Source organism: Rhea pennata, chromosome 8 (genome assembly GCF_028389875.1).
Source record: "Rhea pennata isolate bPtePen1 chromosome 8, bPtePen1.pri, whole genome shotgun sequence".
NCBI classification, from domain to species: Eukaryota; Metazoa; Chordata; class Aves; order Rheiformes; family Rheidae; genus Rhea; species Rhea pennata.
The window spans coordinates 36582035-36652194 of NC_084670.1; the positions used below are offsets into that span (position 1 = coordinate 36582035).

General features: G+C 49.3%; 2 protein-coding genes across 2 annotated transcripts; one reads left to right on the plus strand and one right to left on the minus strand.

The window, feature by feature from the left end:
* The first annotated feature begins 11700 nt into the window (after positions 1-11700).
* Positions 11701-22386, plus strand: LOC134143734 (ATPase family AAA domain-containing protein 2-like). Its single transcript, XM_062582026.1, has 16 exons — positions 11701-11735; positions 11963-12074; positions 12302-12417; positions 13111-13285; positions 13974-14062; positions 14435-14594; positions 15398-15488; positions 15932-16246; positions 16967-17093; positions 17459-17642; positions 18422-18607; positions 19291-19426; positions 19586-19729; positions 20710-20819; positions 21418-21546; positions 22345-22386. The coding sequence occupies exons 1-16, from the start codon at positions 11701-11703 to the stop codon at positions 22384-22386; spliced, it is 2151 nt and encodes a 716-aa protein (XP_062438010.1).
* Positions 22387-34431: 12045 nt separating this feature from the next.
* LOC134143735 (ATPase family AAA domain-containing protein 2-like) lies at positions 34432-48055 on the minus strand. Its single transcript, XM_062582027.1, has 18 exons — positions 47981-48055; positions 47754-47864; positions 47528-47638; positions 44746-44844; positions 44403-44518; positions 43535-43709; positions 42768-42856; positions 42236-42395; positions 41342-41432; positions 40584-40898; positions 39737-39863; positions 39188-39371; positions 38223-38408; positions 37404-37539; positions 37101-37244; positions 36009-36118; positions 35171-35410; positions 34432-34473 (listed from the first exon to the last, which is right to left on the minus strand). Exons 1-18 carry the CDS (start codon positions 48053-48055, stop codon positions 34432-34434), a joined length of 2511 nt encoding a protein of 836 aa, XP_062438011.1.
* Between the last annotated feature and the right edge of the window lie 22105 nt (positions 48056-70160).

The window sequence follows — 70160 nt, forward strand, 5'->3', positions numbered from 1 at the left end:
CCTCTAGGCTGAAGTGACATTCCCTTTTTCAATGCCCAGCCTCTCCACAACAGTTACATCTCTTCTCCCAGTCTCCCCTTGGTCTTCGCGCTGCTTCCTCGACTCTGTAATTGAATCCTCCCCGGCCTCTGCCTCATCCTCTTCAAGGAGGAAGCCTTCTTCCAGTCCCTTTTCCTTATAATCATTGCAATGACAACAACGCTGCTGCCAGCAGAGTAGTCTCTTGCTGCTTCTCTTGCCTCCTTTCTTTTGCTAGTTCTGTGGTTTGTCGCTCTTCTCTTCCATCGTATGTATGAACAGCTACACTCAAAACTTTCTGTGGAGTTTCCCCTTGCCATCCGGGCATACATTCCGTAAAGTACTCCCTTATATCAGAAGCCACCTGGTCTACAGATACGCTAACTCATGACTGAAGTTCTGTTGTGTCATTCCCCCGTATTTTAACAGGGCTTGTTGCAGTCTTCCCCAGTAATCACTGGGCTGTTCCTTTGGCCTCTGCCTGCGTTGCTGTGCCGTAGACCAATTCACTCCTCCTCCTCCTCCTCTGTAAGCTCTATTACCTTCCACCAAATTTCTAATTGTTCTTTGGCAGGCAGCCCTCTCCCCTGCCTTCTTGTAGTCCCAGGTGGGGTCGCTGGCCGGCCGCGTGGCCCTCTTTCCTCCCGTTTGCCTTGGCAGTTCTGTGTCTTTTTCCAGTATTTTTTCTTTCTCATCTGATCAAAACAACTCTTTTAACAAAATTTGAACATCTCCCCATGATGAGTTATACCCAGTGCATATATTGGGAAACCCCCGAGCACATTTTTGTGCATCCTCCCTTAACCATTGGCATTTTACTGTGCCATCTAGCCAAGTCTCTGGGATTCCAGGGTTGTTATCCCAGGGTTGTTTTGTATAGCTGTGCAGTACTGGGGGAGGTGCATCAGCCTCCTCCTGCTCCCTCACCTCCCCCCCGCCATCTGCTCCTGGTTGCATTGCAGCTGGATTAGGAACAACATTAGGAACCATTGGATCGCTGCCAGTGGGAGCAACAGGAGCTAATATGGGAGGGGTTATGGGAGAGGCAGAGGAAGGAGGTGCATAGGGTGGAATGGATTCCACAGGCAAACTAGTTGAATTGGTTGGATGATTTAAAATTGATGCTGAAGTCGCAACCTGAGACTTAGGCAAATTTTTTCAACTGTTTTCCTTATGCTAATCATACGCCCAATTATCCCATGCATACCAATAATCCATTTGTTGAGGCTTTTTGTCCTCCAGGATACTTTTGTAGTAGTGCCAATTTCTTTTGATTAAAAGCCCCTTCACTGGGCAAGCCCTCCTAGACAGATCAGTGCTGGCCAATCTTCCTGACATAACGTTACTGCTCGTTTCCTTGACAAGCCTACAACCCCAGTTATCTTCTTCCAGTTTTCCAATACCTTGGCTAAGAGCATCGCCTTTTTCACACCAGGTCTAGTTCCCATTTCCTGACCAGAATTTACAGCAGAGGTTTTAAGAGTCTCCAGGCGGCACCTCCCGTTGCCAAAGTTCCCAGGCTCCTGAACCACATTGGTACGACATCTTGAAAGGCTGGCCACTAGAAGCCACCAATGTGCTGCAACTAGTGATGCATCCTGTGTTCCTACTGTTCAGAGTCACTGTCTTGTTACTTGTTGGGAGCTCGATATTGACCTGTTACCTTAAAAACTCAAGTTTAATCACCTACCAACCTCTTGTCAACTACAGGTTTCACAGCTCTCCCTGCCACAGTGTGTGCAGGCAAGAGGGCTGGTCCTTCTCAGGAGGAATGGCTTAAGCTCAGTGCACCACCCCAGGAATCCGTCAATGTGGGTCTGAGCCAAGGGGTGGGGTGTGACTGACCCATAAAGCAGGAGCGAAGGGCAGCCTTTGGTTTGGAGAAAGAGGTCTGGCAGAGGGAGGGTCATCAGACTCTCCCTTGGCTGAGTGGATCAGCTGTGGTAAATGCTTCTCCCTGAGGTCATCTGAGGAGGGTGGCTGACCCCCACCTTAGTCAACCCCCCCCCCCCCCCCCCCGCCTTCCCTCCCAGTGCCTGGGGAAGCCCAGCGTTGTGATGGTGATCATGTGCTAGAGACCGGTAACAGGGATCACAGAGGGATGGGGGCTGAACTGTATATTGCACTTGCTCTATTTTGCTAAGGGTAACTTACACTTGTAGTGTGGTTAGCGCAGGTTGCTGTATCGCTCTGCTGCATCAAGAACCTGTGTAACATCAAACCTCTTCCGAGAAGTAAGTGTTGCTGTTACACATTTTGCTTGGAAGCATCACGGCCTGCATGTGTGGACTGTCAAAAGAAGCTGGTCGGAGGGTATTGGTCTCTGACCTGGGGGAGCAGGGTCCTGAACTCTTGGGTCCCTGGGAGGGAGGAGTACGGCCCAAACGCCTGTGTCCCCGGGGAGAGGGCATGCTGAACAAGGAGCAGAAGAAAGTGGAGCTTTCCCAGCTTGTAAGTGCTAGGCGTACCCCAACCTGTGACTGGCGCAGACGGGTTGCAGGCATAGCTGAGCGTCCCTACCAAGGGGAAGTGCTTGCAAGGAAGCCATCAGTTGCAGCTGTAGGTGGTAATGGTGCATTTAGCACTTACCCAGTTGTAGGGGCTAAATTAATATTGTCTGGTGGCTGTACCACAGGACCGTGGTTGTTACTGGGCAAAATGAATCTTCTGGGAATGGGGTTCCTGAAAAAAAAAAATTGGATAGAGAGCTAGGGAAGTAGGAAACTAGGAGTCCTCCAACTGCAGGAAAAAATCATCTCCGCACGATTAAGCTGAGGAATCTCCTACAGCTAGCCCCGCTCCTGCCTAACAGCAAAGCAGTTAAGGTTCCTCAGTGTAAGCTCCCTGCTCCTGCCATGAAACCTGTGGCACATTAGTCAAACAATTAGAGCAATGGGGTATTACAGAAAAAAAAAAAAAAAAAACAAAAACAAAAACACTCACCATCTAACAGCCCAGTATGGCCTGTTTAAGGAAAGGATGAATAGACAGATAGATAAATAGACAGATGGGATGTGCCATGTGACTCTTGACTATAGGACCTTAATTAAAGCAAGTGGCCCTTTAAGAGCCACCATTCCTTAATGTAGTAGAGCTAGCTAGTACCATAAATGAACGTGTTTTTCCGTGGATGGGCGTGTTAGATGGAAAAGCTATGCTCTTTCCAATCGCAATACAAGAGCAGGACAACCACAATTTTGCTTCGACTTGGGGTAGAATCCAATACACTTTTAATGGCCCACCCCAAGGTTTTAGACCTAGTGCCACTGTTGCCTGTGTGATTTTTGCCAAAGAGGTCCTTTATTTTTAGGTAGCCGATGGCTAGGAGGATGGGAGTCTGCGCCAGAATCTGTATTAACAGAGCTACAAAATAAGCCGGCACCTTCTGATAACCCGGAATTGCGAGCTGTTGGAGGACGGTGGGGGTTTTGGAGCGCACGCGTTCCTGGAGCCAGGGTCCTAGCAAGACCTCTGTAGGATCGGCTGAAGAAAAAAGCAGTACGGAGCTGGGAACGGAAGTATTGGGCAGCATTAACTGTTTGAAAAGAGGAGATTGTGACTTCCCAGCCTGTGGGTCCCAGCCACCCTATGCACTCATTTACACCGCACATAGCCCCAGGTTTTGTAGTGTGGTCTCCGTATATTGCTGCCTCGCTTTGCTGAATCAAGAACCCCATGTAACATCAGACCTCTTCAGAGAAGTAAATGTTGCGATTGCACATTTTGCTATTAAGCGTTGCACTCTCCGTGTGTGGACTATCTAAACAAACCTGGTGAGAGGGTACTGGCCTCTGACGCGGGGTCCCCAGACACCTGGTTCCCTGGGGGCAGCGGATGCCTGGATCCGTGGGGGGAGTGTGGTCTGGGTGCCTGGGTGCCTGCAGTTAAGGGGCCCCGGAGGCCGGGGTCCCTGGGCGAGTGCAGCTAAGAGAGGCAGCGCTGTGTGCAGCGCTTTGCACAGGAGGGAGCAAGGAAGGGGCCCATGTTTCCAGGCGGGGGAGCGTACGCTTCCTCAGGTATGGGGCCTGGGAGTCACTCCAGCAGAAAGAGCTGTGGGAACCTGCCCCAGGCTGCTACAGCGGGATCCTGCCCTGGGATGTGCCCTGGGAACTGCAGCGGGATCGTGCCCTGGGATGTGCTCTGGGACATGCAGCAGGATGCTGCCCTGGGCCTCTGCCCCAGGACCCTGCCCTGGGATGTGCTCTGGGAACTGCAGTGGGATGATGCCTGGGCTACTGCATCAGGATGTGCTGCAGGATCCTGCCCTGGCCCTTGCCGCAGAATCTGCCTTGGGATCCTGCCGTGGGATCTGCCCTGCCCCGCGCCGCAGCATCGGCCCTGCCGTCTGCCTTGGCCTGCAGCCCCGGGAGTGGCAGCGGCAGCTGCTTGGCAGCGTGTGTCGAGATGTGCCCTGTGCTCTGCCCGCGCTGCCCAGGAGGGGGCCGAGGCCAGGCCTCCGAGGGGCCCAGGTGTCCCGGCAACGGCGGCCTCGCAGAACGCGGATGTCATGGCAACGGCGGCCTCGCAGAACGCGGATGTCATGGCAACGGCGGTTTCGAGCAGGCAGCTGTGTCCGTAACGGTGTTTTCAGAGCACGCAGCTGTGTCTGTAACGGCAGCGTTGTCCGAGGCAGCTGTGTCCCTACCGGCGTCGTCCGAGGGAGCCGGCGAGCGAGGAGGAGGCCTGTCGTCGGGGGACGCAGGTGGCGAGAGCGGCAGGCGACGGACACGGAGCCGTCGGAGGGCCCAGAGGCAGCGCGGCTTGGGAGGAGCGGAGGTGTCCGGGCGGCGCCTGCCACGGGCAGGGGCTGCTCGCGGCTGCTCGCGGGGCTCGGGCCGGGGCCAGCAGCGGGGTCCCGGGTCGGTAGCGGGAGGGTGCTGGCGGCAGCGGCTGGGGCCGGGGTGGGGCCGGGGATGTGGCATGGGCCATCGGCAGCGGCTGGGGCTGGGGCTGGGGTGAGTCGGGGCCGGGGCTGGGGCCGGGGTGGCGCTTGGGATGGGGCCGTGGCCGGGCCGGGGCTGGGGTCGGGTCCTGGTCGGAGATTGGAGTGCAGACGAGATTTCAGTTGGGGTCCAGGTGGGGATACAGGACTGTGACCAGGTCGGGGATGGGGCTGTGATCGGGGTCTGGATCAAGGGCCAGGTTGGGGGCCGAGTGAGGGTACGGAACCGGGTCTGGATCGGGCACCAGGCAGGGGACCTGGTCCAGGTCGTGGAACGGTCCAAGGTAAGGGTCCAGGCTGGGGACTGGTGTAGAGTCTGGGTCCAGGTTGGGAGCTGAGTAAGGGACTGGTCTGGAAACCAGGTCTGGGTCGGGGACCGGTCTGGGGTCCTGGTCTGGGTTGGGGGCCAGGTCGAGGACTGGTCCAGAGTCCAAATCCAGGTCAGAGATTGGGAGTATATCCAGATTCGGGCCCAGATTACGGACCGGGTCGGGGACTGGGCAGGGGTCGGGGGCCGGGACAAGGTCTGTGTCTGGGTGGGGGTCCAGACAGTAGGGCAAGGCCCCACAGGGTTGCAGTCCTGGGGAATGGGGAAAGGGTGTGGGGACACCCCAAAATCCCCCGTCAGCTCTGGGCAGCTGGACTTCTCCCAGGGACCCAGGCGTCCAGGAGGGGCAGCTGCCCAGTGAGCAGCCCTAGTTTGCTGGGGGCAAGGGAGGAGAAGGGGGGAAAGAGGGGTCACAGAGGAAGAGTTAAGACAGAAGGGACACGGGAGGATGGAGTGTACTGAAGATAGACAAGAGATGGAGTGACAGCAGGGACATGGGAGGATGTAGGGGACAGGAGATACAAAGGATACGGTGGGAGAGAAGGCGCATGGAAGGATAGAGGGGATGGGAGAGAAGGGGTATATGTAGGGACAGAAAGGACACAGGAGAACCAGTAGAGAGGAGATACCAAGGCTATGGAGGGACTGAAGGGACCTGCACGGAGATAGGGTACAGGACACTGGCACAGGTACAACTCCCCTCTCTGCAGGCACCTCTGGCCTCTCCCCAGATTTCCCAGCGAGCCTGAGTTGAGCCCAGGTCTTGGGGGCTGCTCTTGCCACCGCTCTGCTCTGGAGGGGCTGCTGTGCCCTGAGCAGGAGAAGGCGAGGGGAGGTCGTGAGACAGAGCAAGAGGTGGTTTGGTGACGTTCCGAGGCTAAGTGTCCATTTGACTCCATCATTTTGTACTAGAATGTCATGCTGATTATATGTATTGTTTCAAACACTTTCTCTTGCCTGCTTCCCTTTGCTGTTCTGTGTGCATGGAGAAGATGATGGACTCGACATGCTTCCAGGCTTCTCCCATTGCAGAAGGAGTACAGCTGCACTTATCTTACCCTTTCTGTGTAAGTAACGTATTTCACTCAGCAAAATGATGCCATGGCAGTTTTAACTTAGCTGAAATAACTTCTTCCAAAGCCTACTGCTGTCTAAAAGCACTTGCATTATTGCTCTCTAATGATAACTTTCCTGTTGGCTACTTCAGGTGTGTCTGTTCCTGGGCCAGCATTGCCCGTGAGCTTAGCCCGTGGTCCTCTGCCACTACAGTAACTTCTGTTAGGATTAGAGCCAGCAACCGTGTTTCCTCTCCCTCAGCTTTGATTTGCTAAACGGAATTCTTCTGGTCTCCCGTTGCCCGCTAGGCATTTCATTTTTTGAGAAACAAAAACATTTGAGAAACATCTCAACATTTCCTGGGCCATGAATAATACTGAACACGGAGAGGCAAGGGAGCCCCGAACTAAATACACATTTACAGTTCTTCTGTTGAAAGACTTTCCGTTTCTCATCCCACTTTCTGGTATGTTTTTGCCTGCAAAAGGGCAAGCTGACACAGTCCGCACCTCCTGTGAAACTAAGGAACACTCGGTGGTTGTACTCCACGGATCCTTCCTTGCTATTTGTGAAGTAGAAGAACTGTATCTGACTCTACTCTTTTGTGTATATGCCTCATTTGGATGAAGTTACTAGGTAGGCACCAAGCTGCAGCATAATTGGGACTGATTGTTCTTGTTCCTTTTGATCAGGAAAATCTGGATACGTACTGCCAAGGAAAGCAACAGGAAGAAACTCAAGAACCCGAGGCAGAAATTGTCGGTTAGTTCTGGCTTTCCGTTTTCTTCCCCGTGTTGCAGCCCAGAGCCTCATCTAAAAGGGAAACGAGCTGAACTACTGCCTCTTGTTCTGCTCTTCATAATTCCCTATTGCCGCAGAGCTTGCAAGCCGTAGGCATGGCCTCCACATGGGCCTCCCTGCCCTTGTGAACTCTGTGCAGATGGTCAGCAAAGAGAACGGGTCCTTTCCCCAAATGCTTACGAGCTAAGGCAGGGCAGAAGTCAGCAGCTGGCTCTAGACAGGTGGGGAACGCAAAGAAAGGGAGAGTCTGACTCCGAGTGGTAAGCAGGGATGATGTCAGCACTAGCCTGTTCATCAGGGTTCATGGCTTTTGAGCAGCATCACAGGAATTTTCAGGAAGCAAGGTAGACCACTGGATGTGTAGGAAAAGCTCCTGCCGAGTACAGAGATCGGCCGAATGTAGCGCTTCTGCGTTTGTGTGTTGCGCAGGTAGCTGATGGAAGCTGTTGTGAGGGCCCGTTTGGAATCGGGGGCTGTCGTATGCAGTGGGAAATGGGATGAGGAACGAGGATAAGTCATGAAGGGCCTTAGTAACTTTGCATTGGATGAGCCAGAGGACACTTGAAGGTTTTCAGGAGAAGGCAGTTGCTTGTAGAAAGCTGCTGAAAAGCGTGCCTTGACTGGGAGGTGAGAGTATGAGGCAATTCTTTCATGGGCAAAGTGAAAACTCTGGGATTCTAAAGGCAAGACATTCCTCCATCTCTGATGAAAGAGGAGAGTGCTAGAGGGTGAGGGAGGGGGGCTGGTAGAAACCCCAGACTCCTTTCCCTGTTTTCCTTGTGCTCTGCCTGTGTGCCCCATGCAATTTTTATCTCTGTCATTCAGAAAGCAGAACTACTGTTTTGGTTCAGACAAGGAAAAGGCAATGCTAGCCAAGGAATAGAATGAAATTACTCGGAGTGGGTAAGCTGGCCATTGAAGAGGCCACGTCCATTCCTTACCTGGCATCCAGCTATTAATGTGAGAGGGTATTAGTAAGAGCTTGCTAGGTAGGGATGCTCCATGTTTGGCATTCCGACCATCTTTCACAGAAGAATTTCCAGTTCCTAAACAGAAGCTCCTGGCATAAACTTTCTCTGTAGGCATCAGACTCCTTTTTTCTCGTTGGGGAACTTCCCTGTTATTGCCCGTGGCAGAGCTATGGCAGAGGCAAGATCTGAAACCACAGAAGCAGATGAAGTCTTGCTGCTGTCAGGACATTCCAAAAATGTCCCGGAAGCACTACCTCGCAATACTGAGAGGGAACTTTCTGAAATAGCTCTTCTCATGGTAGCTGCCTCGTTGCTCAGCAGAATGTGGCCCCTTGTTACGCTCATGGAGGCTGGTGGCAAGTCACCCAGCAATTCCACCAAGGCCAGACCTTTGCCCATGACCTATACGCACGCTCCTCTCTGCTGATTCCGAGTTTCTGGAATGTGTCATGCACAAATGGCTCTGGAGCTTTGGCAGCGTTTCACATCTTGCGTGTCATACCCATGCTGGTAACAATAAAACCCATCGCTATCTGTGTGGTACCTTTTGGGAGTAATACAACTTGCAGCAGTGTTTGAAGAGTTCAGTGTTGGCGACGTTGTAAAGGTTCTGCTCTAACCAGCTCATCAGAAGAAGGTGAAGAGCAAGAAGATGAAGAAGGCAAAGATACGTGCAGGGGCTATAGGCTGAGAGAAAGGAAGGATCTTGTATGCTCTCAGTAGGTTATATGTGCAGTTTCTCTGCAGGGTTGATTTCTTGTGTATAGGGGGGACAGAAGTTCTTGAAGGAAACTGTATAGGCACCAGGAATGATATCTTAGATATTGTAATTACAGGGTCACCAGAAGAAGATGAAAACCGAAAGGTGGCAGATGGCAAAGACCCTCCAAAGCAGTATAGCCTTCGACCAAGGCAATCTGCCATATGCTATCGAGAGCCACTGGAATGTAGGTTATGGGCACAGTTTCTCTGCAGGGCTGATTTCTTGTGTGTAGGGGGACAGAAGTTCTTGAAGGAAACTGTATAGGCACCAGGAATGATATCTTAGATACTGTAATTACAGGGTCATCAGAAGAAGACGAAAATCAAGAAGAGGCAGATGGCAAAGACCCTCCGAAGCAGCGTAGCCTTCGACCAAGGCAAACTGGCATATGCTGTCGAGAGCCACTGGAATGTAGGTTATGGGCACAGTTTCTCTGCAGGGCTGATTTCTTGTGCATAGAGGGGAGAGACGTTCTTGAACGATACCATATAGGCACCAGGAATGATATCTTAGGTACTGTAATTACAGGGTCAACAGAAGAAGATGAAAACCAAAAGGAGGCAGTTAGACAAGACCCTCCGAAGCAGCGTAGCCTTCGACCAAGGCAAACCGTCATATGCTCTCGAGAACGATTGGAATGTAGGTTATAGGCACAGTGTCTCTGCAGGGCTGATTTTCTGCATTTAAGGGGGATATCAGTTCTTGAATGACAGTGTAGATGTGTGCACACAAATAAGAAATGTTATGTAGGTTCTGGAAGTACAGGGTTGTCCAAAGGGGGTGAACACCCAGAAGGCGAAAGTGGCGAGGATACTCGGAAGCAGCATAACCTTCACCCAAGCAAAACCGTGGTGCAGGATCAAGCTGCACTGCAAAGTGCGATATTCACAGAGCCTCTCTGAAGGGCCAGTTTCTTGTGTATAGGTGGGGCATAATTTTGTGAACAAAAATCTATACACCTGCGCACCACGGTTATTTCAATTCCTTGCCTTCATTCTGCAAGTAAAAACCCCCACGGTTTTTCGTAGATGCCTGGTTAGAACTCAGTTTCTTCCTCTACTTGTTGTTTACAGCTTGCAGTACCTTCTTGGGGTTTCACTGCTCTGCTCTTATCAAGGTTTCACAGAATAAGCTTTGCTCTTTCTGTAGCTGAACTTCCCAAGTTTAAAAGAAAGATGTCCACGCAGAAGTAAAACTAATGACCTGTGTGTCCTCAAAAGCATAGTAGCAGAGCCTGCTTGCTTTTTGTGCTCTGTTCTGACTTTCAGTTCTCCTTCAGAAGCAGGTGTGCATTTAGTTCACTTGCCCTGTGCCTTGGTAAAAAACACTGAGAACTTTCCTCTGGTCTGGAGTTCAAGATGGTGAATCCCATCCCACTTCCTGCCTTGTTGACGAACCAGCTGTACCTGAAAAGCATGTGATGTGCAATATTCTTGTAAATGTTTTGCTTTCAGCGGAGTTGGGAGAAGCTAAGACATTTTGTTCAGGGCCGTCTTCTTCTCCCACACAAGGAGCTACGTCTACATGTGCTCGGTCACAAAGCCCTGTCGGCAAAAGACCAAACAGGTTGGTGGGCGTACAGCTAGTGACAGCTCTTGTTTATCGGCAGTGGTGTCACTCCCAGCACCGAGTAATGGAACAACCGTAACCCTTGTAACCGTGCCAGTCCGACCTCAGTGTAGAGGCGGCAAGATTCTTTTCTTTGGGAGAGGTGATCCTCAGCCTTAGAGAGACTTCCACTAGCCAGCAGTTTTCAGGAAGGCATGCTTTGGGGGCCAGTGATGAGACGATTCTGGAGGGAGTGGCTGAGATTCTGCAGCTGAAATCATAGAATCACAGAATCAGTAATGTTGGAAGGGCCCTCCAGAGATCATCTAGTCCAACCTCCCTGCTCAGCAGGTCACCTAGAGCATGTAACCCTTGTGTTCTGCACTTGAAGCCAGAATCCCCTTCCAGAAACCGTCACTAGACGATTTCATTGTGAAGTACAGAAATGATTTTCTTGATGCATGTAGGCAACTTACTTAGAGGGAGAGTCTGTGGATAAATGTTCATGTATTTTTAGTTGCTTCTGGCACACGATTCAAAGTAGCTTCATTTCATTCAACGTACAAGTGGAGGTGAGTTCTTGTTCCTATGGGAAATTCCACACAGTTGTGTTCTGCTTAGTGTAAATGAAGATGTTGGGAGCAATTGTGATTGTAAAGACAGCGCAGGCTATGACGCTCCGTATTCCCATGGTCCGTAGGGCATTAAATCGTCTGTATTTGTATCCAGTTTTGAATGCTGCCCGTTGTGTAGTCTGCACTGATTTTAAAGAAGACTGAGAACTTATGTCTAGATAGTCTTTTCCGTCGGCAGGCTGCTTGACGCAGGCGGTCCAGCCTGCTGAAAGCTCTGCATTTGCTTTCCAAGCTCTGCGTGACGCTGCGTGGTCTGCCTATGGCAGGGGGCAGAAGTCTACGGGAAGCAAAGGCAGGTGTGCTGGCCAGTCATGCTGGCCATTCCTTGTGCGGCTGCTTTGGGCAGCAGCTTTGAACATTAAGTGCAGAGGAAAGCAGGGGGCATAAGGGGGGCACTCCTAGACTATGGTGACTTTGCACTGCTCTGGCAAGCCATATGAAAATAAATCAGACTTGTCAGAAGCACTGTGGTGGGGGTTTTTCAGTCACTCAACTCCTGACACGTCTTTCCTCTTGGAACTGAGATCACTAGTTCTGCCTGGAAGCGTTCCGAAACAAGGAAGCTTCCCAACCAAGTGTTCATGGCCCTATTGCTGACAAAGGCTCCTTGGATTCTGTGAGCAGCTAGAGCACGGAGAATGACGGCTATTGCTGGGTCTGAGCACTTAGGGATGTAAAAATGATCACTCAGCTAGTCTAATGCCACACAGGCCCACCCGTCTTTCTTTACTCTTGGTTATTGAAGACAAATCAATTCCCATGACTATTTTACTTTCTGGGAAGTTTATGCAAGTTTGTAAGTGCTCCTGCCCTCCCTTGCCAACATGAAAGAAACCGGAATCCCTCCAGCTGCATGTTCATTCAGAAGGCGCCTTTCCCTTTCTCCTTCATTCACACCAGGTGTCTTCCCCAGAACTCTGGGGGAAAGGGATTTGAGAGAAATGGCAAGAATCCAAAGAAAACTGGAACAGATGTGGCTGATCCAGTCGATCCAGTGCAAATAGATGGCTCAGTAAGTATTTGTCACTTATGGCTTTGGTGGGGACTTTTCCAGGGCTGATGAAATCTTTGCGTGCTGGGCTGTCTATGGCTGCCTCGGGTCACAGTTTTCTCTGAAGGAACTTCAAAGCTGTCCTCAGCATCTCCTTTCTGCTGGCAGATGACAATTTCTGATGAAGCCTTTCCTCAGGGGCAGCTTTCTCTAACCTACGAACTGTGTTCTGTTGAATTTCTCTTCAGGTGCGGTTTGATGGCGTGGGGGGTCTCTCTGACCACATTTCAGCTTTGAAAGAGATGGTCATTTTCCCGTTACTTTATCCGGAGTTCTTTGAGAGATTCAAACTGCGACCCCCAAGGTAACGGAAGGCGCATTAGAAGTGCACAAGCTAACACCGCCGTGCTCAGGAGAATAGGAACCTGAGGTGTTCGTACAGCTGGGTGCTTCAAAAGTTGTGGTCACCCCTGCTGAGATTTTGCAGGGGTGTTAAGAAGTGATGTCTTCAAAATGGAACAAATCCGGACTGTATTAGGCAGACTCCTATGCCTTGCCATAGTTAAAGGCTTGGTGGCTGCTCTCTTACAATGAGAATCAGTCCTGTAAGCCTTAGGACTTCCAACTGAAACGTTGCTGCGCCTGTGATGCTTAGACTAAAATAAAAATAGTCTGCTTCTTACATAGTTATATTGGTTCTGTGCTGTGAGATGCAATCACTCACAGAGAGCTTACTGTTGGGGTGCATTCTTTTTAACATGAATGTGTTCTTCTCTTTGGGAGGAGGGGTAGTGTTCATTGATTTAATGGCTAAGAGAAGGCTGTTAGTGTCAAGTCTTGCCTCTTGTGAGAGCTTGCACCTGTTTTGACTTTTCTGCCACTTGAGCTCTGCCTGCTGCTACTCCTGGAAGTACTGGAAGTGTTTTAGTTAGGAGGAAAGGCTTGTTTGCTTTAGGGGTGGGGCTTGTAGTAGGCACTTTTTGGTGTTTTGGTCAGAGCCATGCAACTCTCTCCTTTTTCATTATTTATTTATTTATATTTTCATTTTTCGTTACAGAGGCTGTCTATTCTATGGCCCACCAGGGACTGGAAAGACCCTGGTAGCTCGGGCACTTGCTAACGAATGCAGCCAAGGCGACAGGAGAATTTCCTTCTTCATGAGGAAAGGTGCTGACTGCCTGAGTGAATGGGTGGGAGAATCTGAGTGCCAGCTCCGTTTATTATTTGAGCAGGTAAGGTGGAAATGTGCACTCTGTTGTGTCAGAGCGGTGCTGGAGTAGTTCTGTGCTGGATGTCTTCCCGGAGAACTCGGTCTTCTGCGTATTTGGTTGGTTTCTCCCACTGAAGTGGGAATGTTAGTGTTTCCTTTCTCAGTGTCATCCTGCTTTGGATCAGCGGCTTGGAATCTTGCAGGTGTGCTGGCAAAGACGTATCAATAAGCAGGAGAATTCACTAGATCAAAGATTCCCTCCTCCTCCTGCTCCCCTGCCATACTACACAGACACACACACAAAACAAAAAAAAAACACCCTCACCCCACCCCCCAAAAAACAAAAACAAACAAACAAACAAAAAAAAAACCCCAGCACATGGTCATTGAATCATTGCACTGGCAGCTTGCCTCCAGAGCCTGTAACTGAGTTACTGAAGGCCTGACTCTGCTCTCTGGTTGCCCAGCAGCTGTGCAAATTCCTGGAGCCATCTGTTCCCAGGAGCAGTCACAGCTGCTTGGCGCAGGCTGCTGGCTTCTGTTACTTGTGCCACTTACCCCTTTGTCTCAGAGAGCAGAGGTCCCTGATGGTGCTCTGAAAGTCCAGGGCTGGTGACTTTGCAGCCACAGTGTTTTTTCATGCCTGTCCCCTTTGAGTAGTGCTGTGTTCTACCTAGGCCACAGTTGCAGTGTCTGCACTTTCCTTCCAGGCCTACAAGATGCGGCCTTCAATTATTTTCTTTGATGAGATAGATGGTCTTGCCCCTGTGCGGTCCAGTCGCCAGGATCAAATTCATAGGTATGGCACTTTTCTTTCTTCTTTTCTCTTTCTTTTCTTCTGCATTTACACACAATCTGTTTGATTTCTGCAAAAAGAAGACCAGCCTGGTGCCTTTACATGACACACTAATTCATGCTGAAATCTTAGAGCACCATGATGCTCAGCCTCAGGTGATTTTACACACCGGAGCTGAAAAGCACGTGCTAAGCTGGGTGTCAGCACAAGGTCTCTGGTTACCCTGTGTGCTGTTTGTTTGTCTTGACGTGAGTCCTTCCACTAACCAACATCTCATCCAGAAGAGCTTATCCTTTGGAGTGGCCACTGGAGAAAGTCATGCCGAATGGAGCAGCACTTCCCAAACCAGTGAATCAACCCTTCTTCTTTTGTTAGTTCTCTTGTCACAACGCTTCTGGCGCTTATGGATGGCTTAGAGAGCAGAGGAGAGATTGTGGTCATTGGAGCCACCAACAGACTCGACTCCCTAGACCCTGCTTTGCGGAGGCCGGGTCGTTTTGACAGAGAGTTCCTTTTCGCCTTGCCCAATAAAGAGGTAAGACCCCTTTTAGTCACCCTCCTGCTAATGTGGCCAAGTCTTTCTTTGCAAGACAACCGTGCACCCACGCAGTACCACAGAGCAGGGAAGAAGGGAAGAAATGGTGCCCACGTGTTTGTCTGCTCTCATGAGCAGCAGAGAGGGTAGCATGAAACAGAGTTATCGTATGATTCGCTCCTGTAGAAGTCATCTCAAAATCCCTCCTGTGATTAGTCCTTGTAGCAGGGAACACTTGAGTGCATCTCTGGCAAAGATCGGAGGTGAAACACAGGCAAAGCCTGACATTTTCTGGGCTAGCGCTTTGAGCCACAGTTTTCGTTCCTCTTGGTAGGACTTGTAGCAACTTGAAAGAGAGCACTGGCACTACTTTGCAGAACAACCTGTGAGAACGGCAGACTTGATTAACTGATGAGTCCGTCACCATGAAGTTTTGCTGAATTGGAGAGGGTCTTCTCTGAGGATTTGAGAATCTTCTCTGAGGAATCTCTTTCCACCTAAGCTTTAGACTACCTTTTTTTCCCCCAAGAGCATTCAGTCTCATACCTGTGGAGACTCGCCTCTTTATAGATGCCGGAAATGCCTTTCGTTTGCTTCCTGCTCCTCACAAAGAGCTGAACGTGGCAAACTGAGAATCACTGAACTTGGGAGAGCAGGCAGTGCGTTAAGAGAACTCTAAAGTTCCTGCCTTTCTAGCAGTGTAAAACTGGCAGTTATATGAACGGGAGAGTGTTTGTGGGGTTGTTTGTTTGTTTTTCCCTGAGAGACGAACGTAAAGCAAAACGCTATCGTTTTGTATGTAGGCTCGAAAAGAGATTCTCAAGATTCACACGAGAGCCTGGAGCCCTAAGCCGCTGGATGCATTTCTTGAGGAGCTGGCTGAAAAATGTGTTGGTAAGATCAAAAATGCATTGAGCACCTGCACGTGACTGCATGCTGAAAGAGTCCAAGCTTGTACCAGGCAGTAAGCAAGCCCCTGTGCCTTGCCACAGAATTTGCCCCTGAGCCGGCTGGCAGGACTTGGTTGCTACCACGGTGGCAGGTTCCTGTCCACTTGCCTTGTTTTGTCTCTCAGAACACCAAAGGGTTTGGGGGGCATCTTCCTCAGCAGCAAAAAGTTTGCTCTCACAGGGGCTTCCTAAGCACAGGATATCCAGCTGCAAACCCCATAAAGGAACTGCTCTGCAGAGCGGTAACTCTTTTCAAATCACCCGCTGAACAGTTCCTGTTTGGGCCGCAGACAGAGACTTGACAAGCTGCCCTTTGGCAGCCATGTCCCTGACTTCTTTGTGCTGCCTGAGACTGACATGACACTGCATTCTTGTCTTGCTCATTAGGATACTGTGGAGCCGACATTCAGTCTCTCTGTGCTGAAGCTGCCCTCTGTGCTTTGCGCCGACACTACCCACGGATATACACGAGTCGACAGAAGCTGCAGATAGACATCGCTGCCATTGAAGTAGCAGCAAGAGATTTTGCGGAGGCTCTGCGGAAGATTGCACCAGCTTCGCAGAGGGCTGTGGCTTCGCCCGCGCAACCGCTGTCAGCCGTTTGTAAGCCACTGCTTCAGAGGACTCTGGAGAGACTCCTAAAAGCGTTACAGAGAGTGTTTCCCCAGGCAGCGCTTGCACTAAAGAAGGACCAGCAGCCAGGTAGAACAGTAACATCACTGCCTTCAAATTCTGCCACAGCAAACACTTCCAGCTGGTGCAGGCAGCAGAAACCAATCTTTCAGTCATGGTGGGATTGGTCTCAAACGGTAGAAACTTCTCGTTTGCCTATGCATGCCTTTACCTCAGGAATATCTGGAACAGAGTGCTGCCTAGCTTGTACTGCGGCTTCTGAAGCGCTCCATGCTTTGATCAATGGAGGTCGCTGACTGGTTCTATGCTGATTGCTTGAGGCTGTCCTACCGCTACTATGAACTAGTGGAACTAAGGAGAGCTGCTAGATTCTTTCCTCTGGGTAAAAGAGAGGCAGAAAAGCACTGAGGAAAGGCAGGTGGAGAGGCGAGGGGGTTGGCAGAAACATGCCGCCTGAGTTGTCCACCTTCCGCTACCTCCTCCTCGAGTGACCTTTGAGAGGCTGCATTTAGAAGACACCCTGGTCTCTATATGCCAGCTCTGCAGTCCTCGGACAAATGGGCGTTTGCTGCCGCCCCGTTCCCTTAGTTGCCACTCGCTTACTGTGGGCTCCGGCTCCAGAAAGAAGTGACCTTGTTGGGTGCTTTAGGTGTCTAGCGTTCAGTGTGTGCCTGCCCAATGAAGGAAGACAAGACCCTGGCTTTCAGCACTCATTTCAAAGCTGTAGGAGTGCAAGGGAGGCAGGTGTGGGCTCTTCTGGACAGTTAACAAACCTCTCTTGTCTTTCAGACGGTGCAAATCCTATCTTAGGAAACGGCTGCATGTATAGTCATGAGGTGTCACCTTCAGGTTTTGCAGAGGAGCTGTTTCATCAAACGGCCAGTCCTCAGAAGGAAACGTTCCTTCACTTGAACAGGTAAATGTCTGTGTGCTTTGGATTGCAGTTCTTTGGCTTGCTGCGTCCTTGCCGGCGGTCTCGGCTGTGGAACTGGGAGGGGGGTAGACCCAAATGCTTCTGACAGGCGTGTTTCGTAAGAATAAAGCAAGAATCACTAACAGCCCATGGGGGAAGGGGTGCCTCAATGAGAATAACTGAATTAAAAAAATGTCTTGCAGTTCCATGTCCTTCCTGATCACAGAGCAGTTTCTCACCTCCTGTAGTGTGGAGAGTATTTGAGGAGGAAAAAGCAAAAAGCAAGGAAAAAGGAGAAGGGACTGAACAGCTGTGTCTTTACTGATTACTTTGTTTTCAGAGTGCCTGCTTTCTTCTTGTTGTTCTAGAGATGCTTACTGCCAGCCCACGTGTTACAGGCCAAGGTTCTTAATAGCTGGAGAGCCCGGATGCGGGCAAAGTTCTCACCTGGCTCCTGCAGTAATACACGCGCTGGAGGAGTTTGCAGCTTACACGCTGGACCTGCCGGCTCTCTTTGTTAGTAGCACGTCGCCTGAAGAAAGATGTGCACAGGTATCTCTTCTCTCTTGCATTAACAGGAGTACTCTTCTAGCTGGGTACAGTTACAAAATGCAGCTAATACTGAGCCGGTAGCACTGCAGTCTATGTCGTAAAGGCAAGGACTCCCAGAACGCTTTATACTTGTGCACCTGTGTCTTTTGTTTACCTGGAGAAACTGAGCTAGAGTTAGTTGTGTTTAGCTCAAGGTGAGAGTAGAATGCAACATACAGGCTGAGTGCCGTTCTATTCCTTTTGCCTCTTGGGCAGGGAGCCGACTCTGTTGTTTGGCATCGCTGTATTTTCACAGGTTAACCCTTAGTAGAAGCACTTGAGAGCCGTGCAAGGGAGAATAGACGTGTTCCGTGGCTGGGGGCTCATCAGTCACAGAAAGGCAACATCTCCTTCTGGGTTATGTGACACTGGCATCCGTGGCCACCGAGCCGCAGTGCCTAACTAGTGCCCGGATATACTGCTGGTGCGTTCCATCCTGGAACAGCAACTGCCTGAGTGCTGGTCACCTGATCAGGTGCCCAAAGGTATTCAAGCCCAGAAAGGATGCTTGCCGCTCTGTTCATGGGGTAGATGCACTGCCACGTGGACTGGGCTGTAAGGAGTCACCTTACGTCTAAGCAGCTTGGAAATCAGGTCTCTTTCTAGTCTTGTGGCTTTCTTCCGACCTTTTCCCATCAGGCACTGGTATTTTGTAGCATGTGTTGACTGATAACGGTGTTGCTTCTTAGCAGCTTATTCTGTGTGGTTCAGAATTCTTATGCAAACTCCCATTTTACTAGTTGATCCGAGAAGCCCAGAGGACAGCGCCAAGCATCCTTTATGTGCCTCGTATCCACGTATGGTGGGAGGCTGCTGGCGTCACACTGAGAGCTACGTTTACAACGTTATTGGAGAACATTCCAGCATATGCTCCAGTTTTGTTGCTTGCAACGTCAGATGTATGTCACGCAGAGCTCGCCCAAGAGGTATTTCGATTGCTGCTTTTCCTGCTTTTTTCTGTCTCGGTGGAACTTGCCTCTCCAGTAAGCGCCTGGCTACTGCGCTGCCCAGAGCAGAGGGATCCTGATGTTACCAGGGCAGCCTGCCTGAATCTTTGGAAATTTGCTTAGGCAGTAATCACGACTGAACATGTTTGTCTACCAGACTTTTGAAGTCAAGAGCTTCCCTTTGACCCAGCCTTCTCCACCCCTATGGCCTTCTCAGACAGATGCCTGAATTCCCTCCTGGACAATAATCCCCGTGACTTCCACACAGTTATTGACCTGCTTAGTCAAGCGTACGCAGTGCTTGCATTGTAAAGGGTAAAAAACATGCTTTCTAAAATGATTTCTTGCGACAGCCTGCCGTTTCCAAAGGCGGCTGTTACACTGTTAACAGCGGCAATTAATTTAGACTTTTCATGCCTCAACAGAAATGATCATTCTTATTTCATGCAGGCCAAAGAGTCCTTCAAAGATGATGTTTTAGGATGCCACGGAAGCCTATTAAAAATCTAGGCCTACTTGAAGGCCAAGTAGCTGACTTGCTGTAGCTTCTCTTGTACTCAAATCATTAGCCAGCCTATTCCGAAAAGGCACTCATGTTCTTGGAGGTGAACCTGAATTTCTGTAGCCTTATATCTGCAATGTCTTTCCTCCTCCCGCCTAAGGTCCGAGATTTATTTTCTGAGGCTTATGGAGAAGTTTTCCATGTCCAGTTGCCGGACGAGGAAGAAGGCAGAAAGTTCTTTGAGGACTTGCTTTTAAATCAAGCTGCTCAACCTGCTGCCTCCAAAAGGAAAGCAGGTGAGGAGCGTTTACAAGGAGGGCTTTGCTTACTGTTATGGGAGCAGCCATTTGGCATTTGTCTGGGCAACAGATTGTCGAGCAATAACCTTTAGAAGGCTTGCATGCTTTAGTGTGCTTTGAGTACTGCTGTCTAAAACACCTTCTGGCTGACTGCAGCTTGTCAGGAACACGGCGTACAGCCTGCAGCATCTCCACCGGAGCCTCGACTGCCAGCAGAGGAGCAAATGAAACAGTTTGAGGAGCAAGCAGAGGAGACATTGCCAGCAGGGCCTCTACCTTCCCATACACCCTTCCCAAGTGGCAAGTGGCATTTTTTTTTTTTGCCTTTCCTGCATAAGCTGCTAATGCCATTGCTACCCTCCCTGTTCTCACTGCAAACTCCCTCTTTCCCATGATGCTTTTGCTTCCTTTTCCTCTTCCTTTCCTTCCGACCTGCCTCCCCTGCGCCCAGACAGAGAGCAGTGTCTCGCCCTGTGATTTCCAGTTCAAAGGATTAGACCTGCCAACTCAAGTGGCAAAAAGAGGGGAGCAAGAGTAACAGCTATCTGAAGACAAGACCATTGTTTCTTCCCTGCCCTCTGCTTTTCCCATGAGAAGGACAGCAGGGAACAAGGGGCTGGGCTTTCTCCCCGCTAAGGCCCAGGGTATGACATTGTGTGACAGCTCCTTATCCTGCTGGCAGGACTGGGAATTCCGTCACTGGTTTCATCCATGAGTTTTGGGCAATGTTCAGTGAATGCCAACATTGGTGTCTTATCCTGGAAGGCATAAGCACAAGGTTGGTTGTAAAGCAAGTGAACTGAATCTGCAAGCATACGAGCAGTAAGTGCTTAAGGAGCATTTCCCCTTCTCCAGCAAGTATTCCCTTAAGACTGCCTCTTTAACTCTTCCCACCGTTGAAGAAGAGCTTGCGTGCAGTGGCTCTTCAGCTTCTCCTCTACATTAGTTCCTGCAGTAAGACAGTAAGCAACCTGTCCTGCTGAGATAAGCTTCCTTTGTGGTAAAGCGTTCTGCCTGAAGTCTGAGCTGTGCATAAAATCCTGCAGCTGACTATTCTGTGAATGACATTCTGTAATCCGTTCCTCTTCTTTTAAAATCAAAAGGCCAAATGACCCCCTTCCCTTGCTCCCCCTTCTTTCTCAAGGTGCCTATGTAGTGGGACAGCACAGGGCTACTTCAGTGCCCTTGGTCCCTCTCCTGGTACTCCACGTCAGGTGACGATGCTAGAATTGACTGCATCGGTAATGTTTTGGTTTGCGCTTTCTGATGTCCCTGTGCAGCTGTATCAAGCAGAAAACGCAGAAGCAACGCATCACCGTCAGTCAGCGTAGCAGAGAAGAGGAGGAGATTCCCATCCAGCGAGGAGAATGAGACTCACGTCTGTTTAAGGGTAGGTTGGAGCTGACCGCCCTGCCTTTGCTTCCTGATCTGCTTCAGACACTTGAGCTGTTCTGCCAGCACGGCTGTACACATGTAGGCAGCTCCTGGGTCAAGAGAAGGAGCTGGGGAGGCTCCTGTTTGCAGCTGTCCGCAGCATTTCCAGGAGACCTGTGGCCTCTCTCCCAAACAGTGCCTCGTACTGCAGCAGTACGATCTAATCAAATGCAGTCGTGACTTTGCTGCGGCAGCCTCTACCCCTTACTGTGCACTGGGCCACAGCAGTTGCTGCTGTTCTGGAAGAAGTTGCTTTGCCGTTAGGATCGTTCATGGGATAGACTGGGAAGTAACACAATGCTAGGCTTGTAACACAGCCTAAGGCTTGCTTTTTCCCTCGGAGGTAGGACCAATTCACCCATTTCTTTCCCCCCAAAATCCAGTGCAATCTGTAGTTTTGTTCTTGAAGTTTCACTCGTATTGTATTTTGCAGAAAAAGAAAGCAGGATGCGAGTTGTGTTAGACTGTCCTGGTTTAGTTACTGACGACACCCAGAGCCTGTTTGAAAGAGCTCATGCGCTCTTGCACTTGTCTTGTCTCCCTTCCTCCTTCAGCAACTGCTGAGTGCTGCTGCTGGGATAATAAAGAAGTTCAGCATCTTTCACCGGGAAAAACTACATGTTATGCTCAGCCAGTGTATTTACCGGCATCGACAAGACGATGACAAGACTCAGTTAATAGAGGTAGTATTTCTCACGGCACTTCCGATCGCTGTTACACCGCTCCTGCACGGGTACAGTGTGGGTATCGTGTCTTCATCTCAATCTTTGTCTCTTTACCGCATAGTAGTCCGTGTAATATCGGAGTGGTTCATCTCTGCCTGGGAGAACTCGGTGCATGCTGCAAAGCCATTGTTGCGTTTGGCATGGCTGTTGGCAGTTTCAGCAGGGCTAAGACCGAGCCGGAAGACAAGGGATTGCACGCACACAGCCCTTTCAAAGCAGTTCACCCTGGAAGTTGTGAACAGCTTTTCTGTCGGGCCTCTCCTTGGGGAGGGGGCTGTGAAAGAAGGGCCCTGGTCTCCGTTTGTCACTACCCCTTCCTCCCCTTGCAGGCAGGCAAGCATGGTAAGGAGCTGGGAAGAGATTTTTCTTTAGTGCCGCCACCATAACTCTTCTAGACTAGCACGTGCGAGCGTCTTGAATTGCGCACAAAGGGAGATTTCTGCCTCGGCTGGTGCTAGATAGGCCAGAAATTCCGGCTTCACATTCAAGAGCCAGGAGGCAAAATTGGTTGTGCCTCTGCAGTTTGCCTTGAGAAGAGGAGGTCCCTTCTCCTAAGCCCTGCTCGTCTCCATCCCGTCTCGCACACCTGACAAAGAGGATGTCTCTCCTCAGCACACTTTTTGCAAGCACTGCTGATCCAGGCTCCCTCTCTTCCTCTGCTTGGGACACGTGGGGGTGCCTCTAAAGCCAGAGGGGCTAAAAAGACATTGTGATGGTTTCAGCACACCTAGTTGCCCTGTATTCTTTCCTTTTTAGGAAATGAAGAAGGAAATTGGAACGTTCCTTGGTGCCAACTAGTGTGAGCTTCTGAAGACTGACTCCAGCTCCGTGATGTTTTGTTTTAGTTGTATGCTGCCTGCTTCTCTGGGCCTGATTCAGTCACGAGAGCTTTGGCTCCATCTGAACATAAGGAAAGACTTGTTTATTGTGAGGGCATCAGCACACTGGAGCAGATTGCCCAGAGACGTTGCGTAGTCTCTACCCTTGAAGCTGTCTGGATGGGGTGCAGGGCAACGTGCCTGGTGTGACCCTGCTTGAGCAGGGGGGTTGGACTAGCTGATCTCCAGAGGTCCCTTCCAACCGCAACCATTCTGTGCTGCCGCGATTCTGTTTATATATATAACATGTATATATGTATGTGTGTGTGTGTATGTCCAACTTTCACCAGTGTATCTCCTATTACTTACAAAGTCTAATTTATTAAAAGGGGTTGGTAACATTTATATTCGTAAAGGTGTGTCCTACCTTCAAAGTGATAAATGGGAACTCTAGAACATCACTGTGTATACGCAATACATTGTACAGTCAAAATAGTCCTCTTTTGACGGAAATGTAGACAAATAACTTGTTGCTGGGAGACTAGCTCTGTGTGAATACTGAGTAATGTAAAATCAGCTAGTCTAAGGAAAATAAAAATAATCTGGAACAAGCCCAATACGTGAAATGTGTGATCCTAGAAGGTATTCTAAAGGACTGTACCTATTCTCAGACAAACTTCATTGCTTTAAAACTGGAATTTTATGTGCTAGAATAAAAGAGCAGAAGAACCTCTGGAGAGCAGTAGTGGATTATGGTGGGGACTATGAGCCCCTGTTGTACCGGTGGAAAAGCAAGCACGTGCATTAGCACAGGACCTTAGCAATGTTTTGCCTGAAATGCACTGTGCAATACTAATCATCTAGACTCCGGTTTGCAAAACTCCAGCACATGTGCTGAGAGTGACTCCTAGCATAGTCTTGCTTTCACCAATCTATGATGCAGACAAACTTTGTCCTTTTAGTTTAGAAAGACAAGAGTTAAGATGGGATATGCCTGTTATCAATCAATATATCAGCGGCCGAAGAGAAGAGCTGAAATTTAAAATACGCAAAAGATCAGCAGATGCTTCAGTTTAAAATGTAACCTGCAGATGTAGTGATTGAAGTAGTGGGAAATAAGACTCAACACAGTTGCGGTTCTTACAAACATACACTGATTTTTCTAATGGTGTTGAGACACTGAAGTTCAGCTTCCACTGAAATGTTTTTGAAATTTATATTAATAATTTAAAATAGAGAGAACTCTAAATACGGAACCATAAAACACAGATAAATAGAAGACCATTACACTAGCCATATTTGGAAGGTTATGTAGAGAGCACAAAACTCTAATCACAACAAAATCTAACTGTTTCAATGCTGTTTTGAAGCATATATTTCATATAACCTCAATGCTATCAAAAAGGCTGCTGCAAGACGGCACCACAGTATTTTGGGTGATGACATTACCGTGTCATAATAATGATTTTTTTTCTTCGTGTAAGTATAAAATAAAATAGCTGTGGATATAAGAAATGACCTTATTTGAAGACAATGTGTACAAGAAAGAATCTTTAATGCATTTTACTTATGGATTTTCTGCATTTCTATACAATTAAATACTTCATTCTGGACGAAGCTCTAGCCTGGGATGTGTTTCGTTCTGTCGTTTCTCTTTCTGTGGTGTGGACTACTTACAAAGGATTGTTTTCTTGGATACGTTCATCAGAATAATTTTGATTTATATTTAAATCAAATAAGGTTGACTCCAAGTACCAATACATGAGGAACAAGAATTGTGTTTCAGTGAGGACAGTAAAATATGAGTTTGTTCCAATTTCAATCTATTTTAATAGGGGAGGAACCCAACTTTTGTTAAGAAACTAAACTTTTTATTTTAATCGTTACTGAATTGAGTTCGGCCAGGAACCCCAAAGCACCCTTACTTAGCCAGGCATCCCAGCCAGAGCTCCTGGGGTTTCAGTCAGCGCGCAACTGACGGATGAGACAGTAATCTGAAATTGAGACTTGTCAGTGGCTTTCCAGGGCTGCCAAGAAACTAGGTGGGCAAGCCAGCATGAAACGGGCAAACGTCCAGGGAAAACCTGCCTGACAAGTCAGGCTCTTGCATAGCCTGCCTGGGCTCTCCAGAATTTTTTTAACATCTGCCTCTGCAGTATTTTTCAGTTTTACAGGTCTACATTCTCCGAAGAAAAACTGTGAAGTCAGGGAGTCTTTGGAGCGTGCTTCATCCCTAGGAATATTAAATAATAGCAAATAACAAATAAACTCTCTGCGACATGGCTTCCTTGCTATTTAGAACAGCTTTGAGTCTAGGTCTGTAAGACACAAGATCTAGAAATAAGTTATAAAGCTCTTGTACTGTAAAAGGAATGATAAAGAGTACATAATGTTTACAAGCTTATTTTCCTTTTTAGCTGGTATTGGTTTTTTGTGATGGGGTAATTTCACGTTTATTTCCAAATACTGTAAGAAGTCTGTTGCTGAAAATGGGTTGTGCCACGGACCAGGCGTATATTTCACTGGGAATGGGAAAATCACACTCCGCAAGATCAATGTTTTAGATAATTCCATCAGATTATAAATGGCCAACTCAAGAAACACACTGGGTATAGAAATATATATACATTTATATACATGTATACATCTAAACTGATTCTGTAGGATTAGTAATAAGACCAAGAACATAATTTAAGAATCTCGCCTCACTTGAGTCTAATAACAATTCTAAATTATATGCATCATAGGGTTCAGATGGGTGGTTTGGCTATGGATTCTCTCTGTTTTTTTTCTCACAGGAATGGCTATTCAGCGCCTCCTGCTGTGGACTAAACTCTCCAGTAAATTAGGTGCTTTATGTCTGTGGAATTTCTTATGCAGTATGAAGGAACCATTATGTGAAAATAAGCATTTTACTTCTACGGTGGACTACAGCATAGGCTGAAAAATAGGCTTTTCTTCCCCTGCCCACTGAAATTAACCTGACCTGGTATTTAAATTGTTCCATTTCCATAAGCTTATTGGTAACAGAAGAGGGTTTTTTTTTTTTTTTTGCCTTCCTTTTCTTATATTTTGTTTAATAAAAAGTGTGGTTTGTTGAAGGCAAAATCGTTAAGAGAACTGGCGTGGAGAGATGAACACTTTGAATCTTTGGCTAACCGCAGCCAGCACGCAGCCCCATGAACGCTGAGGGGTTCGCAATGTCCGATAGGTGCTGGCTGACCGGTGTTCATACAGTTTTCATCCTAATGAGAAGATATCTCTATCATTAAGAAAAAATTGCTCCTTTCTCCTCCAATTCTGTTCTAGTATTTCTTTTTTACAATACATTCATGGCATAGTCCCTCTTTCACCAAGCACAGTAGGGAAGCTCTGCATAGGATCTGCAAAGCAGAATTAGGTTGATGGCTTTGGGGTTGTCTACAAGGAGGCACCTGTGCACAGGCTCAGCTAAAAAGGCACTTTATAGCTCCAAAGAGCGTTCGTTAGCATCAGGATTTGCTGTAGGAGTTTGGGGCCTTCTTATGGTCATTGCTGTAAGTGGGAAAAAGCTTCCTTCTCTCCTTGCACAAGGGAAGACTTCTTACCACTAACACAGCCTAAACTAATGTCCATCATTGTCTCATTATCCCCACTGTCGCCTAGTTATGTTCCTGGGACATTTCATTTATTTTCTAAATTTGCACTGCACCTCCATTCCCTCTGCAGAGCCAGGAGGTGAGGCCCAGGTAAAGTTGGAGCTTTCAAGCCTCTCTGATGGACATCAGGTCAGAGAGGAGAGCATTTCTGAAGAGCTTCCTTCTCCTGGGCTGTAAACCTGGAGATGTTTCTCCATCTGTGGTCATTCAAAGCCATGCCTTGCAGGTTCTGCTCCAAAATCCCAGGACACAGTTCCAGAGGCCTCAGGGTCCACCCAGCTGAGGGGAATGAAAGCAAAGACTCTCTCTCACTGCCACCAGGCACCTGAAAAACCTATCAGAAGTCCTGCCTTGGATTCACTGAGAGTTTATCAAACTGGAAATACGGAGTGAAATGTTTATGACCCAGCAAACTGGAATTTTCCCAATTAAATTTTTGCTTGGAAATTTTCTAGTTGCTTCTAGGCAAGATTCACTTTAGCATTAGACAATATGGACAGTATGGGGGAGGATAATTAGACAAAAGTTAGGGATCATCAAATAGCCTGCTATTTCAAATAGTGAAATAAAGAATTGCACGAGGAAAGGGTGAAAATAAATAACAAAAACGAGCAATTTTTAAAAACATATAACAAATTAAAAATAAAAAGTAGTAACATATACAAATACCAAACATTATAGAAGTCTGAGGTCCTAGACTCTCCACAAAGATACGATCAGCTGGGAAATGAAAAGTATTAACTGGAGAGAGAGAAAAACTCCTACCTGCATCCAACATCATGCCCCTCAGAAATCCACTTATACCAGGTAGAATTGCAAAATGTCACGATTTAAGTAGGATCACAACACCTAGCAATGCCATGATACTATTTGGGGATCCACACTGTGAAAGAGTTACAGGATTATCCGCAATATTTTTACTGTGTACAGAGCCCAATTCAAATATGGATCAATACATCTGCAGAAAGTAAGACAAAACACTTTCCATACACAATAGGAGACAGGTTCTTGCAGGATGTATTAAAAAAAAATTACCAAAAAAACACTGTTACTATGAAGAAGGGTGCATAAAATCCCACTTCCATGAGCTAGGAAGCCTGATGTTTCATTCCTTTTTGATTCAGATCATCTATTCCAGTAAGTCAAAATTCCATCAGAATTCCAGGAAGTTTTTCTGCATCAGATACACCTTCCAAACATCCGGTTTCACATCCAAAATGCAGATTTGCCTACCTGACTGAACGAATATGGGCTTCTGGGTCAATCTTTCAATGGAATGAATAACTGTGGCTCCATTTAAAACAACAGAATTCTACTACTACGTGACAAAGAAAATCTTCTTTGAAGCACTTCAGAAGTTCAAGTCTCCTCCAAGAAGGTATGAGAAATGGAGGAAACAGTCCCTTTTCCTTCCCTCTTCTGCCCCCCCCCCCATCCCACAGCACTTCAGTCAGCATAATTCACCTAGAAAGGAAAAACAGAACTAAAAGAAAGAAACAAACCAACCAACCCTCTGTAAAACTTCCTGACTTTTTAAGGCATTTACTGATTTCCCAGCCTAAAAAAACAAACAAAAAAATCCACCCTAACACACCTTCCTCTTCATTGTACTGCCTTCCTGACGGCTGCGTGCCATGCACTTGAGCTTCCAGTAGCTAAGGGATGGACACACAACCGAGAGCACCGCTGAGACCAAGTTTGACCCTCCGGCGGTCCCGTCCCGTCCCGACCCCCAACACCGTCCGGGCCCCTGCCGCCACCGGCTCCGGCTCAGTTCCGACACCCGCCCCCTCCCCGTGGTCCTGCCTCGGGCTTCCCCTGGGATCCCTGCTCCCCCTCCCAGACACCGCCCCCCTCTGGCCCGGGGCGCCCCCCTCCTCCCCCCGCAGCCCCCTTTCCCGCCGCCCTCCGCGACCCGGCGCACCGCCAGCCCCGGCCCCAGCGCGCCCCGCTGGCGCCGCCTTGCCCAGGACGTTGCCATGGGCGCGGGCGGGCGCGGGACGCGCAGCGCGCACCCCCCGGCCCCGCTCACCTCCTCCGCGCTGCAGCCGCCCTGCCGCTGCCCGCGGGCGGCGCTCGGCCGCAGCTCCCTCGGCCCGGACCGGCCCCGGCGCCACCTCGCCCCGAAGGCTCCGCTCCTGGCCTCTGCCCACGCCGCCCCCGCCCCCGCCGTCACGGCCCGGGCCAGCAGCCGCCGCCCGTCGGCAAGCGGGCAGGAGTGGCGGCCCTCAGCGCCCGCGGGGCCAGCGGCGGCTGCCGGGGCCCCAGAGGCTGCCGCGCTCCTGAGAGCAGCGTCCTGAAGGCTCAAGGGAGAGCCCTGGAGCGCACCGGGGGCAAAGGGAGCGTTCAGGGGGCAACGGAACAAACGGAGAGCGGCGGGTGCGACAAGCAAACCAAACAAACAAGAAAAAGCAATGGCAGAGCAAACAGAACGATTCTGGGAGCCCCAAAAGGCAAAAGGAGGCCCTGGGGCACACCCAGAAAGCTCTGCGGCAGATGAGAAAGCTGAACAGAGAACTTTGTCGCATGCTGCAGAGCAAACACAAGGCCCTGAAGCACACAGCGGCCGTGGGGGCAACCCAAAATGTGACCTGAAGGCTCCTGAGGGCATCTGAGGGCAAACGCAGGGCTGTGGGGCAAACGAAAGCACAAACGAAGGGCCTCGGGGCACACCAAAGGGGCCATAAGGCACATCACAGCGCTCAGCGCGGCTGACTTAGCCTGGAGAAGGGACTCAGCCCGGAGAAGACTGAGGGGGATCTTATCAATGTCTATCAGTAGCTGAAGGGAGGGTGTCCAGGGGATGGGGCCAAACTCTTTTCAGTTGTCCCATGCGAAAGGACAAGAGGCGATGGGCACAAACTGAACCACAGGAAGTTCCTCTTGAATACGAGGAGGAATTTCTTTCCCGGGAGAGTGATGGAGCACTGGACCAGGTTGCCCAGAGAGGTTGTGGAGTCTTCCTCTCTGGAGATAATCGAAGCCTGCCTGGATGCAACCCTGTTTAACGTGCTGTAGGTGACCCAGCTTGAGCAGAGGGGTTGGGCTAGATGATCTCCAGAGGTCCCTTCCAACCTTACCTATTCTGTGATCGTAAGAAAAAATAACTAGCTTTTCTGATTTCTCACCTCTAGGTGTCACTCCAAGTTGCAGTAATATTGCAACTCTCTTAAAAGCTCTGTGTGAAATGCTTAGCAGTTTCCTTAATGCCTTCCAATTCTCTGTTTAAAAATTCATTAGTAGCTTAGGAAGCTTATGGTCTTTTCAAAATAGGCTTATAATGAAAAATGTTAAACTTAACAATGTTTTCCCTTCTGGCCTGGCTCTTCACTAAGCTCTCAGGCATCCAGTGCCCATAAGAAGGCAGAAGGTCACTGTAGCCTTTAGTCTCTGATTATTTCCATGCCGATCATTTCTGTATTCTACCCTTACTGTAGGAAATATAAAGAGAAAAAGTACAAATAAACATGCGTATTTTTAAGGCATCGGGCACTTCCAGATGAGCTCTAAGTGGTTAAAAAAATACATGTAACATTTTAAGGGAATTATGTCCGTTGTCTCAGAAAGAAACAAAGGTATGGGGAGGCTATGTGTTTATTAAATGCTTACTACACCTGTATACAGACCTTTTCTCTACGCTTACCTCCAAATGTGAAGCTAAACTGAAATTTAAACTTACCTTTTTTTTTTTTTTTTTTTTTTTTTTTTTTCCTAAAAAGCATCCAGGAACCAGGAAATAGTAGTACATGCAGAGAAATGATATTTAGCATATAGTATGCATATGTCGATAATGCTATAATAAATAATGCTGTAATCTAAAAAAGGTCATCAGCTTTTTGTACATAGCTGTAGTTTGAGAGATCATCTGCTTACTTCAATTACAGACAAATATATTAAACCAGTAACAGATGTTATCTCCACAGTAATGAGCTCAGGAGCAACCGAATGTGGCACTAGCTACACTCTTGTGGAGGACCTCTTAGGAGTAAATTTTTCACTCTGAGTATGAGTGACTATTAGGTAGGCATGTTTAAAAGCAATTTCAGACTGGCATTTTTTGCACATAGATAGGGTTAATGAATGCTATTTCTGTCTGTGTCTTCCTCTCATATTTTCAGACATCAGCCTTTGCTCTTCCTTCAGACTGCATAGGTTGTTACCAGCTTAAGAGCAAACCAAAGCAAGCAGGCTATTTGATGATCCCTAACTTTTGTCTAATTATCCTCCCCCATACTGTCCATATTGTCTAATGCTAAAGTGAATCTTGCCTAGAAGCAACTAGAAAATTTCCAAGCAAAAATTTAATTGGGAAAATTCCAGTTTGCTGGGTCATAAACATTTCACTCTGTATTTCCAGTTTGATAAACTCTCAGTGAATCCAAGGCAGGACTTCTGATAGGTTTTTCAGGTGCCTGGTGGCAGTGAGAGAGAGTCTTTGCTTTCATTCCCCTCAGCTGGGTGGACCCTGAGGCCTCTGGAACTGTGTCCTGGGATTTTGGAGCAGAACCTGCAAGGCATGGCTTTGAATGACCACAGATGGAGAAACATCTCCAGGTTTACAGCCCAGGAGAAGGAAGCTCTTCAGAAATGCTCTCCTCTCTGACCTGATGTCCATCAGAGAGGCTTGAAAGCTCCAACTTTACCTGGGCCTCACCTCCTGGCTCTGCAGAGGGAATGGAGGTGCAGTGCAAATTTAGAAAATAAATGAAATGTCCCAGGAACATAACTAGGCGACAGTGGGGATAATGAGACAATGATGGACATTAGTTTAGGCTGTGTTAGTGGTAAGAAGTCTTCCCTTGTGCAAGGAGAGAAGGAAGCTTTTTCCCACTTACAGCAATGACCATAAGAAGGCCCCAAACTCCTACAGCAAATCCTGATGCTAACGAACGCTCTTTGGAGCTATAAAGTGCCTTTTTAGCTGAGCCTGTGCACAGGTGCCTCCTTGTAGACAACCCCAAAGCCATCAACCTAATTCTGCTTTGCAGATCCTATGCAGAGCTTCCCTACTGTGCTTGGTGAAAGAGGGACTATGCCATGAATGTATTGTAAAAAAGAAATACTAGAACAGAATTGGAGGAGAAAGGAGCAATTTTTTCTTAATGATAGAGATATCTTCTCATTAGGATGAAAACTGTATGAACACCGGTCAGCCAGCACCTATCGGACATTGCGAACCCCTCAGCGTTCATGGGGCTGCGTGCTGGCTGCGGTTAGCCAAAGATTCAAAGTGTTCATCTCTCCACGCCAGTTCTCTTAACGATTTTGCCTTCAACAAACCACACTTTTTATTAAACAAAATATAAGAAAAGGAAGAAAAAAAAGAAAAAACCCTCTTCTGTTACCAATAAGCTTATGGAAATGGAACAATTTAAATACCAGGTCAGGTTAATTTCAGTGGGCAGGGGAAGAAAAGCCTATTTTTCAGCCTATGCTGTAGTCCACCGTAGAAGTAAAATGCTTATTTTCACATAATGGTTCCTTCATACTGCATAAGAAATTCCACAGACATAAAGCACCTAATTTACTGGAGAGTTTAGTCCACAGCAGGAGGCGCTGAATAGCCATTCCTGTGAGAAAAAAAACAGAGAGAATCCATAGCCAAACCACCCATCTGAACCCTATGATGCATATAATTTAGAATTGTTATTAGACTCAAGTGAGGCGAGATTCTTAAATTATGTTCTTGGTCTTATTACTAATCCTACAGAATCAGTTTAGATGTATACATGTATATAAATGTATATATATTTCTATACCCAGTGTGTTTCTTGAGTTGGCCATTTATAATCTGATGGAATTATCTAAAACATTGATCTTGCGGAGTGTGATTTTCCCATTCCCAGTGAAATATACGCCTGGTCCGTGGCACAACCCATTTTCAGCAACAGACTTCTTACAGTATTTGGAAATAAACGTGAAATTACCCCATCACAAAAAACCAATACCAGCTAAAAAGGAAAATAAGCTTGTAAACATTATGTACTCTTTATCATTCCTTTTACAGTACAAGAGCTTTATAACTTATTTCTAGATCTTGTGTCTTACAGACCTAGACTCAAAGCTGTTCTAAATAGCAAGGAAGCCATGTCGCAGAGAGTTTATTTGTTATTTGCTATTATTTAATATTCCTAGGGATGAAGCACGCTCCAAAGACTCCCTGACTTCACAGTTTTTCTTCGGAGAATGTAGACCTGTAAAACTGAAAAATACTGCAGAGGCAGACGTTAAAAAAATTCTGGAGAGCCCAGGCAGGCTATGCAAGAGCCTGACTTGTCAGGCAGGTTTTCCCTGGACGTTTGCCCGTTTCAAGCTGGCTTGCCCACCTAGTTTCTTGGCAGCCCTGGAAAGCCACTGACAAGTCTCAATTTCAGATTACTGTCTCATCCATCAGTTGCGCGCTGACTGAAACCCCAGGAGCTCTGGCTGGGATGCCTGGCTAAGTAAGGGTGCTTTGGGGTTCCTGGCCGAACTCAATTCAGTAACGATTAAAATAAAAAGTTTAGTTTCTTAACAAAAGTTGGGTTCCTCCCCTATTAAAATAGATTGAAATTGGAACAAACTCATATTTTACTGTCCTCACTGAAACACAATTCTTGTTCCTCATGTATTGGTACTTGGAGTCAACCTTATTTGATTTAAATATAAATCAAAATTATTCTGATGAACGTATCCAAGAAAACAATCCTTTGTAAGTAGTCCACACCACAGAAAGAGAAACGACAGAACGAAACACATCCCAGGCTAGAGCTTCGTCCAGAATGAAGTATTTAATTGTATAGAAATGCAGAAAATCCATAAGTAAAATGCATTAAAGATTCTTTCTTGTACACATTGTCTTCAAATAAGGTCATTTCTTATATCCACAGCTATTTTATTTTATACTTACACGAAGAAAAAAAATCATTATTATGACACGGTAATGTCATCACCCAAAATACTGTGGTGCCGTCTTGCAGCAGCCTTTTTGATAGCATTGAGGTTATATGAAATATATGCTTCAAAACAGCATTGAAACAGTTAGATTTTGTTGTGATTAGAGTTTTGTGCTCTCTACATAACCTTCCAAATATGGCTAGTGTAATGGTCTTCTATTTATCTGTGTTTTATGGTTCCGTATTTAGAGTTCTCTCTATTTTAAATTATTAATATAAATTTCAAAAACATTTCAGTGGAAGCTGAACTTCAGTGTCTCAACACCATTAGAAAAATCAGTGTATGTTTGTAAGAACCGCAACTGTGTTGAGTCTTATTTCCCACTACTTCAATCACTACATCTGCAGGTTACATTTTAAACTGAAGCATCTGCTGATCTTTTGCGTATTTTAAATTTCAGCTCTTCTCTTCAGCCGCTGATATATTGATTGATAACAGGCATATCCCATCTTAACTCTTGTCTTTCTAAACTAAAAGGACAAAGTTTGTCTGCATCATAGATTGGTGAAAGCAAGACTATGCTAGGAGTCACTCTCAGCACATGTGCTGGAGTTTTGCAAACCGGAGTCTAGATGATTAGTATTGCACAGTGCATTTCAGGCAAAACATTGCTAAGGTCCTGTGCTAATGCACGTGCTTGCTTTTCCACCGGTACAACAGGGGCTCATAGTCCCCACCATAATCCACTACTGCTCTCCAAAGGTTCTTCTGCTCTTTTATTCTAGCACATAAAATTCCAGTTTTAAAGCAATGAAGTTTGTCTGAGAATAGGTACAGTCCTTTAGAATACCTTCTAGGATCACACATTTCACGTATTGGGCTTGTTCCAGATTATTTTTATTTTCCTTAGACTAGCTGATTTTACATTACTCAGTATTCACACGGAGCTAGTCTCCCAGCAACAAGTTATTTGTCTACATTTCCGTCAAAAGAGGACTATTTTGACTGTACAATGTATTGCGTATACACAGTGATGTTCTAGAGTTCCCATTTATCACTTTGAAGGTAGGACACACCTTTACGAATGTAAATGTTACCAACCCCTTTTAATAAATTAGACTTTGTAAGTAATAGGAGATACACTGGTGAAAGTTGGACATACACACACACACATACATATATACATGTTATATATATAAACAGAATCGCGCCGCACAGAATGGTTGCAGTTGGAAGGGACCTCTGGAGATCAGCTAGTCCAACCCCTCTGCTCAAGCAGGGTCACACCAGGCACGTTGCCCTGCACCCCATCCAGACAGCTTCAAGGGTAGAGACTACGCAACATCTCTGGGCAATCTGCTCCAGTGTGCTGATGCCCTCACAATAAACAAGTCTTTCCTTATGTTCAGATGGAGCCAAAGCTCTTGTGACTGAATCAGGCCCAGAGAAGCAGGCAGCATACAACTAAAACAAAACATCACGGAGCTGGAGTCAGTCTTCAGAAGCTCACACTAGTTGGCACCAAGGAACGTTCCAATTTCCTTCTTCATTTCCTAAAAAGGAAAGAATACAGGGCAACTAGGTGTGCTGAAACCATCACAATGTCTTTTTAGCCCCTCTGGCTTTAGAGGCACCCCCACGTGTCCCAAGCAGAGGAAGAGAGGGAGCCTGGATCAGCAGTGCTTGCAAAAAGTGTGCTGAGGAGAGACATCCTCTTTGTCAGGTGTGCGAGACGGGATGGAGACGAGCAGGGCTTAGGAGAAGGGACCTCCTCTTCTCAAGGCAAACTGCAGAGGCACAACCAATTTTGCCTCCTGGCTCTTGAACGTGAAGCCGGAATTTCTGGCCTATCTAGCACCAGCCGAGGCAGAAATCTCCCTTTGTGCGCAATTCAAGACGCTCGCACGTGCTAGTCTAGAAGAGTTATGGTGGCGGCACTAAAGAAAAATCTCTTCCCAGCTCCTTACGATGCTTGCCTGCCGGCAAGGGGAGGAAGGGGTAGTGACAAACGGAGACCAGGGCCCTTCTTTCACAGCCCCCCCCCCCCCCCCCCCCAAGGAGAGGCCCGACAGAAAAGCTGTGCACAGACTCCAGGGTGAACTGCTTTGAAAGGGCTGTGTGCGTGCAATCCCTTGTCTTCCGGCTCGGTCTTAGCCCTGCTGAAACTGCCAACAGCCATGCCAAACGCAACAACGGCTTTGCAGCATGCACCAAGTTCTCCCAGGCAGAGATGAACCACTCCGATATTACACGGACTACTATGCGGTAAAGAGACGAAGACTGAGATGAAGACACGATACCCACACTGTACCCGTGCAGGAGCGGTGTAACAGCGATCGGAAGTGCCGTGAGAAATACTACCTCTATTAACTGAGTCTTGTCGTCATCTTGTCGATGCCGGTAAATACACTGGCTGAGCATAACATGTAGTTTTTCCCGGTGAAAGATGCTGAACTTCTTTGTTATCCCAGCAGCAGCACTCAGCAGTTGCTGAAGGAGGAAGGGAGACAAGACAAGTGCAAGAGCGCATGAGCTCTTTCAAACAGGCTCTGGGTGTCGTCAGTAACTAAACCAGGACAGTCTAACACAACTCGCATCCTGCTTTCTTTTTCTGCAAAATACAATACGAGTGAAACTTCAAGAACAAAACTACAGATTGCACTGGATTTTGGGGGGAAAGAAATGGGTGAATTGGTCCTACCTCCGAGGGAAAAAGCAAGCCTTAGGCTGTGTTACAAGCCTAGCATTGTGTTACTTCCCAGTCTATCCCATGAACGATCCTAACGGCAAAGCAACTTCTTCCAGAACAGCAGCAACTGCTGTGGCCCAGTGCACAGTAAGGGGTAGAGGCTGCCGCAGCAAAGTCACGACTGCATTTGATTAGATCGTACTGCTGCAGTACGAGGCACTGTTTGGGAGAGAGGCCACAGGTCTCCTGGAAATGCTGCGGACAGCTGCAAACAGGAGCCTCCCCAGCTCCTTCTCTTGACCCAGGAGCTGCCTACATGTGTACAGCCGTGCTGGCAGAACAGCTCAAGTGTCTGAAGCAGATCAGGAAGCAAAGGCAGAGCGGTCAGCTCCAACCTACCCTTAAACAGACGTGAGTCTCATTCTCCTCGCTGGATGGGAATCTCCTCCTCTTCTCTGCTACGCTGACTGACGGTGATGCGTTGCTTCTGCGTTTTCTGCTTGATACAGCTGCACAGGGACATCAGAAAGCGCAAACCAAAACATTACCGATGCAGTCAATTCTAGCATCGTCACCTGACGTGGAGTACCAGGAGAGGGACCAAGGGCACTGAAGTAGCCCTGTGCTGTCCCACTACATAGGCACCTTGAGAAAGAAGGGGGAGCAAGGGAAGGGGGTCATTTGGCCTTTTGATTTTAAAAGAAGAGGAACGGATTACAGAATGTCATTCACAGAATAGTCAGCTGCAGGATTTTATGCACAGCTCAGACTTCAGGCAGAACGCTTTACCACAAAGGAAGCTTATCTCAGCAGGACAGGTTGCTTACTGTCTTACTGCAGGAACTAATGTAGAGGAGAAGCTGAAGAGCCACTGCACGCAAGCTCTTCTTCAACGGTGGGAAGAGTTAAAGAGGCAGTCTTAAGGGAATACTTGCTGGAGAAGGGGAAATGCTCCTTAAGCACTTACTGCTCGTATGCTTGCAGATTCAGTTCACTTGCTTTACAACCAACCTTGTGCTTATGCCTTCCAGGATAAGACACCAATGTTGGCATTCACTGAACATTGCCCAAAACTCATGGATGAAACCAGTGACGGAATTCCCAGTCCTGCCAGCAGGATAAGGAGCTGTCACACAATGTCATACCCTGGGCCTTAGCGGGGAGAAAGCCCAGCCCCTTGATCCCTGCTGTCCTTCTCATGGGAAAAGCAGAGGGCAGGGAAGAAACAATGGTCTTGTCTTCAGATAGCTATTACTCTTGCTCCCCTCTTTTTGCCACTTGAGTTGGCAGGTCTAATCCTTTGAACTGGAAATCACAGGGCGAGACACTGCTCTCTGTCTGGGCGCAGGGGAGGCAGGTCGGAAGGAAAGGAAGAGGAAAAGGAAGCAAAAGCATCATGGGAAAGAGGGAGTTTGCAGTGAGAACAGGGAGGGTAGCAATGGCATTAGCAGCTTATGCAGGAAAGGCAAAAAAAAAAAAAATGCCACTTGCCACTTGGGAAGGGTGTATGGGAAGGTAGAGGCCCCGCTGGCAATGTCTCCTCTGCTTGCTCCTCAAACTGTTTCATTTGCTCCTCTGCTGGCAGTCGAGGCTCCGGTGGAGATGCTGCAGGCTGTACGCCGTGTTCCTGACAAGCTGCAGTCAGCCAGAAGGTGTTTTAGACAGCGGTACTCAAAGCACACTAAAGCATGCAAGCCTTCTAAAAGTTATTGCTCGACAATCTGTTGCCCAGACAAATGCCAAATGGCTGCTCCCATAACAGTAAGCAAAGCCCTCCTTGTAAACGCTCCTCACCTGCTTTCCTTTTGGAGGCAGCAGGTTGAGCAGCTTGATTTAAAAGCAAGTCCTCAAAGAACTTTCTGCCTTCTTCCTCGTCCGGCAACTGGACATGGAAAACTTCTCCATAAGCCTCAGAAAATAAATCTCGGACCTTAGGCGGGAGGAGGAAAGACATTGCAGATATAAGGCTACAGAAATTCAGGTTCACCTCCAAGAACATGAGTGCCTTTTCGGAATAGGCTGGCTAATGATTTGAGTACAAGAGAAGCTACAGCAAGTCAGCTACTTGGCCTTCAAGTAGGCCTAGATTTTTCATAGGCTTCCGTGGCATCCTAAAACATCATCTTTGAAGGACTCTTTGGCCTGCATGAAATAAGAATGATCATTTCTGTTGAGGCATGGAAAGTCTAAATTAATTGCCGCTCTTAACAGTGTAACAGCCGCCTTTGGAAACGGCAGGCTGTCGCAAGAAATCATTTTAGAAAGCATGTTTTTTACCCTTTACAATGCAAGCACTGCGTACGCTTGACTAAGCAGGTCAATAACTGTGTGGAAGTCACAGGGATTATTGTCCAGGAGGGAATTCAGGCATCTGTCTGAGAAGGCCATAGGGGTGGAGAAGGCTGGGTCAAAGGGAAGCTCTTGACTTCAAAAGTCTGGTAGACAAACATGTTCAGTCGTGATTACTGCCTAAGCAAATTTCCAAAGATTCAGGCAGGCTGCCCTGGTAACATCAGGATCCCTCTGCTCTGGGCAGCGCAGTAGCCAGGTGCTTACTGGAGAGGCAAGTTCCACCGAGACAGAAAAAAGCAGGAAAAGCAGCAATCGAAATACCTCTTGGGCGAGCTCTGCGTGACGTACATCTGACGTTGCAAGCAACAAAACTGGAGCATATGCTGGAATGTTCTCCAATAACGTTGTAAACGTAGCTCTCAGTGTGACGCCAGCAGCCTCCCACCATACGTGGATACGAGGCACATAAAGGATGCTTGGCGCTGTCCTCTGGGCTTCTCGGATCAACTAGTAAAATGGGAGTTTGCATAAGAATTCTGAACCACACAGAATAAGCTGCTAAGAAGCAACACCGTTATCAGTCAACACATGCTACAAAATACCAGTGCCTGATGGGAAAAGGTCGGAAGAAAGCCACAAGACTAGAAAGAGACCTGATTTCCAAGCTGCTTAGACGTAAGGTGACTCCTTACAGCCCAGTCCACGTGGCAGTGCATCTACCCCATGAACAGAGCGGCAAGCATCCTTTCTGGGCTTGAATACCTTTGGGCACCTGATCAGGTGACCAGCACTCAGGCAGTTGCTGTTCCAGGATGGAACGCACCAGCAGTATATCCGGGCACTAGTTAGGCACTGCGGCTCGGTGGCCACGGATGCCAGTGTCACATAACCCAGAAGGAGATGTTGCCTTTCTGTGACTGATGAGCCCCCAGCCACGGAACACGTCTATTCTCCCTTGCACGGCTCTCAAGTGCTTCTACTAAGGGTTAACCTGTGAAAATACAGCGATGCCAAACAACAGAGTCGGCTCCCTGCCCAAGAGGCAAAAGGAATAGAACGGCACTCAGCCTGTATGTTGCATTCTACTCTCACCTTGAGCTAAACACAACTAACTCTAGCTCAGTTTCTCCAGGTAAACAAAAGACACAGGTGCACAAGTATAAAGCGTTCTGGGAGTCCTTGCCTTTACGACATAGACTGCAGTGCTACCGGCTCAGTATTAGCTGCATTTTGTAACTGTACCCAGCTAGAAGAGTACTCCTGTTAATGCAAGAGAGAAGAGATACCTGTGCACATCTTTCTTCAGGCGACGTGCTACTAACAAAGAGAGCCGGCAGGTCCAGCGTGTAAGCTGCAAACTCCTCCAGCGCGTGTATTACTGCAGGAGCCAGGTGAGAACTTTGCCCGCATCCGGGCTCTCCAACTATTAAGAACCTTGGCCTGTAACACGTGGGCTGGCAGTAAGCATCTCTAGAACAACAAGAAGAAAGCAAGCACTCTGAAAACAAAGTAATCAGTAAAGACACAGCTGTTCAGTCCCTTCTCCTTTTTCCTTGCTTTTTGCTTTTTCCTCCTCAAATACTCTCCACACTACAGGAGGTGAGAAACTGCTCTGTGATCAGGAAGGACATGGAACTGCAAGACATTTTTTTAATTCAGTTATTCTCATTGAGGCACCCCTTCCCCCATGGGCTGTTAGTGATTCTTGCTTTATTCTTACGAAACACGCCTGTCAGAAGCATTTGGGTCTACCCCCCTCCCAGTTCCACAGCCGAGACCGCCGGCAAGGACGCAGCAAGCCAAAGAACTGCAATCCAAAGCACACAGACATTTACCTGTTCAAGTGAAGGAACATTTCCTTTTGAGGACTGGCCGTTTGATGAAACAGCTCCTCTGCAAAACCTGAAGGTGACGCCTCATGACTATACATGCAGCCGTTTCCTAAGATAGGATTTGCACCGTCTGAAAGACAAGAGAGGTTTGTTAACTGTCCAGAAGAGCCCACACCTGCCTCCCTTGCACTCCTACAGCTTTGAAATGAGTGCTGAAAGCCAGGGTCTTGTCTTCCTTCATTGGGCGGGCACACACTGAACGCTAGACACCTAAAGCACCCAACAAGGTCACTTCTTTCTGGAGCCGGAGCCCACAGTAAGCGAGTGGCAACTAAGGGAACGGGGCGGCAGCAAACGCCCATTTGTCCGAGGACTGCAGAGCTGGCATATAGAGACCAGGGTGTCTTCTAAATGCAGCCTCTCAAAGGTCACTCGAGGAGGAGGTAGCGGAAGGTGGACAACTCAGGCGGCATGTTTCTGCCAACCCCCTCGCCTCTCCACCTGCCTTTCCTCAGTGCTTTTCTGCCTCTCTTTTACCCAGAGGAAAGAATCTAGCAGCTCTCCTTAGTTCCACTAGTTCATAGTAGCGGTAGGACAGCCTCAAGCAATCAGCATAGAACCAGTCAGCGACCTCCATTGATCAAAGCATGGAGCGCTTCAGAAGCCGCAGTACAAGCTAGGCAGCACTCTGTTCCAGATATTCCTGAGGTAAAGGCATGCATAGGCAAACGAGAAGTTTCTACCGTTTGAGACCAGTCCCACCATGACTGAAAGATTGGTTTCTGCTGCCTGCACCAGCTGGAAGTGTTTGCTGTGGCAGAATTTGAAGGCAGTGATGTTACTGTTCTACCTGGCTGCTGGTCCTTCTTTAGTGCAAGCGCTGCCTGGGGAAACACTCTCTGTAACGCTTTTAGGAGTCTCTCCAGAGTCCTCTGAAGCAGTGGCTTACAAACGGCTGACAGCGGTTGCGCGGGCGAAGCCACAGCCCTCTGCGAAGCTGGTGCAATCTTCCGCAGAGCCTCCGCAAAATCTCTTGCTGCTACTTCAATGGCAGCGATGTCTATCTGCAGCTTCTGTCGACTCGTGTATATCCGTGGGTAGTGTCGGCGCAAAGCACAGAGGGCAGCTTCAGCACAGAGAGACTGAATGTCGGCTCCACAGTATCCTAATGAGCAAGACAAGAATGCAGTGTCATGTCAGTCTCAGGCAGCACAAAGAAGTCAGGGACATGGCTGCCAAAGGGCAGCTTGTCAAGTCTCTGTCTGCGGCCCAAACAGGAACTGTTCAGCGGGTGATTTGAAAAGAGTTACCGCTCTGCAGAGCAGTTCCTTTATGGGGTTTGCAGCTGGATATCCTGTGCTTAGGAAGCCCCTGTGAGAGCAAATTTTTTGCTGCTGAGGAAGATGCCCCCCAAACCCTTTGGTGTTCTGAGAGACAAAACAAGGCAAGTGGACAGGAACCTGCCACCGTGGTAGCAACCAAGTCCTGCCAGCCGGCTCAGGGGCAAATTCTGTGGCAAGGCACAGGGGCTTGCTTACTGCCTGGTACAAGCTTGGACTCTTTCAGCATGCAGTCACGTGCAGGTGCTCAATGCATTTTTGATCTTACCAACACATTTTTCAGCCAGCTCCTCAAGAAATGCATCCAGCGGCTTAGGGCTCCAGGCTCTCGTGTGAATCTTGAGAATCTCTTTTCGAGCCTACATACAAAACGATAGCGTTTTGCTTTACGTTCGTCTCTCAGGGAAAAACAAACAAACAACCCCACAAACACTCTCCCGTTCATATAACTGCCAGTTTTACACTGCTAGAAAGGCAGGAACTTTAGAATTCTCTTAACGCACTGCCTGCTCTCCCAAGTTCAGTGATTCTCAGTTTGCCACGTTCAGCTCTTTGTGAGGAGCAGGAAGCAAACGAAAGGCATTTCCGGCATCTATAAAGAGGCGAGTCTCCACAGGTATGAGACTGAATGCTCTTGGGGGAAAAAAAGGTAGTCTAAAGCTTAGGTGGAAAGAGATTCCTCAGAGAAGATTCTCAAATCCTCAGAGAAGACCCTCTCCAATTCAGCAAAACTTCATGGTGACGGACTCATCAGTTAATCAAGTCTGCCGTTCTCACAGGTTGTTCTGCAAAGTAGTGCCAGCGCTCTCTTTCAGGTTGCTACAAGTCCTACCAAGAGGAACGAAAACTGTGGCTCAAAGCGCTAGCCCAGAAAATGTCAGGCTTTGCCTGTGTTTCACCTCCGATCTTTGCCAGAGATGCACTCAAGTGTTCCCTGCTACAAGGACTAATCACAGGAGGGATTTTGAGATGACTTCTACAGGAGCAAATCATACGATAACTCTGTTTCATGCTACCCTCTCTGCTGCTCATGAGAGCAGACAAACACGTGGGCACCATTTCTTCCCTTCTTCCCTGCTCTGTGGTACTGCGTGGGTGCACGGTTGTCTTGCAAAGAAAGACTTGGCCACATTAGCAGGAGGGTGACTAAACGGGGTCTTACCTCTTTATTGGGCAAGGCGAAAAGGAACTCTCTGTCAAAACGACCCGGCCTCCGCAAAGCAGGGTCTAGGGAGTCGAGTCTGTTGGTGGCTCCAATGACCACAATCTCTCCTCTGCTCTCTAAGCCATCCATAAGCGCCAGAAGCGTTGTGACAAGAGAACTAACAAAAGAAGAAGGGTTGATTCACTGGTTTGGGAAGTGCTGCTCCATTCGGCATGACTTTCTCCAGTGGCCACTCCAAAGGATAAGCTCTTCTGGATGAGATGTTGGTTAGTGGAAGGACTCACGTCAAGACAAACAAACAGCACACAGGGTAACCAGAGACCTTGTGCTGACACCCAGCTTAGCACGTGCTTTTCAGCTCCGGTGTGTAAAATCACCTGAGGCTGAGCATCATGGTGCTCTAAGATTTCAGCATGAATTAGTGTGTCATGTAAAGGCACCAGGCTGGTCTTCTTTTTGCAGAAATCAAACAGATTGTGTGTAAATGCAGAAGAAAAGAAAGAGAAAAGAAGAAAGAAAAGTGCCATACCTATGAATTTGATCCTGGCGACTGGACCGCACAGGGGCAAGACCATCTATCTCATCAAAGAAAATAATTGAAGGCCGCATCTTGTAGGCCTGGAAGGAAAGTGCAACTGTGGCCTAGGTAGAACACAGCACTACTCAAAGGGGACAGGCATGAAAAAACACTGTGGCTGCAAAGTCACCAGCCCTGGACTTTCAGAGCACCATCAGGGACCTCTGCTCTCTGAGACAAAGGGGTAAGTGGCACAAGTAACAGAAGCCAGCAGCCTGCGCCAAGCAGCTGTGACTGCTCCTGGGAACAGATGGCTCCAGGAATTTGCACAGCTGCTGGGCAACCAGAGAGCAGAGTCAGGCCTTCAGTAACTCAATTACAGGCTCTGGAGGCAAGCTGCCAGTGCAATGATTCAATGACCATGTGCTGGGGTTTTTTTTTGTTTGTTTGTTTGTTTTTGTTTTTTGGGGGGTGGGGTGAGGGTGTTTTTTTTTTGTTTTGTGTGTGTGTCTGTGTAGTATGGCAGGGGAGCAGGAGGAGGAGGGAATCTTTGATCTAGTGAATTCTCCTGCTTATTGATACGTCTTTGCCAGCACACCTGCAAGATTCCAAGCCGCTGATCCAAAGCAGGATGACACTGAGAAAGGAAACACTAACATTCCCACTTCAGTGGGAGACACCAACCAAATACGCAGAAGACCGAGTTCTCCAGGAAGACATCCAGCACAGAACTACTCCAGCACCGCTCTGACACAACAGAGTACACATTTCCACCTTACCTGCTCAAATAATAAACGGAGCTGGCGCTCAGATTCTCCCACCCATTCACTCAGGCAGTCAGCGCCTTTCCTCATGAAGAAGGAAATTCTCCTGTCGCCTTGGCTGCATTCGTTAGCAAGTGCCCGAGCTACCAGGGTCTTTCCAGTCCCTGGTGGGCCATAGAATAGACAGCCTCTGTAACGAAAAATGAAAATATAAATAAATAAATAATGAAAAAGGAGAGAGTTGCATGGCTCTGACCAAAACACCAAAAAGTGCCTACTGCAAGCCCCACCCCTAAAGCAAACAAGCCTTTCCTCCTAACTAAAACACTTCCAGTACTTCCAGGAGTAGCAGCAGGCAGAGCTCAAGTGGCAGAAAAGTCAAAACAGGTGCAAGCTCTCACAAGAGGCAAGACTTGACACTAACAGCCTTCTCTTAGCCATTAAATCAATGAACACTACCCCTCCTCCCAAAGAGAAGAACACATTCATGTTAAAAAGAATGCACCCCAACAGTAAGCTCTCTGTGAGTGATTGCATCTCACAGCACAGAACCAATATAACTATGTAAGAAGCAGACTATTTTTATTTTAGTCTAAGCATCACAGGCGCAGCAACGTTTCAGTTGGAAGTCCTAAGGCTTACAGGACTGATTCTCATTGTAAGAGAGCAGCCACCAAGCCTTTAACTATGGCAAGGCATAGGAGTCTGCCTAATACAGTCCGGATTTGTTCCATTTTTAAGACATCACTTCTTAACACCCCTGCAAAATCTCAGCAGGGGTGACCACAACTTTTGAAGCACCCAGCTGTACGAACACCTCGGGTTCCTATTCTCCTGAGCACGGCGGCGTTAGCTTGTGCACTTCTAATGCGCCTTCCGTTACCTTGGGGGTCGCAGTTTGAATCTCTCAAAGAACTCCGGATAAAGTAACGGGAAAATGACCATCTCTTTCAAAGCTGAAATGTGGTCAGAGAGACCCCCCACGCCATCAAACCGCACCTGAAGAGAAATTCAACAGAACACAGTTCGTAGGTTAGAGAAAGCTGCCCCTGAGGAAAGGCTTCATCAGAAATTGTCATCTGCCAGCAGAAAGGAGATGCTGAGGACAGCTTTGAAGTTCCTTCAGAGAAAACTGTGACCCGAGGCAGCCATAGACAGCCCAGCACGCAAAGATTTCATCAGCCCTGGAAAAGTCCCCACCAAAGCCATAAGTGACAAATACTTACTGAGCCATCTATTTGCACTGGATCGTCTGGATCAGCCACATCTGTTCCAGTTTTCTTTGGATCCTTGCCATTTCTCTCAAATCCCTTTCCCCCAGAGTTCTGGGGAAGACACCTGGTGTGAATGAAGGAGAAAGGGAAAGGCGCCTTCTGAATGAACATGCAGCTGGAGGGATTCCGGTTTCTTTCATGTTGGCAAGGGAGGGCAGGAGCACTTACAAACTTGCATAAATTTCCCAGAAAGTAAAATAGTCATGGGAATTGATTTGTCTTCAATAGCCAAGAGTAAAGAAAGACGGGTGGGCCTGTGTGGCATTAGACTAGCTGAGTAATCATTTTTACATCCCTAAGTGCTCAGACCCAGCAATAGCCGTCATTCTCCGTGCTCTAGCTGCTCACAGAATCCAAAGAGCCTTTGTCAGCAATAGGGCCATGAACACTTGGTTGGGAAGCTTCCTTGTTTCGGAACGCTTCCAGGCAGAACTAGTGATCTCAGTTCCAAGAGGAAAGACGTGTCAGGAGTTGAGTGACTGAAAAACCCCCACCACAGTGCTTCTAACAAGTCTGATTTATTTTCATATGGCTTGCCAGAGCAGTGCAAAGTCACCATAGTCTAGGAGTGCCCCCCTTATGCCCCCTGCTTTCCTCTGCACTTAATGTTCAAAGCTGCTGCCCAAAGCAGCCGCACAAGGAATGGCCAGCATGACTGGCCAGCACACCTGCCTTTGCTTCCCTTAGACTTCTGCCCCCTGCCATAGGCAGACCATGCAGCGTCACGCAGAGCTTGGAAAGCAAATGCAGAGCTTTCAGCAGGCTGGACCGCCTGCGTCAAGCAGCCTGCCGACGGAAAAGACTATCTAGACATAAGTTCTCAGTCTTCTTTAAAATCAGTGCAGACTACACAACGGGCAGCATTCAAAACTGGATACAAATAGACGATTTAATGCCCTACGGACCATGGGAATACAGAGCGTCATAGCCAGCGCTGTCTTTACAATCACAATTGCTCCCAACATCTTCATTTACACTAAGCAGAACACAGCTGTGTGGAATTTCCCGTAGGAACAAGAACTCACCTCCACTTGTACGTTGAATGAAATGAAGCTACTTTGAATCGTGTGCCAGAAGCAACTAAAAATACATGAACATTTATCCACAGACTCTCCCTCTAAGTAAGTTGCCTACATGCGTCAAGAAAATCATTTCTGTACTTCACAATGAAATCGTCTAGTGACGGTTTCTGGAAGGGGATTCTGGCTTCAAGTGCAGAACACAAGGGTTACATGCTCTAGGTGACCTGCTGAGCGGGGAGGTTGGACTAGATGATCTCTGGAGGGCCCTTCCAACATTACTGATTCTGTGATTCTATGATTTCAGCTGCAGAATCTCAGCCACTCCCTCCAGAATCGTCTCATCACTGGCCCCCAAAGCATGCCTTCCTGAAAACTGCTGGCTAGTGGAAGTCTCTCTAAGGCTGAGGATCACCTCTCCCAAAGAAAAAAATCTTGCCGCCTCTACACTGAGGTCGGACTGGCACGGTTACAAGGGTTACGGTTGTTCCATTACTCGGTGCTGGGAGTGACACCACTGCCGATAAACAAGAGCTGTCACTAGCTGTACGCCCACCAACCTGTTTGGTCTTTTGCCGACAGGGCTTTGTGACCGAGCACATGTAGACGTAGCTCCTTGTGTGGGAGAAGAAGACGGCCCTGAACAAAATGTCTTAGCTTCTCCCAACTCCGCTGAAAGCAAAACATTTACAAGAATATTGCACATCACATGCTTTTCAGGTACAGCTGGTTTGTCAACAAGGCAGGAAGTGGGATGGGATTCACCATCTTGAACTCCAGACCAGAGGAAAGTTCTCAGTGTTTTTTACCAAGGCACAGGGCAAGTGAACTAAATGCACACCTGCTTCTGAAGGAGAACTGAAAGTCAGAACAGAGCACAAAAAGCAAGCGGGCTCTGCTACTATGCTTTTGAGGACACACAGGTCATTTGTTTTACTTCTGCGTGGACATCTTTCTTTTAAACTTGGGAAGTTCAGCTACAGAAAGAGCAAAGCTTATTCTGTGAAACCTTGATAAGAGCAGAGCAGTGAAACCCCAAGAAGGTACTGCAAGCTGTAAACAACAAGTAGAGGAAGAAACTGAGTTCTAACCAGGCATCTACGAAAAACCGTGGGGGTTTTTACTTGCAGAATGAAGGCAAGGAATTGAAATAACCGTGGTGCGCAGGTGTATAGATTTTTGTTCACAAAATTATGCCCCACCTATACACAAGAAACTGGCCCTTCAGAGAGGCTCTGTGAATATCGCACTTTGCAGTGCAGCTTGATCCTGCACCACGGTTTTGCTTGGGTGAAGGTTATGCTGCTTCCGAGTATCCTCGCCACTTTCGCCTTCTGGGTGTTCACCCCCTTTGGACAACCCTGTACTTCCAGAACCTAGATAACATTTCTTATTTGTGTGCACACATCTACACTGTCATTCAAGAACTGATATCCCCCTTAAATGCAGAAAATCAGCCCTGCAGAGACACTGTGCCTATAACCTACATTCCAATCGTTCTCGAGAGCATATGACGGTTTGCCTTGGTCGAAGGCTACGCTGCTTCAGAGGGTCTTTGCTAACTGCCTCTTCTTGATTTTCATCTTCTTCTGTTGACCCTGTAATTACAGTACCTAAGATATCATTCCTGGTGCCTATATGGTATCGTTCAAGAACGTCTCTCCCCTCTATGCACAAGAAATCAGCCCTGCAGAGAAACTGTGCCCATAACCTACATTCCAGTGGCTCTCGATAGCATATGGCAGTTTGCCTTGGTCGAAGGCTATACTGCTTTGGAGGGTCTTTGCCATCTGCCGCCTTTCGGTTTTCATCTTCTTCTGTTGACCCTGTAATTACAGTATCTAAGATATCATTCCTGATGCCTATACAGTTTCCTTCAAGAACTTCTGTCCCCTCTATGCACAAGAAATCAGCCCTGCAGAGAAACTGCCCATAACCTACATTCCAGTGGCTCTCGACAGCATATGCCAGTTTGCCTTGGTCGAAGGCTACGCTGCTTCGGAGGGTCTTTGCCATCTGCCTCTTCTTGATTTTCGTCTTCTTCTGATGACCCTGTAATTACAGTATCTAAGATATCATTCCTGGTGCCTATACAGTTTCCTTCAAGAACTTCTGTCCCCCTACACACAAGAAATCAGCCCTGCAGAGAAACTGTGCCCATAACCTACATTCCAGTGGCTCTCGATAGCATATGGCAGATTGCCTTGGTCGAAGGCTATACTGCTTTGGAGGGTCTTTGCCATCTGCCGCCTTTCGGTTTTCATCTTCTTCTGGTGACCCTGTAATTACGATATCTAAGATATCATTCCTGGTACCTATACAGTTTCCTTCAAGAACTTCTGTCCCCCCTATACACAAGAAATCAACCCTGCAGAGAAACTGCACATATAACCTACTGAGAGCATACAAGATCCTTCCTTTCTCTAAGCCTATAGTCCCTGCACGTATCTTTGCCTTCTTCATCTTCTTGCTCTTCACCTTCTTCTGATGAGCTGGTTAGAGCAGAACCTTTACAACATCGCCAACACTGAACTCTTCAAACACTGCTGCAAGTTGTATTACTCCCAAAAGGTACCACACAGATAGCGATGGGTTTTATTGTTACCAGCATGGGTATGACACGCAAGATGTGAAACGCTGCCAAAGCTCCAGAGCCATTTGTGCATGACACATTCCAGAAACTCGGAATCAGCAGAGAGGAGCGTGCGTATAGGTCATGGGCAAAGGTCTGGCCTTGGTGGAATTGCTGGGTGACTTGCCACCAGCCTCCATGAGCGTAACAAGGGGCCACATTCTGCTGAGCAACGAGGCAGCTACCATGAGAAGAGCTATTTCAGAAAGTTCCCTCTCAGTATTGCGAGGTAGTGCTTCCGGGACATTTTTGGAATGTCCTGACAGCAGCAAGACTTCATCTGCTTCTGTGGTTTCAGATCTTGCCTCTGCCATAGCTCTGCCACGGGCAATAACAGGGAAGTTCCCCAACGAGAAAAAAGAAGTCTGATGCCTACAGAGAAAGTTTATGCCAGGAGCTTCTGTTTAGGAACTGGAAATTCTTCTGTGAAAGATGGTCGGAATGCCAAACATGGAGCATCCCTACCTAGCAAGCTCTTACTAATACCCTCTCACATTAATAGCTGGATGCCAGGTAAGGAATGGACGTGGCCTCTTCAATGGCCAGCTTACCCACTCCGAGTAATTTCATTCTATTCCTTGGCTAGCATTGCCTTTTCCTTGTCTGAACCAAAACAGTAGTTCTGCTTTCTGAATGACAGAGATAAAAATTGCATGGGGCACACAGGCAGAGCACAAGGAAAACAGGGAAAGGAGTCTGGGGTTTCTACCAGCCCCCCTCCCTCACCCTCTAGCACTCTCCTCTTTCATCAGAGATGCAGGAATGTCTTGCCCTTAGAATCCCAGAGTTTTCACTTTGCCCATGAAAGAATTGCCTCATACTCTCACCTCCCAGTCAACGCACGCTTTTCAGCAGCTTTCTACAAGCAACTGCCTTCTCCTGAAAACCTTCAAGTGTCCTCTGGCTCATCCAATGCAAAGTTACTAAGGCCCTTCATGACTTATCCTCGTTCCTCATCCCATTTCCCACTGCATACAACAGCCCCCGATTCCAAACGGGCCCTCACAACAGCTTCCATCAGCTACCTGCGCAACACACAAATGCAGAAGCGCTACATTCGGCCGATCTCTGTACTCGGCAGGAGCTTTTCCTACACATCCAGTGGTCTACCTTGCTTCCTGAAAATTCCCGTGATGCTGCTCAAAAGCCATGAACCCTGATGAACAGGTTAGTGCTGACATCATCCCTGCTTACCACTCGGAGTCAGACTCTCCCTTTCTTTGCGTTCCCCGCCTGTCTAGAGCCAGCTGCAGACTTCTGCCCTGCCTTAGCTCGTAAGCATTTGGGGAAAGGACCCGTTCTCTTTGCTGACCATCTGCACAGAGTTCACAAGGGCAGGGAGGCCCATGTGGAGGCCATGCCTACGGCTTGCAAGCTCTGCGGCAATAGGGAATTATGAAGAGCAGAACAAGAGGCAGTAGTTCAGCTCGTTTCCCTTTTAGGTGAGGCTCTGGGCTGCAACACGGGGAAGAAAACGGAAAGCCAGAACTAACCGACAATTTCTGCCTCGGGTTCTTGAGTTTCTTCCTGTTGCTTTCCTTGGCAGTACGTATCCAGATTTTCCTGATCAAAAGGAACAAGAACAATCAGTCCCAATTATGCTGCAGCTTGGTGCCTACCTAGTAACTTCATCCAAATGAGGCATATACACAAAAGAGTAGAGTCAGATACAGTTCTTCTACTTCACAAATAGCAAGGAAGGATCCATGGAGTACAACCACCGAGTGTTCCTTAGTTTCACAGGAGGTGCGGACTGTGTCAGCTTGCCCTTTTGCAGGCAAAAACATACCAGAAAGTGGGATGAGAAACGGAAAGTCTTTCAACAGAAGAACTGTAAATGTGTATTTAGTTTGGGGCTCCCTTGCCTCTCCGTGTTCAGTATTATTCATGGCCCAGGAAATGTTGAGATGTTTCTCAAATGTTTTTGTTTCTCAAAAAATGAAATGCCTAGCGGGCAACGGGAGACCAGAAGAATTCCGTTTAGCAAATCAAAGCTGAGGGAGAGGAAACACGGTTGCTGGCTCTAATCCTAACAGAAGTTACTGTAGTGGCAGAGGACCACGGGCTAAGCTCACGGGCAATGCTGGCCCAGGAACAGACACACCTGAAGTAGCCAACAGGAAAGTTATCATTAGAGAGCAATAATGCAAGTGCTTTTAGACAGCAGTAGGCTTTGGAAGAAGTTATTTCAGCTAAGTTAAAACTGCCATGGCATCATTTTGCTGAGTGAAATACGTTACTTACACAGAAAGGGTAAGATAAGTGCAGCTGTACTCCTTCTGCAATGGGAGAAGCCTGGAAGCATGTCGAGTCCATCATCTTCTCCATGCACACAGAACAGCAAAGGGAAGCAGGCAAGAGAAAGTGTTTGAAACAATACATATAATCAGCATGACATTCTAGTACAAAATGATGGAGTCAAATGGACACTTAGCCTCAGAACGTCACCAAACTACCTCTTGCTCTGTCTCACGACCTCCCCTCGCCTTCTCCTGCTCAGGGCACAGCAGCCCCTCCAGAGCAGAGCGGTGGCGAGAGCAGCCCCCAAGACCTGGGCTCAACTCAGGCTCGCTGGGAAATCTGGGGAGAGGCCAGAGGTGCCTGCAGAGAGAGGAGTTGTACCTGTGCCAGTGTCCTGTACCCTATCTCCGTGCAGGTCCCTTTAGTCCCTCCATAGCCTTGGTATCTCCTCTCTACTGGTTCTCCTGTGTCCTTTCTGTCCCTACATATACCCCTTCTCTCCCATCCCCTCTATCCTTCCATGTGCCTTCTCTCCCACCGTATCCTTTGTATCTCCTGTCCCCTACATCCTCCCATGTCCCTGCTGTCACTCCATCTCTTGTCTATCTTCAGTACACTCCATCCTCCTGTGTCCCTTCTGTCTTAACTCTTCCTCTGTGACCCCTCTTTTCCCCCTTCTCCTCCCTTGCCCCCAGCAAACTAGGGCTGCTCACTGGGCAGCTGCCCCCTCCTGGACGCCTGGGTCCCTGGGAGCAGTCCAGCTGCCCAGAGCTGACAGGGGAGTTTGGGGTGTCCCCACGCCCTTTCCCCATTCCCCAGGACTGCAACCCTGTGGGGCCTTGCCCTACTGCCTGGACCTCCACACTGACACACACCCTGTCCCGGCCCCCGACCCCTGCCCAGTCCCCGACCCGGTCCGTAATCTGGGCCCGAATCTGGATATACTCCCAATCTCTGACCTGGATTTGGACTCTGGACCAGTCCTTGACCTGGCCCCCAACCCAGACCAGGATCCCAGACCGGTCCCCGACCCAGACCTGGTTTCCAGACCAGTCCCTTACTCAGCTCCCAACCTGGACCCAGACTCTACACCAGTCCCCAGCCTGGACCCTTACCTTGGACCGTTCCACGACCTGGACCAGGTCCCCTGCCTGGTGCCCGATCCAGACCCGGTTCCATACCCTCACTCGGCCCCCAACCTGGCCCTTGATCCAGACCCCGATCACAGCCCCATCCCCGACCTGGTCACAGTCCTGTATCCCCACCTGGACCCCAACTGAAATCTCGTCTGCACTCCAATCTCTGACCAGGACCCGGCCCCAGCCCCGGCCCGGCCCCGGCCCCGGCCCCATCCCAAGCGCCACCCCGGCCCCAGCCCCAGCCCCGGCCCCGACTCAACCCAGCCCCGGCCCCAGCCACTGCCGCTGGCCAATGCCCCATCCCCGGCCCCAGCCGCTGCCGCCAGCGCCCTCCCGCTACCGACCCGGGACCCCGCTGCTGGCCCCGGCCCGAGCCCCGCGAGCAGCCGCGAGCAGCCCCTGCCCGTGGCAGGTGCCGCCCGGACACCTCCGCTCCTCCCAAGCCGCGCTGCCTCTGGGCCCTCCGACGGCTCCGTGTCCGTCGCCTGCCGCTCTCGCCACCTGCGTCCCCCGACGACAGGCCTCCTCCTCGCTCGCCGGCTCCCTCGGACGACGCCGGTAGGGACACAGCTGCCTCGGACGACGCTGCCGTTACAGACACAGCTGCGTGCTCTGAAACCGCCGTAACGGACACAGCTGCCTGCTCGAAACCGCCGTTGCCATGACATCCGTGTTCTGCGAGGCTGCCGTTGCCGGGACACCTGGGCCCCTCGGAGGCCTGGCCTCGGCCCCCTCCTGGGCAGCGCGGGCAGAGCACAGGGCACATCTCGACACACGCTGCCAAGCAGCTGCCGCTGCCGCTGCCGCTCCCGGGGCTGCAGCCCAAGGCAGACGGCAGGGCCGATGCTGCGGCGCGGGGCAGGGCAGATCCCACGGCAGGATCCCAAGGCAGATTCTGCGGCAGGGGCCAGGGCAGGATCCTGCAGCACATCCTGGCGCAGTAGCCCAGGCATCATCCCACTGCAGTTCCCAGAGCACATCCCAGGGCAGGGTCCTGGGGCAGATGCCCAGGGCAGCATCCTGCTGCATGTCCCAAAGCACATCCCAGGGCACGATCCCGCTGCAGTTCCCAGGGCACATCCCAGGGCAGGATCCCGCTGTAGCAGCCTGGGGCAGGTTCCCACAGCTCTTTCTGCTGGAGTGACTCCCACGGCCCCATACCTGAGGAAGCGTACGCTCCCCCGCCTGGAAACATGGGCCCCTTCCTTGCTCCCTCCTGTGCAAAGCGCTGCACACAGCGCTGCCTCTCTTAGCTGCACTCGCCCAGGGACCCCGGCCTCCGGGGCCCCTTAACTGCAGGCACCCAGGCACCCAGACCACACTCCCCCCACGGATCCAGGCATCCGCTGCCCCCAGGGAACCAGGTGTCTGGGGACCCCGCGTCAGAGGCCAGTACCCTCTCACCAGGTTTGTTTAGATAGTCCACACATGGAGAGTGCAACGCTTAATAGCAAAATGTGCAATCGCAACATTTACTTCTCTGAAGAGGTCTGATGTTACATGGGGTTCTTGATTCAGCAAAGCGAGGCAGCAATATACGGAGACCACACTACAAAACCTGGGGCTATGTGCGGTGTAAATGAGTGCATAGGGTGGCTGGGACCCACAGGCTGGGAAGTCACAATCTCCTCTTTTCAAACAGTTAATGCTGCCCAATACTTCCGTTCCCAGCTCCGTACTGCTTTTTTCTTCAGCCGATCCTACAGAGGTCTTGCTAGGACCCTGGCTCCAGGAACGCATGCGCTCCAAAACCCCCACCGTCCTCCAACAGCTCGCAATTCCGTGTTATCAGAAGGTGCCGGCTTATTTTGTAGCTCTGTTAATACAGATTCTGGCGCAGACTCCCATCCTCCTAGCCATCGGCTACCTAAAAATAAAGGACCTCTTTGGCAAAAATCGCACAGGCAACAGTGGCACTAGGTCTAAAACTTTGGGGTGGGCCATTAAAAGTGTATTGGATTCTACCCCAAGTCGAAGCAAAACTGGGGTTGTCCTGCTCTTGTATTGCGATTAGAAAGAGCATAGCTTTTCTATCTAACACGCCCATCCACGGAAAAACACGTTCATTTATTGTACTAGCTAGCTCTACTACATTAAGGAATGGTGGCTCTTAAAGGGCCACTTGCTTTAATTAAGGTCCTATAGTCAAGAGTCACGTGGCACGTCCCATCTGTCTATTTATCTATCTGTCTATCCATCCTTTCCTTAAACAGGCCATACTGGGATGTTAGATGGTGAGTGATTTTTTTTTTTTCCTGTAATACCCCATTGCTCTAATTGTTTGACTAATGTGCCACAGGTTTCATGGCAGGAGCAGGGAGCTTACACTGAGGAACCTTAACTGCTTTGCTGTTAGGCAGGAGCGGGGCTAGTTGTAGGAGATTCCTCGGCTTAATCGTGTGGAGATGATTTTTTCCTGCAGTTGGAGGACTCCTAGTTTCCTACTTCCCTAGCTCTCTATCCAAGACTGTCCTTTCAGGAACCCCATTCCCAGAAGATTCATTTTGCCCAGTAACAACCACGGTCCTGTGGTACAGCCACCAGACAATATTAATTTAGCCCCTACAACTGGGTAAGTGCTGAATGCACCATTACCACCTACAGCTGCAACTGACGGCTTCCTTGCAAGCACTTCCCCTTGGTAGGGACGCTCAGCTATGCCTGCAACCCGTCTGCGCCAGTCACAGGTTGGGGTACGCCTAGCACTTACAAGCTGGGAAAGCTCCACTTTCTTCTGCTCCTTGTTCAGCATGCCCTCTCCCCGGGGACACAGGCATTTGGGCCGTACTCCTCCCTCCCAGGGACCCAAGAGTTGAGGACCCTGCTCCCCCAGGTCCCTCCGACCAGCTTCTTTTGACAGTCCACACATGCAGGCCGTGATGCTTCCAAGCAAAATGTGTAACAGCAACACTTACTTCTCGGAAGAGGTTTGATGTTACACAGGTTCTTGATGCAGCAGAGCGATACAGCAACCTGCGCTAACCACACTACAAGTGTAAGTTACCCTTAGCAAAATAGAGCAAGTGCAATATACAGTTCAGCCCCCATCCCTCTGTGATCCCCATTACTGGTCTCTAGCACATGATCACCATCACAACGCTGGGCTTCCCCAGGCACTGGGAGGGAAGACGGGGGGGGGGGGGGGGAGGGGTTTGACTAAGGTGGGGGTCAGCCACCCTCCTCAGATGACCTCAGGGAGAAGCATTTACCACAGCTGATCCACTCAGCCAAGGGAGAGTCTGCTGACCCTCCCTCTGCCAGACCTCTTTCTCCAAAGCAAAGGCTGCCCTTCGCTCCTGCTTTATGGGTCAGTCACACCCCACCCCTTGGCTCAGACCCACATTGACGGATTCCTGGGGTGGTGCACTGAGCTTAAGCCATTCCTCCTGAGCAGGACCAGCCCTCTTGCCTGCACACACTGTGGCAGGGAGAGCTGTGAAACCTGTAGTTGACAAGAGGTTGGTAGGTGATTAAACTTGAGTTTTTAAGGTAACAGGTCAATATCGAGCTCCCAACAAGTAACAAGACAGTGACTCTGAACAGTAGGAACACAGGATGCATCACTAGTTGCAGCACATTGGTGGCTTCTAGTGGCCAGCCTTTCAAGATGTCGTACCAATGTGGTTCAGGAGCCTGGGAACTTTGGCAATGGGAGGTGCCACCTGGAGACTCTTAAAACCTCTGCTGTAAATTCTGGTCAGGAAATGGGAACTAGACCTGGTGTGAAAAAGGCGATGCCCTTAGCCAAGGTATTGGAAAACTGGAAGAAGATAACTGGGGTTGTAGGCTTGTCAAGGAAACGAGCAGTAACGTTATGTCAGGAAGATTGGCCAGCACTGATCTGTCTAGGAGGGCTTGCCCAGTGAAGGGGCTTTTAATCAAAAGAAATTGGCACTACTACAAAAGTATCCTGGAGGACAAAAAGCCTCAACAAATGGATTATTGGTATGCATGGGATAATTGGGCGTATGATCAGCATAAGGAAAACAGTTGAAGAAATTTGCCTAAGTCTCAGGTTGCGACTTCAGCATCAATTGGTTCATCCAACCAATTCAACTAGTTTGCCTGTGGAATCCATTCCACCCTATGCACCTCCTTCCTCTGCCTCTCCCATAACCCCTCCCATATTAGCTCCTGTTGCTCCCACTGGCAGCGATCCAATGGTTCCTAATGTTGTTCCTAATCCAGCTGCAATGCAACCAGGAGCAGATGGCCGGGGAGGGGGGGGGTGAGGGAGCAGGAGGAGGCTGATGCACCTCCCCCAGTACTGCACAGCTATACAAAACAACCCTGGGATAACAACCCTGGAATCCCAGAGACTTGGCTAGATGGCACAGTAAAATGCCAATGGTTAAGGGAGGATGCACAAAAATGTGCTCGGGGGTTTCCCAATATATGCACTGGGTATAACTCATCATGGGGAGATGTTCAAATTTTGTTAAAAGAGTTGTTTTGATCAGATGAGAAAGAAAAAATACTGGAAAAAGACACAGAACTGCCAAGGCAAACGGGAGGAAAGAGGGCCACGCGGCCGGCCAGCGACCCCACCTGGGACTACAAGAAGGCAGGGGAGAGGGCTGCCTGCAAAAGAACAATCAGAAATTTGGTGGAAGCTAATAGAGCTTACAGAGGAGGAGGAGGAGGAGTGAATTGGTCTACGGCACAGCAACGCAGGCAGAGGCCAAAGGAACAGCCCAGTGATTACTGGGGAAGACTGCAACAAGCCCTGTTAAAATACGGGGGAATGACACAACAGAACTTCAGTCATGAGTTAGCGTATCTGTAGACCAGGTGGCTTCTGATATAAGGGAGTACTTTACGGAATGTATGCCCGGATGGCAAGGGGAAACTCCACAGAAAGTTTTGAGTGTAGCTGTTCATACATACGATGGAAGAGAAGAGCGACAAACCACAAAACTAGCAAAAGAAAGGAGGCAAGAGAAGCAGCAAGAGACTACTCTGCTGGCAGCAGCGTTGTTGTCATTGCAATGATTATAAGGAAAAGGGACTGGAAGAAGGCTTCCTCCTTGAAGAGGATGAGGCAGAGGCCGGGGAGGATTCAATTACAGAGTCGAGGAAGCAGCGCGAAGACCAAGGGGAGACTGGGAGAAGAGATGTAACTGTTGTGGAGAGGCTGGGCATTGAAAAAGGGAATGTCACTTCAGCCTAGAGGATTTGGGAGAGAAATGGATACGAGAGATTTGAGACGAGAATTCAGGCACGGTGATCAGCACCACCAATGACTGGAGGCGTGGAACTTGGAAAACTCAGTGGAGGCTGAGGTCTATGGGATGTGGAACACTCAATTAGACCATAAAGGGCATGTAACTGGGAAAACAGGGAAACAGAAGGTCGAGTTTTTCATTGATACAGGGGCAACTTTGTCACTTCTAAACTTTGTTCTGCAGGGTGCTCTATTGTAAGATTAAATATTGATACAAGGGGTAACTGGAAAGGGGGAACAGGCCTTACGTAAACCATTACGACTGGCCACAGGTAAGAAGGGAGCATGGCAAAGATTTGTGATAGCAGAAGACTTACCGGCTTGTTTTCAAGGGAGACATCTTCTCCAGGCTCCAGATGTACAAAAGTGCATCTTTTGCCAAAGGGCGCTGATCTAATAATTGCGGCGGGGATGTACAGCTTCTGGCCATACGGGTCTGAACCAGAAACACCGAGAGCCCTACAAGACATACCCAAGGAACTATGGTATGGAGCAGGTCAGGGACAGAGGTGGGATTACTGAAATCAGCACAGCCAATAGGCAGAAAAGCAAAGCGGGGAGGGGAGCGCCCCCAGCAGTAAAACACTATCCCATCCCTCGCAGATGGATGCTTCTGCAGGTGTTCTAGTTAGATTCCCGGGGGCCAAACATCCGGTTTGGCCAGCCAGCACAAACTCACACACACACGCACAAACACTCTTCAGTAGCAAGTGGTTTATTAGTAGATACTTACAAACAGACCGACCTGATGGTAATCTTGAGAAGGACCACCTCAATGCTTGTCCCGATCGTCTGCATGGTGAGAGGGAGAGTCGGCAGGCACAATCTTTTCGGGCGTCCCCGAGGAGGCAACGTGGTCCTCTGTTGTGTAGCAGCCTCACCCTCCTTCGGAAAACTCCGGCATTTATGATTACTTGCGGTAGGCGGGAGTCCCAGCACCTGGGGCCAGCAAGCGTGGGGAGTCTAGCCCAACTCCGCCCCGGTTGCATAACGGGGCTATGATACTGCGCACGCGTGCAGACTTATTTCGGGGGCCACATTTGGCTTTGGGGGTCGCTATTTCACTACTCTTCAGCTTCTGACCTTCCTGTTGACTGCTTCTCATGGTGATTCTGTGGCTTCCAGACCACATATGTGACCAACCGCTGTTCTTTCTCACAGATTTCCATGACCTTGTTAGTTACTTGTTTGTATCCTGCTTAACACAGCGGTATTTTTCTAGGCACTAAAAAGTTACAGCACTAGACTATTCTCACCAAATAGCAGGTGGTACAGATACAAAAGTTGCAACACGGACCATTCCCATCAAGTATCATGTAGCACGGATACAGCAGGGAAGCAGAAAAAAGGGCATTCTAAAGCAAATTAAAGAAAATATCTTGTTCAAGGAATTCTAAAAGCATGTGAATCCCTGTACAACATGTCAATTCTACCAGGAAGTAAAAACAGCTTAGACAAAGACGGGCCTGCAGACTTTTGGTTGGTACAGGATTGGAGAGCAATTAATCAGTGTGTTAGAGTTCCGCATCCAGTGGTAACCGACAGCTCTACTACACTTTTGCAAATACCACACTGGGTTGGATATCCTACTGTGATTGACTGGACTGCCGCATTATTTAGCGTTCCAATAGATGAAGAGAGCCCACTCTTACTTGCCTGTGCTTGGAAAAGACAGTAGTTAATGTGGACTTCCACAAGCATTTACTGGGTCTTCTACCATATTCACTTGAATATTGAAGGAAGATTGAAAAGATACTGAGTTACCTGGTGGATTAGCTTGAATACAATATGTGGATGGACTTACTGAAAGCAAGTAAAAACTATGATGATTGTTTAAAGGATACTATACATTTATGCACTGCATTAGCAACTAAAGGGCATTGCGCATCTCCATCTAAGCTCCACCTGTGTTGTACAGAGGTGAAGTATTTGGGATTCATTCAGAAGGAGCGGCAGGAAATAACTGATCCAGAAAGGGTAAGAGCCATCGCTGAATTTCCTTAACCAGTTACAAAAAAAACTGTTACGAGGATTTTAGAAGCAGACGGGTTTTGCCCACCATGGACACCAGGGTTAGGAGAGATGAGAAAATTTTAACTGCCACTTGACAGAGGCAATTAAAAAGGACGAAGCAGAAGCTACCAAATGGGGACCGGAATGAGAAAAGGCTTTTCAAGCTATAAAAGGCGCCCTAGCTTCTGCCCCAGCCTCAGGACTTCCAGGCTACACAAAACCTTTTAACCTACAGAGACATGAACAAAAGCAGGGAGCCAGTGGGGCTTTAACTCAAAAAGCAGGTCCCCATCAAAGGCTGGTGGCACACTACCCTGCTCACTTGGATCCAGCTGCACAAGGAGCTCCCACATGCATCAGATCAGTTGCAGCAGCAGCTACCATCCCAGAAAAAGGTCGACCATTGGTACTAGGACATTCAGTAACTAGCTGTGTGCCACAGGAGGTTGAATTGCTCCCCAAACAACATGCAACACAGGCCTTGTCTCCCCAGCATGCCCACAAGCCCATCAGCTGACCCACCTGAATGCTGATAACATGACTTTCAAGAAATGGAACACAAAATCCTGCAACGTTACTACTGATACACTACTCAACAGTCCTGCAGGTATCCAATGATACTGCGTAATGCCTACGGTAGCAGGTGGTGACTGTGTAATTCCTGCAACAATCTCAGGTGGGAACAGCACAATTCCTATGGTAAAAGGTGGCAACTACATAATCCTGCAGCGAGCAGAGGGTGCCGCATCCACCCGAGACCCAGGATCTGCAACCCTGCAGCACAGCAATCCATGCTGCTGCACTCCCCTGGGCCTTGGCAGGAGCTGGCATAAACTTACACTTGTTGTGGCATCTCCAGCCTCTGGGTCACTTTCTTCTCCTTCTCTGTGTGGGCAAGGCAGAGAGAAACCGCAGTTTTTGCCAGTTGCTCTTGTGCCGTTTTCCTCTTCATTTGGAACTTGTCTGGACAAAAGCCACCATTTTTCTCTGACACTCTTCCTCCTCAAGTGGCAACTACAGCGCAAGACAAACAGAGAGGAGGCATTTCAGATGGACCGGAGATCAGAGGAAACCCCACGCAACAGCCCAGGAGGCATCCGCTGACTGGACAGTCAGTCACACGACATTCAACTCCAGCGCCTGCTTTTCCCAATCAAGCCTACATTAACAGCTCCATTCCTCGGCCACGGCAGGCAACAGGCTGTTTTCTTTCTTCTTCTTTACACCAGCATGCTTGGGAGTCAATCCTAATCCTTCAGGCAACAAAACTGACTTACAAAACCGTGTCTTAGTTATGCATCAAAACAATGCTACTGCTCAAGCTAATAGAACTAATTCATGCTACTAGAGGTACAGCACATCAAGGAACACCACCGCTGTGAGCTCCCCACTACAACTGCCTCCAGCCACTGGACTCAAAGAGCCTGACCCTGACCTCTGTACAGGCACTGCCAGCAAAGTCTACCCAACTCACAGGGCGACCATTAGTCTAGGCCCTCCCCACAGCACAGCACAGCACAGCACAGCACAGCCCCTCTTCTGTCCTTTGGCTTTATTGACAACTTCTCCCTGCAAGGTCATGGGCTGGCAAGCAGGAAAGACATGCGGAAAAGCATGGAGTCATTTGCAAGACTCCATCAAAGGCAACGAACACACTGGAAGCTGTCCTTGAAGCCTCCACGGCCGTACAGCTGTGCTTTTTGACACTCAACTGAGGGACCAGCACTACGTAAATCTGTCACACGAACCAGTTCTCTCATCTGCCTGTCCCCTGCAGGGACTCTGGCTTCAGGTGATTCCTTCTGCACACATTTTCCTCCTTTCTGCGCATAGTGCCCCGCACTTGGTGGCAGCCCTCTGCAAATGCACCACCCAGGCAGTTTGCAGGAGTGTGCTCAGGAGCCAAGCCCGCGAGGAGCAGGAGGTTCCGCAATCTGTTTCTCCTGCCGCCTCACCTTACCGCACCCTCTGCAGATCCTCACTGCTGCAGCATTTCTCCCAGCACCTCCACAGCATTGGTGTGCTCGGGAGAGCAGGCGCTGGCCTGAAATGCAGCTCTTCACAACTGCATCTCGGGGACAGGGCTCACAAGAGGGACAGCTCAGCATCCTCACACATGGGCTACTACGGACTAAGTCCAGCCTCCTCGTGGCCCCTTCCGACTCCCTCAAGTGTGCAGCTCTCCCTTTCTAGGGCACCACCTTCTCCCCACTCACCGAGATTTCCTGTCCTACCGCTTCCTTGCCTCCAGAGTCTCAACAGCAGGGTCTGCTGTTACATCACCTCTCACATCGCTCAGCTCCTCAGAGCTGCCTTCTCCCTTCTATTGCCGGGCAAGCTCTTCAGATTGGTTTGGCAACAGCTCCTTTTGTGGCTTTGCCCAGGTCTTGCTCATTTAAAAACCTAGAAGCCAGAAGGAGACATCAGGTGAGAGACTCACCAAAAGCTGCCACACGCCTCCCACCCAAGCAGAAGACTTAAGCCCAGGGGGCACACAAGCATAATCTCTCAGTGTTAATACATGCAACACAGCCAAGCAAAATAGCTGCCTCGCATTCATCCTGGAGCACAGGCTTACCCAAAGTCACTTCTCCAGGAGCCCCATCTCAGGTCTGCTAGCTGTCAGCAGGGCTGTTAGCAGAGAACCTTACCGCAACACAAGGACTGGTGGGTGACACACAAGCAGAGAAAAACCCCGGGGACTCAGAAGGCCCAAGCAGGGACAACACTGGGCATAAGCCCTTCACAGCGTACCACCTCCACGTTCTCAGGTCAATCTGCCCTGCCATAGGTGTTCCGAAAAAGTGGAAAACAAAACTCCTTAACACCAGTGTAGCATTAAGGAGCAGGCATTCCTTTAACAGGCGCTAGGGACGTAGTGGATCCTTCCACGCTTGTCAGAGTTACCTTACCCTCCCTTGCTTTAGCTACCTTTAGAGGCCAATCCTGCAAGGCTTTCACTGCCACATCCTACGGACAGGTATCCTGCCTCAGGATCTCCCTTCTTTTTTTCCCTTTTCTTTCTTTTAAGAGGAATGCCTTTACCTTTCAGCAGGGGACCTTGCTCGGAGGTCTCGGGTCCGGGGATCAGAGGTTCTCCCTGACAATCCCTCAGTGCCAGCTGGAGATGCAGCGATCCCATGGATCCATCGAGACTCAGAAGCAATGTCCCATCTGGGGTGCCAGAAAAGGTTACCCAAAAGAATGGAAAATAAAACTCCTTAACACCAAGGTAGCATGAAAAAGCAGGCATTCCTTTAATAGGTGCCGGGGGCATAGCGGATCCTTCCACCTAATACGCCCCCTGAGACCACGATTTGTTGAGCTTTTAGCCGATACCCCTCATACATATTCATTACAATTCCTGGAATTAATTTGGGTATTCATTACTTTTCCAAGAATTCGCTTTTATACTTACATATCATTACGTGTGTGCATTGAGTCCACGAGGGGCTGTTTTTCGGAGTCACGGGGGTCTCTAGAGGCAGATAGGTGTCATACCAGGATGACCAGGATTAATATCACAAACATCATCATCAAAATAATCCCTGCATCCTGATGCTCAGTCCTTCAGAGGTTCACCCTCTGGAGTTTTAGTTTGAGCGGGTCCTTAGTTGCAACTGTGGGCCACTGAACAGGGCGTGGAGACAATTTTACTTGCGTACAGTGGACCCAGGGCTCCACTCCCTCTAATCTGAGGGAGGCATATGTTGTCAAAAGTACCTGTCGCAGGCCTTTCCACTTTTCCTGGAGGGTTTCTGAGTTCCAGGATTTCAGGTAAAGCCAATCACCTGGCTGATACAGGTGGACCCGAGTGTCCAAAGCGAGTGGTCCAGCGAGAATGACGTATCTCCTCTAAGGGCGGGCTACCACTGCCTTTTCTAGGGAGATCAAATATAAGCGTAAGTCTGCCTCACCCACTATATGGGGTTCCCCAGGTATTAAGGGGACCTGGTACGGTTTTCCGTACAGCACCTCGTAAGGGATGATCCTAGTTCTTGTCCTGGGCTGTATCTGAATCCTCAAAAGCGCTATTGGAAAAGCTACTGGCCACTTTAGAGATGTTTCTTGACAAATTTTACTAAGCTGCGCTGCCGTTCTATGGTCTGAGTGCGTAAAAACTCTCATGTTCCCTGAACTACATCCCAGATGTCCTCAGACAATGGACCTCATTTTATACCTTCAGGCATCCCAAATCGAGGAATTATTTCTTGTAGTAAAATCCCAATCACTTCTTTTGCGCCACTGGTGGAGCATGGGAAAGCTTCCCAGCCAGAAAAGGTATCTACCAAAACAAATCAGTATGACCACATTTAGGCAATTCAGAGAAATCTATCTGCCACTGTTCCCCTGGGGTTAATCCTCTTCTTACTTCTCCCATTGGTGGCTTCTTCTAAATTTGGGGGTTACCTGCACAACAGCTGCGGCATCTTTTTACAATAAGGTCAGCATTAGATTGCATCTTTGACTCCACAGCGTATCTTTTTGCACTGCTTATCATAGCATCTGCTCCCACCTGAGTTTCCTCGTGCAGTCTCTTAAGGAGCACTTCCATCATTTTGCCAGTAGTTAAAACTTGTCCATTTGGAGTGAGCTACTACCGTTCAGCATTTTTTGTACATTTCAGCCTTCCTGACAATTCATTTTCATTGTCTGAATATTCAGCAGGTCTCAGTCTCAGTTGTATCTTTCCACTGGGTATTAGAGCTCCAATCACTTGTCCCGCTAACACTGCTCTTCCCGGCTACTGTATCTGCTCTCCTTTTACCTTGTGCCACTTCCCTACTTCCTTGCTGGTGGGCTTTGCAATGCATTATCGCTACTTCTTTGGGTTCCATTATTGCCTGTAACAATCTTAACAGCTCTTGTCCATACTTTACATTGCTTCCTTCTTCGCAATCTGAGCCTTCTTCTTTGAAGCACAACACCCGGCAAGTCCCTCCCCCACAAAAATTTAACAGACTCACTGTCGCTTCTAGCCATAGTTGCTCTGAGTCAGCTCCAATCAAGATGCCATCCACAGACCGTAAAAGAGTGGCATTTGACTACCTTCCCGCCACTGGGCCAAGATCTCACCAGACAGGGTAGGACTATTCTTGAATCCTTGAAGAACCACCGTCCAGCATAACTGCTCCTTCCTCCTCGTAGTGGGACATTCCCATTCAAAGGCAAAAATTGTCTGGCTTTGCTCTTCTACGGGAATACAGGAAAAAAGCATCTTTTAAATCTAGCACCGTAAAACAAGTGTTAGTCTCAGGCACCAAGGCTAAAAGAATATATGGGTTTGGCATGGTTGCGTGTATATCTTTTGTTACCTGGTTCACTGCCCTTAGGCCCTGGACCAGCTGATATTCTTGCAAACGCGATTTTCTTTCTGGCAGGATTGGTGTGTTGAATTCAGATCAACACTCTCTAAGCAAGCCATTTTGCAAGAAAGTATTAATTAGGGGTTCCAATCCTCTATGTGCTCCTAGCTTGGCAGGGTCCTGATGCACCCTAAACTGGCTTTGCTCCCAGCTGTAGCTCTATTTTGACTAGGGTCGCGTTCTTCCCTTTCCCCGGCTTTGTCGAAGCCCAGAGCAGGGGAATCACTGCAACCAATACACTTGAAGGGATACTTGCACCGTTATTCCACAGAGCCGACTCCATCAAAAGGCAGATTTGCACTCCCCATGCCAGTTCTGGAGGGCTGTGGAGCTGCACGGAACTCTTGGAAAAGCTTATCTGCACATGAATTTGCATAGTAAATCCCGTCCTAATAAAGGCAGGGAACACTGGCAGCTAGAGAAACTCATGAGTCCGTTTAGTACCTCCAATTGTACATTCCACTGCTTGCAAAAATGGCCTCCAGGTTTTCCTCCCCATAGCCCCAACCGTGGTAGTAGTAGTCGTCTTACTTAAGGGTCCTTTACAACTCGTTATCACTGAATGAGCGGCTCCACTATCTAATAAAAAAATCTACAGTTTCATTCCCCAGCTTTAATGGAACCAGGGGATCAGCTGCGCAAATTCTGGTTTTCTCCCCCGCTCCCCTCCGTTCCATATTTGACTCCTCTAACATATTCAGGTTGGTGTTTTCTGGGCTCTGGGGCTTTGTCATCCTTCTTCGGATGACCAGAATTATTGCTTTTATATACCTTCTGTAGACCAGTATTACAGTTCAAGGTCACATTTTCTGGCCATTGCTCATCACATTCCAACTTAGCCATTCCAACTTACACATATTAATCACAGTAGCTTCTACAAAGATATCCCAGTGTTTCAAAATGCACCCCCCAAAGGGCTACGGGGAGGAATGGTGGATTGGCTTGACCCCAGGCCAGCTACCTAGAAACTCCAGCCTCCACCTTTATACCTGCACCTTTGTGCGCACTCGGCTCTGACCCCTCTGGTCAATTAAGGCAACCCTTGCCGAGCCGCTGCCTGCGACTTTATCCCTTTATGCGCACTTCATACCCTTGTGCGCACTTCATCCCACTACCCTTCCCTGCAGCAAAATAATGTAAGTTGCTACGAGCTGTTTCTCTGATAGGAGGTCCACCCTCCATTTGACACCTACGCCTCATAATGCGCCCTAATTCGGAAGCCCTTAAATTTCCTCTTTCAGGCGCAGAACATTTCCCACCCCGTAATAAACATAACAACCGGAACTAGCAACTGGAACAACCGTACTAACCGCAGCAACAGCGCAACACGCGGAGCAACAGAGGAAAGAAGGAACAGAAAGAAGAGAAGACGAGAAGACAGTGCGGCCGCCCAATACCAGATACCTTTAAATCAATCTGCAGGCTTAGGCCTGACAGAGTTACCTTACCCACCCTTCCTTTAGGTACCTTCAGAGCCCAATCCTGCAAGGCTTTCACCACGTCTTATGGACAGACAACCTGCCTCAGGATTCACCCCATCCCTCCCCGCCCTTTTTTTCAAAAAAAAAAAAAAAAAAAAAAAAAAAAAAAAAAAAGAAAAAGAGAGAGAGGAATGCCTTTACCTTTCAGCTTGGGACCTTGCTCGGAGCTCTTGGGTCTCAGGATCAGAGGTTCTCCCCGAAAATCCTTCGGTGCCAGCTGGAGATGCTGCGAGCCGACGGATCTGTCGAGACTCAGAAGCTGTATCCCATTCAGGGTGCCAGAGAAGATACCGAAAACCGGAAAATAAAGTTCCTTAACACCAATGTAGCATTCAAAAGCAGGCATTCCTTTAATAGGCGCTGGAGACGTAGGGGGTCCTTCTACCTAATATGCCTCCCAACAGCATGATTCGTTGAGCTTATTTCTGAATACCCCTCATACACGTTCATTACCATTCTTGGAATTAATTTGAGTATTCATTAGTTTTCCAGGAATTTGCTTGTATTTTTACATATTATTGCGCGTGCGCATTGAGTCCATGAGGGGCTGTCTTTTGGGGTTGCAGGTGCCTCTAGTGGCAAGCAGGTGTCATACCAGGGAGACCAGGATGACCTTTGGTTGCACTTTTCCCTGGAACTTCCATTTAGGTCTTGACCGGAACTTCCATATAAGTCTCAATTCGGCTCTTCTTCTTGTTTGTCATACTTATCGGTCTTGCAATTTGGGCCAAATTGGTCTGTTCTGCTCTGATTTTGAAGGCCTCCTGTTGTTATCTTAATGGTTACGGCTAGCCAGGCGCCAGTTACATCCTGCTTGTGAAATTTCAAGGCCTACTTATCTACAACAGTGGGACTCCTGGCAAGCGAGTGCTGTGTGAGGGCCTCGCTGGGGAGGGCGGCATGCCTGAGACATGCGCCTCTGCCTGTCCCAGGACAACAGGTCGAGCCTCTGAGCAGCCTTGCGACTGCCCCTGGCAGTGGCCTCAGAGAGGCCAGGCTGCAGCCCTGCTTCAGGCCCTGGGGCAAATTCCGACTTAAACCTAGTCCTTAGTTGTGCATAGCTGCCCAGGCTATTAGCCCAGCCCCAAAAGCCTGCACAGAGACTTTTTTAAGGCCTTCTCAGACTTCCACCCCAGGCAGCGTGCCTTCTCCTGGCCAGGAGACCCCATGCCTGACGTTTTCTTTGCCTGCTGACGGTGCTTGCAGCAAGCAGCTGCACTGCTCTGACAAAGGCATGATCAAGGTGTGACAAGGCTCTGTTTTATTTTCAAAGAAGTTCTTATCCACACTCCTGCCACCTGTCCATCTGCCTTCTTCCTTTGCATGTCACTCTCCTCCAGCTCAAAGCCACCAGGCTTCTGGTCTCCTGCCTCTGCTCACAACCAGTATGTGAGGCAAACACAGGGGAGGCATTTCACATGGAGGCAGGAACAGAGGCAACACTACTGACTGGCCCAAGAGGCATCTACTGCTTGCACAGCCAGTCTCACAACAATCAACTAGAAGGCAGCCTTTTTCCAAACGCAACTTTGAAGGCTCCATCTCTTGGGATACTGAAGATATATAGATATGCATATAAAAATATATTTTTATATATCTATATATATATATAGGGGTGTATACATATGCCTTCTTGACATAGCCTAACACCTGGCATCAAGCATGACCAAGAATCTAGCTGAGAAGAGTTAATGCAAAACAAGTGCCTTTATCCTTTGAGCAAACACTGTCAACAAAAGAGGAAGTGGTGTCCTCTCTTTGAGCATGGGTGTGGTAAAACACATTCGGTGACCTGGTTCCAATTAGTCTGGTTTTAACCCCCCCCCACCCCATCCCCCCCCACCCCACCTGCTCCGGTCCTTTTCTCAAAGCCGCTCCCCTTTTACCACTCCATTCTTAGGGTGAAAGGCTCAGGCTCAACACCATTCATCCTCTGCTGCAGTACAGATACCTTTGGATTGTCCCCACAGCTCGAACTAGTTGAGCAGCATCAGCCCATTCTGCCACCTTCATTTGTCAGCTCCTTTCAGCGCTGAAGCCAGCAGAGCAGACTGCGCAGGGACCAGGCAGCTGTTGCTGGGAATACCTGCAGGCAACCAGCACCTTCCCCTGCTCTACAACACTTCCAAGTGCAGAGAAATACAGGGGAGAATGGAGCACTTCTTCAGATTTTACACACTGATGCTCAAGTATCTGGCCACACTACCGCAACAGATTTAAAGCCTATGTAGGGCCTGACCCAGTCAACAAGGGGGGACATTTTTCATGCCACGTCCTTTTCACCCCAGCCTTCTAGGCAGGAGCATGAGGACTACAAATACAGAAAATACATTTCTCTAAGCACTTCACTGCATTGTGCCCTTTACAGGCAGATCGTGCTCCCCAAACTAATGCCAAATCCGCCACTAACCTGCAGAGTCACCTCCGGAAGGGCTCCTTCCCCCTAGTTGTGCCAGGGAGCTGAGGCATAAGGACACACTAAGTAGGATTCCTGTTGCCAGAATTTGACTCGGAAAAAGAAGGAAGAAAGGTGCCATGCCTGACTGAGGACTACAGAAAGAAGTGCAAAGATTCAAACGGGCACGGAAGCAGGATCGTAGGGGAAAAAACATCTCCAGACCAAATGACAGTGGGCCCTGGCTAACACAAACCTTTGGGACCTTGCTTTTCAGCAAAGGAAAAGCCCCCTTTGCTGAAATGGGATCGTTTCTAACATAAATACATGCGCTGTGGGTTACGCTGTCCCTTTCCTCTGTGAGAGAGTGTTTGACCAGGAGACAAAACAAGGCTAAAGGCGAGCTGGGATCCGATGGATTTTGCCCCCCAATTCTTCCCCAGGCAAAGGCTGCAGCAGCAACGGCGGCTGCTAAAGGCAGGGTTTGGCTCTCGGGGGTCATTGGAAGCGGAAAAGGCCAGAGGAAAGGCCTCGCGCGGCGCTTTGAAGATGGGGCTTGCCCCAAGCAGGGGAAGGGCTGTGCTACTTGCCTGCGGTAACCGGCATCGCGCTCTGGCTCCAGGGCTTCCCTCCCACCGTTCCTGCGGGGCCAGGTTCACACTCCTGCTGCTTCATGCTCTGCTCAGGCTCCGCCGAGCAGCAAGGCGCTCGCAGCGACGCAGATGCGGGTGCCAAGAGGCATTCTCGACGAGGGGCATTCCAGGTCCCGCGGTGCTTTCGCACGCTGGTTACACAGCCCATTCGCCGACGCCGAGGGAGCGAACGGCTCGTTTTAAACTCGGCCCGGTGGGAGCTGCGGCCCGCAGGCCCCGGCCGGGGAGCCGCCGCCGTGCCGGGAGGGCTCCGCCGGCGCGGGGCAGCGGGGGCGCCGCGCCGAGGCGCGTGTGCTGGGCCCGGGGCCGGGCTGAGGCGCCGGCGGCGCGGCGGCGGCGGCGGGCGGGAGGCTCCCCTCAGGCCGGCGTAGCCCGGGGCGCCGCGGGGGCCCCGGCGGGGCGGGGGGGCCGAGCCCGGGGCCCTCGCCCGCGGGGCCCCGGGAGCGCCGAGGAGCGCCGCCGCCGCCGCCGCGGGGGCCGGGCTCTGCCGGCTCGGCGCCTGCCCTCGCCTCCGCGGCCGCGCCAGGGCCCAGGCTGGGGCTCCCTGCCGGGCGCCGCAGACGCCCCCCTTCAGCCGGGCGGCGAGAGTGCGGGGCCTCCCCGCCGCTGCAGCCGCCGCCGCCGCCGCCCCGGCGCTTCCTCGGCCCGCGGCGGGGGGCGGTGCCGCGGGGCGGCCCGAGCTCCCCGAGGCGGCCTCTGCGCTCGGGCGGGGTCTTTCCCTCCGCGGCGAGAAAGGCGGGTGTCAGCGGCTCCCGCGTGCGCGGAGCTTCGCGCAGCTGCCGCGAGTCCCGGCCCGGCGCTGCCGTGTCCGCGGGTCTGTTCTCCGCGGAGGCGGCGGGCGGGTCGCGGCTTCCGCGCGCTGCGAGTTCCCGCGGGGGTGCCGGGAGCCGGCGCTTGCTCCCAGCACGTCTCTGCTGCGCGAGGGGAAGGCTCCTGCGCCGCGAGCGAGCGGGGAAAACGTTGGTGCTTGCTCGGAGCAGCGCTGGGTGCGGCCTCCCGGCAGCGGCGGCCTCTGGAAAGCCGCGGCTGCAGCCTGTCCTCGCTGCTGCCAGAAGCCCTTCGGCAGGCGTCAGGCAGCTGATCCTGTGTTCCAGGTGTGAAGCGCAGCGTGCTGTTTCCCTTGGAAAATATGCTGGTTGTCTCGGGGTTCGGCACGGAGTATTTTCAGCCGAGGAAGGGAGAGGAATGACCTCCTCCCGACAGC

What these genes read in the sequence shown, in the direction of transcription:
- LOC134143735 (XM_062582027.1), bottom strand. Translation starts at nt 48,055, where the DNA reads ATGGCAAAGACCCTCCAAAGCAGTATAGCCTTCGACCAAGGCAATCTG. An exon ending in CGCCAGGATCAAATTCATAG is followed by an intron (nt 42,396 to 42,767) that starts GTATGGCACTTT and finishes TTCTTTTGTTAG; the next exon opens with TTCTCTTGTCACAACGCTTC. An exon ending in AGACTCACGTCTGTTTAAGG is followed by an intron (nt 35,411 to 36,008) that starts GTAGGTTGGAGC and finishes TTCCTCCTTCAG; the next exon opens with CAACTGCTGAGTGCTGCTGC.
- LOC134143734 (XM_062582026.1), top strand. Translation starts at nt 11,701, where the DNA reads ATGACGGCTATTGCTGGGTCTGAGCACTTAGGGAT. An exon ending in TCGCCTTGCCCAATAAAGAG is followed by an intron (nt 14,595 to 15,397) that starts GTAAGACCCCTT and finishes TTTTGTATGTAG; the next exon opens with GCTCGAAAAGAGATTCTCAA. An exon ending in CCATACACCCTTCCCAAGTG is followed by an intron (nt 19,730 to 20,709) that starts GCAAGTGGCATT and finishes GTCCCTGTGCAG; the next exon opens with CTGTATCAAGCAGAAAACGC.